Consider the following 72,089-nt stretch of genomic DNA (forward strand, 5'->3'; position numbering starts at 1 on the left):
ACACAAGGGTAGAAGAAATAAACAAAATTAGTGCGAACTAAGGGCAAAATGATAAATTGGTTAAAGTTAAAAATAAAACAAGTAACTAAATTGAATTCTAGACATTTCTTCTTCTAATTTCCAGTCCAAAAATGACATTGAAGGTTCTCTAAGCTGGTTTTTGCATCATATTAAGAGCTCGTAGATCAACAAGAAAAAGGGAAATTAGTCTAGTAGTCCTTGAACTATTATCATTTTTACAATCCAACCCAAGTAAGTTCGTAAGGTTAAACTTTCATGATTATTTATTAATTTATGAATGATATAATGTATTTATTCATACTTTTATTATTGAAATTAACATTTATTATTAAAATAAGAAATTGAAATGAATGCTTAAAACAAGTAGAACGTAGGATTGAGTACAATTGTTTTATAGCAAAGGATGAATTGACGGATAAGACCATGGTTGGACCATGGCAATGTTTTTATGTAAGATCATAGCTGGGCTATGGCATTTTAATGAAAAGACTATAACTGGGTTATGACACTTTGAATTTAGGACCATGGTGGGACCATGGCAGTATTTATAATTAAGACCATAGCTGGGCTATGGCATTCTGACAATAAGACCATAACTGAGTTATGGCACTATGAATGTAAGACCATGGCTGGGCCTTGGCAATGCATATGTACGACTATAGTTGGACTATGGCATAAAGAAAATGATGTACTCATATCCGTAAGCCGTTCCTCAATTCAATAAGAATTGGTCAAAGACCTATGTGAATGAATTGAAAGATATATTGATTATTAATTGTATTGATCTGAAGGAAGTGTATTCATTGACTTATGTTGTATTTGACAGGGAGAATGTATGATTTATTTACAATTTAGTTTAATGTATTAAGTTCAGAAAGATCAACGTTTAATCTATTGAACTTACTAAGCTTCATTAAGCTTACTTGTGTTGTTTTATGTTCTTGTAGATTAACGTGTGATTGGGAGATCGAATCAACACATCAAGCCACACTATCCAGTTTAATCCGGTAGTTTTTGAAATGTAAATTTTGGTTTATATGGCATATATAGGGTTGGTTTGGCAATGAAATAGTTTGAATTATGGTTATGAATCTTAAATGTTTGTATGTGTGTAATTAGTAGTAGAAGTTGATAAATCAATGAAATGAGTTAAATAGGTAAATATAAGTAATTGATGTATATGTAATCGTTATATTATTTTTAGAACATGTATTGGTTGGTTTTGTTTGCTTGGTTGGGATATATTAGTGTATTTAAATATTGTGTTTAGGTTGATGTTAAAAAGGGTGAGAAAAGTTGCCTTAAAATGGCCTATTTTCGTCCACACAGGCAGAGACACGGGCGTGTGTCTCAGCCGTGTGTGACACATAGCCATGCACATGGGTGTGTAGTCTGGCCATGTGTCATCTGCACCTTGAAATTTCAAAACAGAATGCCCAAGTATTTGTACACGGCCTAGCACAGGGGCGTGTGGCTTGGTCGTGTGACACCTGCACCTTGCACATGGCCTAGCACACGGACGTGTGGTTGGCCGTGTGACCCAAGTCAGAGAGTTACACAGGTAAGGACACGGGCTGGGACGTGGCCGTGTGTCTCATATTGAATGCCCACATGGCCTAAGACACATGTGTATGGCTCACACGGTCGACCATACGGGTGTGTGTCCCCTGCTCCTAAGAAAATTTTTGAGATTTTGAGAAAAATTCTTTGAGTATCCAGTTTAGTCCCGATCCATTTCTAAGTTGTATATTGGGGCCTCGAGGGCCCATCTAAGAGACAATATGAGTGTTAAATAAATGATTTTTTATATGTATAATAAAGGTTGTGAAATGTCTGAATTTATTTCGTAAAGTTTAGTAATGCTTCGTAAAACTATTTTGGCAACGGATAAGGGTTAGTGGTGTTACATTAAGAGTTAATGATATTCTCTCATTGGTATTGTGTGGATTGATAAGTATGGAACATGGCCACGGGTTGTTTGTTCTCGAGCGAGTAATTTATCGCAATCATTTGTTGACAGTGATCATATTAATCATTAAGAAGACACAATGGTGATAATGAGATAAAATATGATTATATTGAGTAAGTGGATTTAACTCACAGGAATCAAGGATATCATATAAGGGTAGCACACACATGATGAGGTCATTGTACAAAGTAGTTAGATGAATTGTTTTCGTAAAAAGTATACAATAAGGAGTTTTCAATCATGTTACTTCTTGTGAACTGACTCCATGATTAAGTAAATTGCAAATTATCAGAACAATGCTTCTGGACATAATTGCAATTATTCGAGCCTAATTATATATATCCAATTAGTCCTTCCGCTGGCTTAACAAAAGCTCGATCGGACTGCATTTGAATCAGAAGGAAGTTCTACAACTTTGGAAATAATTTAATTGAGTCAATTTATTCGATGTGAAATTAAATTAGACAGTTGTGAGAATTGTTCAACTAGAAAATTTAATTAAAAATTTTTCTTGAAAAATTAATTTGGAAAATCTTAGTGATTTTTGGGAAAATTAATTTTGATTAAGAAAAATTAAACTAATCAAATTAATTAAAATAAATATGATATTTTTGAAAATTAATTTTCAAGTTAGATAATTGGCCCAATGGATAATTGAATTTGAAAATTGAACTTGAGATCGAAAATTGGGCCTAAGAACCAAAAACTGAGACTGAGACCCAAAAATTGGTTGAACCAGATCTGGCATGTGAAATCTGGTTGACCGACTAGACCAAACCTGTTGGACTGTTATTGGCCTGGACCAAACCAGCAATAGCCGAATCAATTCAGGGTGCCGTAAGGGTGTCGTACCTACGATGGCATCATTGGACACGACGGTGCCGACGACGACGATGGTGGCATTCCGATGGTCGGCAAGTGGTCTTTCGGCGGTTGAGCAGTGGAGGAATCACACTACTTCTGGGACTCTATCGAATAATTTGATTTCAAATTAACCATTCAAAAAATGATATTATTTTAATAAACTTTAATATTAAATTAAATGTAATATTTATCTTGATAGTATTTTATTAATTTAATATTAAAGTGATTATCTTAATATTAAATTTAATTTAATATTTATCTTATAGATAAGTATTAATTAATAGAATATTTATCTTGATAAGTATTATATTAATTTAATATTAAAGTGATTAAGTTTAATCATAGTTGAACTCTCAAAACTCTCTCTATATAAAGAGAGCCATGAGGTATTATTTTTCATACTTGAATTTAAGAGAAAGTTGTAGAGGGAAAATTCTCTGAAGAAATTATTTTAGAAAATTTCTAGAGATATTTTTTTACTTACAACTTGACCCAAAAATTTAGAGAAATTGTGAAATTACCCCACTGGTAATTTTTGTGAAAATGATTATGATTCGAAGTGAGCCCACACTCAATAGACGTGAGCTTAAAGATAGCGGAGAAGACTACTCGGTCAAAGCGCTCATCCTAGACAAATCAAAGGGTACGGTTTTGATTAAGTGTTTATTACTTTAGATAACAAAACCAAGTTCTTCTTTTGGAAAATTTTTAAAACTTTTATTTCCCTGAAACATATTTTCTGCTGCGTTTTCCAAAGCCGATTTTCCAACAATCATCATTGTTAGAATAGGCATCCTTCTTTCTTAATGAACTTGCTCCTTAATGAACTACATATAGAAAATAATTAGGGGTATACCTTGTTAAAGCATTCACAAAGATTATTCACCAATATGTCAGACTGGCTCCTAAATAAGAAGTGGGACCTTGACCAGTGACCAGGGTTGGACCTTGACCAGTGACCAGGGTTCTTTCCCTTTAACCAATCATAAGCATGTTGATTAGTGTTCTTCAGTTTAGCCATGTCATCCTCAAAATCCCTTAGAGTGCTTGCTTTAGCAGCTTTCCAAAGTAAATCTTTCAATTCTTTTTTTTTGAAACCAACTTTCTTGAACATGTAAGTGTCTAATACAGTGTCTTGTTTCTACATTAGGAAACAACATGGATATTACTTCTACAAGTCCTTACAAATAGAAGAGAAACAATTTAATTCTTTAGCATTCATCCTAAACAGAAAAAGCATAAAACAAAGCAAAAAAATGGAGTTTTACCTTCTAATTGTCAGACATGAAATATATCTGATAGGAGCTCAAAATTTCCAAGTCCAATGTGAGCAACTCCAAGAATCATCACAATGATGCTATGTTTTCACTTTCAACAGCAGTATATGTAATAGGATAGATGTCATTATTTGTATCTATCCCAACAGCCGCCAGAAGGTAGCTACCAAAGTATCCCTTCAAGAAATATCCATCTAAACCTATTATCCTCCTACAACCAGCCTTATACCCATCTTTGCATGCTTGCAAACAGACATACATACTTTGATACAACCGGTTATGCATATAACAGATTGTTGTTATTCCAACATTTTAGGTCCTAACCTCCAACAGATACTTATATATCTTCTTATATTATGCCTCATAACCCCTTTTAAGTAATTCCACTGCCCTAAGTTTAGGCTTCCTACATTTGGTTAATGAGACAAGGCAAAATAAATCTCCTTTAACATCTTGTTGTAATGATGTCAAAGAATAATTGGGATCAACAATGAACTTGTCTTTATAATGTTGAGCTAGCCAAGCTGAGGTTATATTTTTATTTTTATAGGCTTTAGAGCAAGTATGGTTAGGGTTTAAACTTCTAATTTGCTAAGTCTGGTTAGTAGGGTTATTAGGGTGTAGTTTAAAGGCCATATATACCAAGAACAATTTGAACTGCAAATTGCCTTTAACCTCTTTTGATCATTTTTAAGGAACTTAATAAAATAACTATTCAATCTACCATACTCCCTGGTAGCTTCTTTTAGATTATCTTTGGTTGAAAATAACATTCCAACCTCAAGCTTTGGATTATTCATGTCACTGTCTGAGTTGAACTTAGGCCAATTTTGGTCATCTCAAATTCATGTGCACTATTTAACCACTCATAATCATCACTATCAGATAGTTCCCATACTTTTGTATCATCTATGCTTAAGCCATCTAAATTAACCCTAACCATATTAGACACATCAAATTCAGACAGTTCTTCTTCACTCTCATTAAATTCATCATCAAGTTAACCTGCCAAACAAATTTAACCTCAATAAAGACAGTGGCAGACAATAACCAATACAAAAAACAATTTAATACAAACAAATTCATTTTTGTCTTGCACATGTCATTCACTTTAGTGCAAATAAATCCATTTCTGTCATGTACAATAACCAAACAATTTAATACAAACAAATTCATTTCTATCATGCACATGCCATACACTTTAATTTAAAGAAATCCATTTTTGTCAAGTACAATAACCAAACAATTTAATACAAAAAAATTTGTTTCTGTCATGCATATGACAGACAATAACCAAAGAAATTTAAACCTGCCATACACTTTGATACAAACAATAATCATATTTGAATCGACATTTAAAAAATGTTCTTAACAACTAGGAACTGATTTGTCATATTTGATTCATATTTAAATCATATTTGAGTCATATGTGAATCCAAAGAAACTTGATACTGCTAGTCATAAAAATAGGAACTGGTTTGTCTCTTTCCTAAGTCTATTTGTATGCACATGGCAGACAATAACCAAAGAAATCTAAACCTACCATACACTTTGATACAAACAATAATCATATTTGAATCAAAATTTAGAAGAGGCATAATTGCAAAAAAGGCCCTCAACGTTTATGGGTTTTTGGGTTTGAGCCATTGACCTTTTTTTATTGACGCCCTCAACATTAAAATTTTTCTATAAATCAACCCAACTTTAATGGAAGACGTTAGTTGATCATTAGTCAAACTGCAACGAACATAAGCTCTAAAAAAACAGAGCCCTCTCCCATTTTTTTTCCAAAAGTTTCTTCTAAATTCATAAATTCCCCTCAACACTCTACTAAAAAAACCTCCAGAATTTGCTTCATTTAAAATAAAAAAAACCAACACCTTCAACACCCGTTTTGGATTTGCTCGTTGCATAATCTAAGTAAAAAAAAGCTCACTCTCTCTATTTTAAGATGGGGTCAAAGATCATGAATTTGAATTCGATTCTTTTCGATAGATTCTATATTTATTAGTTTTTGAATTCAGTTTCTAGATTCTAATTTTGGTCTTTCAATTTTTTTTTGAAACTTGACCTCATTCCAATTTGGGTTGTTTGATTTTGAAAGTTTTTTGTGTTTTTTGATAGAGAGAGCAAATGGTTTTCAGTGGTTTTTAAAATATATATTTTATCAATGGTTGCTATTGAAAATAGTGGTGAATCTAACAAGGGTTTTGGTGATGTGCAAGACTGGAAGGTTGAGAAAGGGAACAAGCTTGATTTTGAGTTTGAGAAGCGACAATGGAAGTCAATTTTTGGTGAAGCTTCCATGTCGGAATGACCTAATAAGAAGATTACTCAATGTCAAGAACTTGTTTGATTAATTGGTTCAATGGTAGACCAGTCGTCTTTGTTACCTTCTAGTTCGCCTTCTTTAACTAGTTCTTCACCTTCTTCGTCTTCTTTGAATGCTTTTTTACCTTCTTCGAGAATGGTTTTCCCTTTCACTTTCGATGCAACTCAGAATCTTATTTACTTTCCTTATTCGATGTTCTAGTTGTTGCCACAAATTCATCACCAAATGACTTAATTTAGTCCCTAACAACAGTAATAGCAGCAGTACCATAGTAACATGGTTTTGTTTACCGGCTATTTTTCGGTGGAGAATCATCATCTATGATGTCATCTATGACTTCGTGTTTATGTGGCACGCCATTGGAAAAAGCTCTGTATATGGTTGTATTTTGATTTCACCATGTTCTTCCTTGAGGAAAAATCATCTTCCTTTATAAACTCTTTGAAGCTCCATGCTTGTTGTTGCTCCTACAAATTGGGAAAAAAAAAACTCAATCAAAATCCTTTCCTTTATATTTTCAAAGATCAAGGATAATACTTTGAGTTGAATTACATGGTCTCATTTGTGTTGGTTGATGATTGAAAGGTTTGGAAAGAGAAATCAGTGTAACTTTTGTCTTCTCGTTTGACTTTTTACTAGTTATTACCAGAACTGGGTTTCCAATTCAAAGCTTGAGCTGGAAATGTTCCAGTTGTAGAAGATGGCAAAACCTGTACGTAAAAAAAGAAACACCCATCGTCGGGCAACGATAATCCACCGCCGTGTTTCCCATGGTTGACGACAGAAGAAGGGTTATGATCGTCGGTGGTGTTGGAAGCGAGAAGATAAACGTAAACCAGATGAAAATGGAAGCCCAAAGGGAAGAAGAAGGTACAATCAATGTAACAACCTATTTATTTATGGTGTCGGAATAGCGGTTTTGAGGCCATAAATCCAATGTGTGAGTTCGTAAATATTTACTATTTAATATTTATGAGTCAAATATATAGTGTAATAATGAAATTTGATTTAATGATTTTTGTTGAAGGAAAGAATAATTAGGTTCAAGGGGTATGTTTCTAAAGTTAAGTAGTTTTAGAAAATGAGATATCGAGACCTCGTTTCTATAAATCGAGCTGTAAATATTTTATTAAATATTTATGAAGTCTTATTAAGGTCTTATTAAAATTTGGTTAAGAAATTTTAATGTTTAGATAGTTTATTGAGGAAAAATGACTAAATCGTAAAGGATGCAAAAGTTAATCGCTATTAGCTTAATTGTATTAAATGGCTAAAGAACCATGAATTAAGGGTTTAAAGAGGTAAATATACCTTATTTTTTATAGTGGACAGTTTCAAGGTGTCAATTTAAGCATTTCTACTTAAATTATAAAGGTTATAATGGTAATTTAATAAATAAATTAAAACAAACAAAAGACTAAATAGAAAAAGAAGCTATCATCTTCTCAAATTGGTATTGTTCTAGCCAAAATACCCTAGAAGTAAGCTTGGAATAATCTTGCTTGCATGTAAGTGATCTTAATTTTTTTAGTAATTTTTATGTTTTTGTTATCGTATTAGCTTAATCTAGCTAGCACGGGGGTCAATTTGTAAATTTGTTAAAAGTCTAGGAACTTGCCACGGATGAAATTGAAGTGTTTTTGAAATTTTATAATAGATTATTAAACTTGATTGTTAAATATAAGTATTTGTTAAGTAATTCTTGATAATTTTCAAGTTTAGAGACTTATTTATGAAAATGGTAAAAATCAAGGAAAATATTGCAAATTGTGGATAAATATAGTGTAACATCCCGAATTAGGGTCTAGTTGGAACAATGGTATTAGACCACAAATCTGAAAATAGAAATAAATATTTTATGATTATTATGAGGTTTATGATATGATTCCATGCTTGTGAGAAAATTTCATGAAGGTGAGCGACCCTTTCAAGTTAGCTGAAGTACCCGAAGATGCATTACGATTGAAGGTGTTCCCGTATTCGCTAAGGGACAGAGCTCGAGCCTGGTTGAACTCATTGCCACCAAACTCAATTTCCACATGGAAAGAGTTAGCAGAAAGATTCCTTATGAAGTATTTCTTGCCTAGCAAGAATGCTAAGTTGAGGAACGAGATCACTGCTTTCCAACAAATGGATGATGAGTCCTTGTATGAGGCATGGGAAAGGTACAAAGAATTATTATGGAAGTTCCCTCATCATGGAACCCCACATTGCATCCAACTTGAGACATTTTATAATGGTCTTAATGCTCATACGAGGATGGTAGTGGACGCTTCTACTAACGATGCTCTCATTTCTAATTCTTATAATGAGGCTTATGAAATCATTGAGAGGATTGCTAGTAAAAATTATCAATGGCCAGCCAATCGAGTAGCGTTAGGAAGACGAGTTGCTGGAAAACATGAAGTAGATGCTCTTACTTCACTCTCATCTCAGGTATCATCAACATCCTCAATGTTAAAAAATCTTACTACTAATGGGTCTAATAGTTTTGCAGCACAACCACCAAATCAATTTGAAAGTATAGCCTGTGTTTATTGTGGGAAAGAACATTTGTTCGAAGAATGCCCATAAGACCCAGAATCCGTGTATTATATGGGTAACTGGAACCAAAATCGAGGAAGGCAAGGACTGCAATCTAATTTCTATAACCCATCGTGATAAAATCACCCTAATTTTTCCTGGAGTAACTAAGGAGCTGGAACCAGTAACACTTACGCCCAACCTAAACTAACCCAGCCTTCTAGTTTTCCCCAACAAGTTCAAAAATCAGCTCAAGCTGAATCATCCAATAGCTTAGAGAATTTATTGAAGGCATACATGATGAAAAACTAGACCACTCTAACGAATTTGAAGAATCAAGTGGGCCAGCTTGCTAATGAACTCAGGAACAGACCACAAGGTGCTTTACCTAGTGATATGAAGAATCCGAGGAATCGGGGGAAGAAGCATTGCAAAGCGTTGATATTGAGGAGTAGAAAGATAGTAGAGCCCAACACCATTGAAGCTGAAAAGGAGCAAACTGACGTTCTAGATTCAAAGGAAGTTCAACCGAGTGTTGAAATTCCAGTTTCACAAGAACTAGCATCTGCAAAACCCAACAAGGTAATTTCAAAACCAGCTAATTCTGGTCAACTAATAACTCCGTTAGATGCAAAATTGCCACAGAAGACGAATCAACTAGTTCTAATAAAGAAACCACCACCACCTTACCCTCAAAGACTTCAAAAGAAAAAGTAGGAGATTCAATTCAAGAAGTTCCTAGACGTACTCAAACAACTTCATATCAACATCCCGTTGGTTGAAGCACTTGAGCAAATGCCGAACTACGTCAAATTCATTAAGGATATCCTGTCCAAAAAACAAAGGCTTAGAGAATTTGAGACGGTAGCTCTGACGAAGGAATTCAGTGCATATCTTTAAAACAAATTACCCCCAAAGTTAAAGGATCCTAGATATTTTACCATACCTTGCAACATTGGAGCAACATATTGTGGTAAGGCATTATGTGACTTAGGTGTGAGTATTAACTTGATGCCTATGTTAATATTTAGAAAGTTGGGGATAGGTGAAGTTAGACTAACTACAGTTACACTTCAATTAGCGGATCGATCCTTAGCACATCCAGAAGGAAAAATCGAGGATGTATTGGTACGTATAGATAAATTTATCTTCCTTGTTGATTTTGTTATTCTAGACTTTGAAGCAGGCAAAGAAGTGCCAATTATCTTAGGAAGACCGTTCTTAGCAACTGGAAGGACCCTTATCGATGTACAGAAGGGCGAGCTTACTATGCGTGTTCAGGATGATCACGTAGCATTTAACATTTTTAAGCCTATGCAATCTCCTGACACAATTGATGATTGTTCTACAGTATCCAATTTAGAGGATTTAATAGTAGAGAAGGAGCTCAACTATGTTGAGGATCCGTTGGAACAAATTTTGAAATCAGATCCTCTGAATGATGAAGAGGAGTATGGATACTTAGTGTTGTTAGAAGCTAATCAAAAGGGATTTAATCTGCAATCCCGTTTTGAATCTTTGGAATTAGAGAAAAGGGATTATGCCCAACCAAAAGTGTCAATCGAGGAGTCACCTAAATTAGAACTCAAGGTACTTCCTTCACATTTAAAATATGTTTATTTAGGTAACGCTTCTACTTTTCCTGTGCTTGTTTCAGCCAAATTAACTAGTGAGCAAGAAGAGAAACTCTTCATTGTATTGAAACAATTCAAGAAGGCTATCGGATAGACCAAAGCTGATATTCATGGTATTAGTCCATCTGTATGCATGCACAAGATCATACTAGAAGATGGCGAGAAAGGGATGATTGATGGACAACGAAGATTGAACCCCATTATGAATGACATAGTAAAGAAAGAAATCATTAAGTGGTTAGATGCGGGTATAATTTACCCCATCTCAGATAATTCATGGGTAAGTCCGGTCCAGTGTGTGCCAAAGAAAGGAGGTATCACGGTCATTAAAAATGAGAATAACGAGTTGATACCGACTAGAACGGGTACGAGATGAAGAATTTGCATCGATTACCGGAAGCTGAACAAGGCGAGTAGGAAAGATCACTTTCCTTTGCTGTTTTTGGACCAGATGCTAGATAGACTCGTAGGGCGAGACTATTACTATTTTCTCGATAGATACTTGGGGTATAATCAGATTACAATAGCACCGGAAGATCAACACAAGATTCACCTGCCTATACGGTACAATTGCATTTATACGCATGCCATTTGGTTTATATAATGCACCTGCTACATTTCAAAGATGTATAATGTCTATTTTTACTGACATGGTTGGGAAGTATTTGGAAGTTTTTATGGATGATTTTTCAGTTTTTATGATGATTGTCTAGCCAATCTAGCCAAGGTACTAAGGCGATACGAAGAAACAAACCTAGTACTCAACTGGGAAAAGTGTCATTTCATGGTACGAGAAGGGATTGCTCTTGGGCATCGAATAACAAGACATGGAATAGAGGTTGATAAAGCAAAGGTAGATGTTATTAAAAAACTCCCACCTCTAACATCTGTAAAAGGTGTTAGGAGCTTTTTAGGCCATGCTGATTTCTTTTGAAGATTCATCAAGGACTTCTCGAAAGTTGCTAAACCCTTATGCAAATTATTAGAGAAGGACACAACGTTTAAATTTGATGAAGAGTGCTTAAGAGCTTTCAACGATTTGAAGATTCGACTAGTTTCGGCCCCCATAATCGTCACACCAAACTAGGATTTGCCATTTGAATTGATGTGTGACGCAAGTGACTTCGCGATAGGAGCTGTCATGAGTCAGCGAAGGAACAAAGTTTTTCATCCCATCTACTACTCAAGTCAAACTCTGACAAAAGCTCAACTGAATTAACGGTAACAGAAAAAGAGTTACTTGCTATTGTGTTTAAATTTGACAAGTACTTACTTGCCAAGAAAGACGCTAAGCCGAGGTTGATCCGATGGGTACTTCTACTTCAAGAGTTTGATCTAGAAATTTAAGATCAAAAGGGAGTAAAAAATCAAGTAGCAGACCATTTGTCTAGATTGGAGCCGCAAGAAGAGAACTCTCCTCTTATACCAATTCGAGAGACGTTTCTAGATGAACACATATTGAAGGTAAATCATGTCCATAATACTCATTGGTTTTGCTGATATTGCTAACTTTTTAGCTTGTGGTTTTATGCCAATTGATAAGACGTATCATCAAAAGAAAAAGTTTATTCACGATGTGAAGTACTATTTCTAGAAAGAGCCGTACTTGTTTAATAAGTGTGCAGATCAAATGATCAAGAGATACGTGGCAGAAGATGAAGTACATAAGATTCTATATCATTGTCATTCAGCTCCGAGTGGGGGACACTTCGGAGGAACACGTACTGCAGCCATGGTATTGCAAGTCGGATTATTTTGGGCAAGACTATTCAAAGACACATATGCCTACGTAAAGAGTTGTGGTAGATGTCAAAGGGTCAGAAATGTCACCAGCAGAAATGAGATGCCTCGAACAAACATCATTGAGGTAGAATTATTCGATGTTTGGGATATTGATTTTCTCGGTCCTTTCCCTTTGTCTTTTGGTCACAAGTACATCTTGGTAGCTATAGACTACGTCTCTAAGTGGATTAAGGCTCAAGCACATCTGACAAACGATGCTAAGGTTGTGATGTTTAGAACCCCAAGAGCCGTCATCAGTGATGAAGGGTCCTATTTTGTGAGCAAGTGGTTGAAATGGTTAATAGATAAACATGGAGTGAAACACAAGGTCGCTACAGCTTACCATCCGCAGACGAATGGGTAAGCTGAACTGGCAAACAATGAGATCAAAGGCATACTTGAGAAGGTAGTTTGCCCGAACCGACGAGATTGGTCCAAAAGACTGGATGATGCTTTATGGGATTACAGAACAGCATACAAGACACCTTTAGGGATGTTACCCTACAAGCTGGTCTTTAGGAAAGCCTGTCATCTACCCTTGGAGTTAGATCACAAAGCTTACTGGGCCCTTCGACAACTCAACGTGGATCTTAAACTTGCTAAACAGAAATGGATGCTCCAACTCAATGAGCTAAAGGAATTCCGAATGTTCTCGTACGAAAATTCCAAATTACTCAAGGAGAGACTTAAGAAATGGCATGACGAGTACATTCGAGTTCGATAATTTGAAGCAGGTCAGCAAGTCTTGTTATTTAATTCCAAATTAAGATTCTTTCCAGGTAAACTAAAATCATGTTGGTCCGGTCTATTTAAGATTCATTGCATCTATCCATACGGAGTTGTTGAACTCCAAGGTAAGGAAGGCAATTTTCAAGTTAATGCTCAGCGTCTGAAACATTACTAGGGAGAAAGATTGAACGGAATCAAATTTCGTTCATCTTATCGGATGTTTAAATTTTCTTATTTTCCTTTTTAATAAATGATTTAGGGTATATTTCCAGGATTAGTATGTTTAAATAAATTATGTCTAGGAGATTGGAACTTAAGCGGGACCGCTTGTGACCCCTCCAATCTTTCACGGGAATTGATTTTAACATAATTTTCCGAGAAATTATTCCCTAAATAGAAAACTAAATTTTTGGTTTTTCAAATAAAAAGGTCAATTTTGATCCAAGTTTTAAATTGCAACTCAATTTCAAATTTTCTTTAAGTCTAGGGACTTAATTGAATTATTTTTAAAATTTGGTTGCTTTTTTCGTAAATAATAAAAATTAGCTGTCTCTTTTTGTAAATATTTTCAAAAGGCATCTAGAATAAATGTTTTTAATTAAAAATTTTACAAAAAAATAGTAAGATGATAATCTTTAATATATAATTATATCTATTATAATTTATATATTAATTTTTATCAACTTACATGGAATTAGGATTAGTTTAATTTTAATCTTGTTTTAATAAATTAATAGCATTAATAATTTAATATGCATATATTTGATTATTAATTGTTGTTAACTTTGAGTAGAATTAGAATTAAATTTTTTTTAATTGTTAAATTATACTAAGAATTCTATTCTAATTTCTACTATTCTCACTATAAATTCCACCATTACTTCCCTCTATGAATTCATCACTCAAAACCCCAAAGCACCAAATCCTTAAGTGTCGCAAGCCTCTAGCCACAACATCACCCAGCAGTCAGCCAACAAATGCCCAGTAAACCTCACGCACGCCTGCCCATCGCCCGCTGCATTGCGTACCTGGCCCTGCTCAGCGCCTGCTGCTCCAGCCTCAGCTGCCCAGGTCGTGTTCTGCACATGCACCTAGCGCCTACACGCTCACACCAGCCCAGCTCCAGCACACTGTTGCCTGCTCCCGCGCCCTTCCACCTGCGCGGGCGGCACACACCTTCACCCATTCTTAGCTAAATCCTCCATTCTACCTTAAATCGACCTCTTTTTCTTTCTAACTATTTTTTTAGGAGTTCTTAAAAAAAAGGTGGTTAATCATGCCTCGCAAGAGAACTCGTGCCTGCGTCTAAATTGATGAAACACAAAACCAGTTCCATTGTGAAGAAGCCAAAGCAAGATACGAGAGTATCTTCAAAAATTAATAGATGCATCCAGAGAAAGGCTTTACATTGAAAGAGAGCAACTACAAAGACTTTTTGGCACGTATTCGTCAAGTTACTGAAGCCCTCAATTGGGAATTGTTTTGCAAGAAGAGACCTAGTGTGGATGAGGAGTTAGTGCACGAATTTTATTCAAATTTAACCTCAAGCGAGTTGACAGAAGTTCCAGTTCGTGGAATCAAGGTACCAATAACTTCAAACGCTATTAATGAGTTCTTTGAATTGCCTGATTTCAAAAAAGATGATTATTCTTCCTTCATGAGCAATATAGAGCCTGAAAATTTATAAGAAATTCTTGAGGAACTTACAGTTCTAGGTTCTAAGTGAACTGTGTCAAAGCAAGAAATCCACACTTGTCGAAGAGAATATCTGACACCACTGGCAAAGGTATGGTTCTATTTCATCCGTTTCAGTCTTATGCCTAGCTCACATGGCACTACAATTTCCTTAGAGCGAATGGTCTTATTATACTCGATTTTAACTGGAAAGACCATTGATGTGGGAAAAATAATGGTCTTATTATACTCGATTTTAACTGGAAAGACCATTGATGTGGTAAAAATCATCCTGAGAGAGATGCGGAATTATGCCGTTAGACGTTCTGGCCCAGCCTACTTTCATTTTACAATAACAATCCTATGCTTGAAAGCTAAAATTCTTGCAAACGTAAAGAAGACAGGTTATAGCCAGGGCACAATCACAGATTGGGACCTCTATCGAATAGCTAGAGAATCTGTTCTACAGCAACGAGTTCAAGAAAGTGAGGATCTCGAAGAAGAAGAAGAAGATCCCACAATGCAATCAGCTGAAGTCCCAGATAAGGCGGAACCAATGGAATCAGAAGCGGAACCTAATGTCGAAACTTCAATGTTCAGAGCTCAATCACCTCACCCAGATCTTCGAGATGAGCTGTCAAAATTGATGGACATAATGCAGCATATGCAATGGCAGCAACAAGCTTACTAAAGATACTAAAAAATAAAGGATGACTCAATGAGAAGTGCTCTTAAGAAAATTTACAATGACCCATTTATTTTTGTGCCTGAATTTCTAGATTTTATATTCGAACCATGGATTCCATTATCGAAGAAGGAGTGAAGCGATTCATGCAAAGGCAATAATGATGGAGCAAAAGATAAGTCGAATTCGGAAGGATCTGCAAATAAATAAAAGGGGGATCTTGACTTTATTTTATTTATGTTCTTAGGTCATTTTAGGGTTAAGTTTAATTAGGAATTTTTATTTTCGCATAATCAAGCAAGAGATGGAAATCATGAATAATGAACAAGTCGTAAAGTTTAAAGTGTGGCAATAGGTATATACATGTCTAGGATTGGATCTAGAGAGAGTTTGGTACTTAAGCAGTCAATTTCAGTCACCTCCTCTTTTCTAGAGTCCTACCTGGTGTATAATATCTATTCACTTTAAACAATGAGGGCATTGTTCATCTTAAGTAGGGGGACCGAAAAATTGAATTATTTCCACTCAGAATAAATTTTTCTTTTAATTATGATTAGGATATATTTTGTTCAATAATTGGAAATTTTGTTAAGTATGTTAAACTTCAGTATAAATAAAGTTCTATTATTTCAATAAATTATTATCTTAGCTTAATAATGATATGAATGTATTTCTAATAAATCATGCAAATCGTACCATAAATTTTTAGTTCCTTACGAAAGTTAGGCATGCATGAAAGTTTAAGTCTTTAGAATTGACTTAGTAGTTTCTTGAGGCGAAATCCTAGAAAGCATGGAACATTGAAAATGATTTAGTTAACTTTTGTTTGGACCATTTGAGCCTTTCAAGCTAACCATGATGAAATTTTTATCCTTTGAAACCCAACTTTGAGACTATATGGCCTAATTTTATTTGAACCCTTACAAATTTAGCCATCACTTCTCTCTTAACTATCTTAAAATTGTCCCAAACACTACACTCAGTACTATTCAAAGTATTCTTTAAAAATAAGTTTGGGGGAGTTGAAAAGAAATATCAAATGCTCTAAAATTATAGTACATTCAGTAAAATGCTCGTGTTAAAAAAAAGAGAGAGCATGATTTCTTAAAATAAGATGTACAAAAGATCATATAAAAGCAAAGTAAGTTGGTGTATTAAGGGAAATCATTCCAAAGGTCCAATTGAAGCTAAGTCTAGGGTTTAAAAGCCTAAATTTATCTAACTTTTACCTACCCCTAAGCCGAGACATGTCACAACCTTGTTAAAGACCTATTGATTCAAAGTTCCAATGCTACCTACATTAGTGGAGAGAAATTGCTACGTTCAACATATGAAGGAATAAGTTAAACTTAATACTTGCAGCTTAATCTTAAGTAAGGGAATAAAATTAAATTGGTAAGGTTTAACATGACTTTATTAGGAAGCATTTAGTCTATTTTTTGCTATCATAAGAATGATTGAGATTAATTTGAACGATATGTATACTTAAGTAAGCATAACTATCAAATTTCCCTTTTTTTTAGCATAAGTATATTAAATTCATAATTCTGGGAAGAATGTTGTTCTGAAGGAAATTTTCAAAGGTGCTTATGAGAAATTCTTTTCAATTTATGCATTGCTCGGGATGAGTAATGAATTAAGTTTGGGGGTTTGGAAACACAAAAAATTACACTTTTTCATACTGTTTTTAACTTAAATTCATGCGAATTCGGTTAAATTCTTGTCGAAAAATAATTAATTTTTATAAAATAATTTAAGTGCACTTAAAATATGAACATGTTAAATTTATTTAATTTCATAATTATTTTTTATGAATTTTGGTTATTTTCGACAGATCTACACAAAGGGCGAAAATTGGCTCGGCAGACACTACTAGAAGCACGAAACCGAGAAGCAATTTGAAGTATCGAGGCAAATTAAATTTTAGCCTAAGACTGTCCAAAATTATATGTATTTATTCATAATATAATTAATTTTAATTTATATCCAATTTAATTTGGGTTAATAAATTATGATTAATTAATTATGAAGAAGTGGTCCGATTAAACCGAACCAAGTAAACCGAATAGGCCAAGAAAAGGACAGCTCAAAATTGTCCAAGTGCTGACCAATTCAGCTCATTAACTGATTATTTAAGCTGCAAAGAAGCCTTTGAAGACTTATTCAAATTGCAATTAAACCCCTTCACAATTGGTGGCTTTGTAGATTTGCCCTAAGCCATTTTTAGCAAAGTTGAAGCCATCAACTTTGCCACATAGGAGGCCGGCCAAGGGGTGGCTTTTTGGTTGCTATTTTTAGCAAATATCAGCTGCCACATTCAGCTATAAAAACCCCCCTTGGTTGATCATTCAACACATCCCTCATTCACATCTCTTCTCTCACAATTCTTCTCTCCTCTTTCACTTTTTCTCTCATTTTTCCATTCAAAGTTCCTTAATCTTTTGCCGATTTCTCCCCTTGAGAAAGGGTTCTTCTTCAGCCATATTCAAGTAGCAATTGAGTGTTCATAGTAGCCTTGATCAGCGAGGACAACAAAGAAGGAAGAACGGAGCAGCCTAGTCAAGCCACAAAAAAACACCGGATTTTATTCTTGTTCCCTATCTCTTTTATTTTTGTTGTTTTTGTGATGAACATATATATATGAATATTTATGTTGTTGGAATGGTTAATTTAATCAGCTTAGCTTGAATTTAATTCATGTTGGGTTGATTGCATTTCATCCTCTTAAATTATTAAAGTTGTGTTTATGCTGTAGTAAGCCTTGGTAAGATGCTTGATTAAGTAAAATTATGACTAAGTTATTCTTGCATTACAATTGTTAGGTAACTAATGAATTAATTATTTAAATGGATTGAAATTGTAATTAATGGATACAGTACTTAATTAGTGCATGTTTATTGTTAGCATTGTATCTGCCGATACATTTTCCTTGCATAACTTGCAAGATTATTGTGATTAAACTGTTTCAAGGTAAGGATACCTTGTTACCTCACATAGTCTTTTATGTGCTTATTAGATTTAATTAATCGTTTGAATTGAAATAGGAATATGCAAGAGATTAGTTCAATTTAATGAGTATGTATGTGCAATAACATGTTTGCTTATTAGAATTTGTTTAATCGATTGAATTAACATAGGGATATGTTAAGAGATGAGTGGATTTGTGTAGGTAAGTATGTTCATAAGTTAGCAAATTACCGAGTCGCCGTGAATTTATTCATAACAACATAAACATGAGTTTAATAATTCTAAGTTAAAGAAATATAATTAATCCAACACAATTATGTCATCTTGATTAAATCATATTTTGAAATCGTCCATTAGAAATTTTTTTTATTTTGTTTAAAATCTTATTTTTTTAATCACCCTTTTCAAAACAAAATATTTTTTTACCAAAGTGTTTTAAATTGCATTCATAAATAATTCTTTTCACAGTCCCCGTGATAACGATAACTCGACATTTACTTTTCACTTTATTACTTGTTGCGATTGTGTACACTTGCACATTTCCATCGTTCCAGTGACTCTTTAAAGTAAGAAATTCTTCTAAGTGTAGCATAAGTTCTAAAAGTTTTTGATTTAGTCCCAAACTACCCCCAACGTATGTTTTGGGCCTCATAGGTCTTTATAAGGGTCAATTTGCATGTGATTGAAAGTTTTAAATTTAGATGAAATTTTATGGCTTGGCATTGTATGTTAGTTTAAATTTAAGTCCGGTAATGCCTTGAATCCTGTCCCGGCGTAGGAAACGGATAAAGGGTGTTACATTTAGTGGTATCAGAGCTATGGTTTAGTCAATTCTTGGACTAACATAGCAGGTGTACGAGTCTAGCTATACATGCCATACATACGTTATGATAGTGTTACGACTCTTGATAATTTAGAAATATGTTTTCATATAGTAAATGGATCTCGACAGAGCAGTGGCGGATGATGTTCAAAGTAATGCGCCTGCACCCGCTGAAGGGGTAGCGCCATATGATAGTAGACCCCCTACAGTTAGTCAAGGAGAAGAAGGCAGGGAAGCATTTCTCCACATGATGGATGCCTAGTACACGGAGTTCGTTCGGATGAACCTAAACGCTCAACCCCCTCCGCCCTCACTTATTCCTTAACCTATCCGCGTAGCACCCCAAGGTATGAACTTCGTGAGACTGAGTATACCTCCAGTTGATAAGATTCGGAAACAAGGAGCCGAAAAGTTTCGAGCTAGTAAAGATGATGACCCTGAGAGGGTAGAGTTCTGGCTCGGGAACACCATTAGGGTGTTTGATGAGTTATCATGCACACCTAAGGAATGCATGAAGTGTGTTGTGTCCCTCTTGAGAGACTCAACTTATCAGTGGTGGAACACTCCTGTGTTGGTTGAACCAAGGGAGGGAGTTAACTGGGAATTCTTCCAAGAAGAATTTCGTAAGAAGTACATTAGCCAGAGATTTATTGATCAGAAAAGGAAGGAATTCCTCAAGTTAAAACAGGGTCGAATGATGGTAACGGAATATGGGCGTGAATTCGTTAGACTAAGCAAATATGCCCGAGAATGTGTATCAACTGAGGCCATCATGTGCAAAAGATTTGAAGATGGATTAAACGAAGACATCCGATTGTTGGTGGGTGTCCTTGAACTGAGAAATTTCATTGTGCTCGTAGAGAGAGCTTGTAAAGCCGAGGAATTAGCTAAAGAGAAGAGAAAAGCTGAGTTAGAGTCTTAAGATTTGAAGAAGAGATAGATGGGTAAATCATTTCAGTCCTCAACTAAGAAACCGAGAGAGTTTAATACTTGATCAAGTATTTCAGCTGGGTTTTCAAATAGGGACCATGGGAAACAGTATTCGGGTCATAAGGCTCAAACTACTTCGATAGCGAGTGTGGGTGACGCTCGGCCTAATAGACTTGAATGTCAACATTGTGGCAGACGTGTAACACCCCTAACCCGTATCCGTTGCCGGACTAGGGTTGAGGCATTACCGAACATAATAGCACATTTTAATCATCATGCAAAACATAGATCATATTCATATATATATATAACATATTACTAATTAAATAATAAACAAAAATCATACTGCATAAATTATTCATATCTTATAGTTCGACCGAATTCATATCAAACATATATCATGTTCTCAAGTTAATAAACATGTCTTAATGTCTTATAATATACACTTTATAAATACATAACTCAACCTATATATTCGTCACTATAATGGTATTCGAATACCCAAATGAAATAAATCAAACATTTTCCCATTTCATAAACATAAATTACATAAAGATATCTTTTAATGCAATTTAAAAGTTTAATTATCACTAAGTAAACTATTATGCATTTGCTATAATATTAAATATTTCATTTTAATACTCTTGCACATACACTTATTGAAACTAATCAAACCAATATATATATACTCAACCAATCACATATGCGACATTAGGAATCCAATAATATAACCGAATGTACATTTTATGTCAATGTTCAATATGCATTTTACTAAAGCACTAACCACCAACTTAAACATACTTGCCGAAATACATTCATACCTAAAACACCTATTTACCAAATACCAAGTTTATTATAAATCATAATAATTATTTTCTTTTATCCACCGCACCTATATAGCCAACCAATTAAGCCTAAAACATGTACCTACTTTGCCATTCATCACATCATCTATTCGGCTAGTATATTAACTTATATTATAATATCCACACGGCATACTAGACATACATTTATATTAATAACAAATAACAAGCACTATATCTAGATCAAATATTCCTTTTAACTCATCACAAATCTATGCACATATGATCATATCAATTTGAGTCATTTTTGAACAATCACATTAACTCATATCATGTCTTTTTCATATACTATGAAACATGTCTAAACATCACTCGTTCAACATCCAAAATCATTTATAATCCAAACCTAAGTAATCAAATCAATTTCCTGTCATTTTTGAACAATCACATTAACTCATATCATGTCTTTTTCATATACTATGAAACATGTCTAAACATCACTCGTTCAACATCCAAAATCATTTATAATCCAAACCTAAGTAATCAAATCAATTTCATACACATATAATATAAACTTTTCATCTACTTAATCATACCAACCCACTAGACTATATCATGCATATACCAAGTACATCATATATATATAATATGCATGTTGCTTTCAAAATAGGCTTAAACCATAATCAAATTACATAACAATTAACAACTATGCCAAACACCTCACATATATATATCATGACCGAAATTTGCATAAACTTAAACATCATAACTAGTCATTTTCGCATGGCTTTATATTTACAATTTCAACACTAACCAAAACACAAGCTAGCCTAAACATGCCATAGATTCAAAGTTCAACTTTAAAAAAAAATACCAAAATAGCAATCGATAGTGTGACGGATTTCTTTGACGATCCCTGAACTCGTAACTAGCTTTCAAAAATCTATAAAACAATGAATAAACACTCACACAATAAGCTTAAATAGCTTAGTAAGTCATAAGCAAATAATTTATTTTAATGACATACATATATTAATTAAACTAGACCAAACCAAACAAATTTTAACCAAATGTACATGTATTATGCTTACAAACTCAATTATTATCTCATAAACATTAACATTATAATATCAATGGCCGAATGTACATATACTCATAAACATAAATAATTCTCAATTTTATAATGCATATTTCATATATAAATCACAAGTACACACTTACCTTATTTTCCCAATCATTTAACTTAGCACGTACCTGACCTCTTATCACGATTTCACATTCGATCATTACTCAATATTGCCCGTGGAGCCATTCGGAATTATAAGGATACTCGGATAGTTAAAAAGCTCGTACAATGTCAACGTCCCAGACGTGGTCTTACATGAAATCAAATACAATGCCGATGTCCCAGACATGGTTTTACACGTAAATCACAGATTGATGCCAACGTCCCAGACGTGGTCTTACATGAAAACACATATCGAAATCCTATGTCATGACATATGTATCCTAACTATTCCTGAGGTTCGTACAGGGCTTTCGGACGTCGTAACTCGATTAATTCAGACTCGTAAATACTTCTCCCACACTTATAAAAATTCGGCTTGGACATATATATTCAAGTAATAATTTAATTCGGCACAAATAAAATATATGCAATCGAATTTAATGGCATTTATTTACTTATGAACTTACCTCGGACAAAGACAAACGAATCGGAACGACTATTCGACAACTTTAGATTTCCCCAGATCCAAATCCGATTTCCTCTTTTCTTGATCTAATTCAATATAAATTTGACTTATTTAATCATATATTCATTCAAATTCATCCAAAAACACATAAATGGGCAAATTACACTTTTGCCCCTAAAATTTCACTATTTTTACAATTTATTCCCTATTTCACAAAACACAAAATATTCAAAATTTCACCACACCTATGCTTGGCTGAATTTCACTAAGGTCCTTAGCAGCCTATTTCTTTCATTTATTTCACATTTTGACCCCTCAATTTACAAAATTCACAGTTTAATCCTAAATAGACATTTTTACTAAAAATCACTTAATCAAACATGAAAATATATTAACACCTATTTATTTTTCATCATCAAACACAAAAATAATCAAGCTTTCAGCAATGAAAAATTTCAAATTCATTATCAATTCTAAAAATTAAAGCATGGGCTAGCTAAAACATGAAGCAACGATCTCAAAAACGTAAAAATTATCAAAAACCAAGTTTAACACATACCTAATTTGAAGAATACAAGGGTCAAAAATTTAAAACTCTTTTCTTTCTCTTTCTTTTGAAGTTTTGGCAACCAAGATGAACACATGCATGTTTTGTTATGTTTTATTTTTATTTAATATCATTTTAACACACAATTTACTAAATTAACCTTTATAAATTAATTTGAAAACATTACAATCAATGCCCATAACCGTCCATGCATGTTTCCAAAGGTAAAATTACATCTTAAGGACTCCACATTATAAAAACAATAACAATGTAGCACTTTAACAATTAGCTAGTCACTTTTACATTTTACGCGATTAAGTCCTTTTATTAAATAGAACACTCAAACGATAAAATTAAATCAAGAAAATTTCACACATATAAATTAACATTCTGTAGACACCAAAAAGAATATTACAATATTTTTCTGACTTGGATTTCTGGTCCCAAAACCACTGTTTCCAATAGGGTCTAAACCGGGCTATTACAAGACGTCATCGTGGTGAATGCTGGATGAATAGCCAGGCATGTTTCAAGTGTGTTTCACATGATTATTTTATCAAGGATTGTCCTGAAATAGTTGAAAAGGAAAAATTTTAGAGGGCAAGATCGAACAATACTGCTTCTAGAGGGAAACCATAAAAGAATTCGGGAAATGGGGCAAGTAGTAAGAGTACACCTAGGGATCTAGCTTTTTGGCCCGAGGGTAGAGCACCTGTGAGGACTTATGCCATTCGCACTCGCGAAGAGGCTTTATCCCCTGATGTGATTACGGGTACTTTTTCTCTCTATGATACTTCTGTTGTTGCTTTAATTGATCTGGGATCTACCCATTCGTATATATATGTGAAATTGGTGTCTAGTATGAATATGCCCGTTGAGTCTACATAATTTGTGATAAAAGTGTCAAACCCCCTAGGCAACCATGTGATAGTTGACAAATTATGTAAGAATTTCCCTTTAATGATTAGATGTCATTGTTTTCCAGCTAATCTCATGCTTTTTTCGTTTGATAAATTTGATATAATACTTGGTATGGATTGGTTGACCATGCATGATATAGTAGTGAACTGTGGAAGGAAAATCATTGAATTGAAATGTGAAAGCGGTAACATTCTTTGAGTTGAGTTAGATGAATCGGATAGCTCACCTGTAGTGATTTCTTCTATGACTGCTCAGAGATGTCGGAGAAAAGGTTATGGAACTTATCTTGCCTTTGTGTTGAACACAAAGAAGTCTGAGTTGAAAATTGAGTCAGTGCCAGTAGTATGCGAATATCCAAATGTTTTCCCGGAAGAGTTGCTCAAATTGCCTCCAATTAGGGAAGTTGAGTTTGGAATTGAATTAGTTACGGGTACTCACCTATTTTAATTACTCCATATAGGATGGCTCCGACAAAGTTAAAGCAGTTAAAAGTCCAATTACAAGAGTTAATGGATAAAGGTTTTACGAGATGCAGTTATTCTCCGTGGGGCACGCCGATGCTATTTGTGAAAAAGAAATATGGTTCAATGAGATTGTGCATTGACTACCGACAACTTAATTACGCAACCATAAAGAACAAGTACCCCTTACCAAGAATCGATGACTTATTTGACCAATTGAAGGGAGCCACAATATTTTCCAAGATTGACTTAAGGTCCGGCTACTACCAATTGATAGTTAAAGAATCAGATGTACCGAAGACTGTATTTCGGATGAGGTATGGTCATTATGAATTTTTGGTTATGCCTTTTGGTTTAACGAATGCTCCTGTGGTATTTATGGATATGATGAACCATATTTTCTAACCATACTTAGATAAATTTGTGATTGTTTTTATTGACGATATACTGATTTATTCGCATGATGAGGCCGAGCACGTCGAGCACTTGAGAATGGTTTTGCAAACCTTTGAAAGACAAGCAGTTGTATGCTAAGTTTAGTAAAAGCGATTTTTTGCTTCAAGAAGTTGGATTCTTGGGGCACATTGTTTCGGGTGATGGCATTCGAGTAGATCCGAGTAAGATTTCGACTATTGTTGAATGGAAACCGCCGAGGAATGTGTCAGAGGTTAGAAGCTTCCTAGGCTTAGCCGGTTATTATAGACGGTTTGTTAAAAGATTTTATATGATTGCTACTTCGATGATGATATTGTTACAAAAAAATGTTAAGTTCGAATGGACGGAAAAATGCCAACAGAGTTTTGAGAAACTAAAGGCATTATTGGCTGAGGTTCCAATTTTAGTACAACCTAAACCGGGAAAAGAATTTATGGTTTATAGTGATGCATTCTTGAATGGATTGGGTTGTGTACTTATACAAGAAGGCAATGTCATAGCTTATGCCTCAAAGTAGTTAAAACCGCATGAGAAGAATTATCTAACACACGATTTGGAATTGGCTGCCATCGTGTTTGCGTTGAAGATTTAGAGACATCATTTGTATGGCGAGAAATTTCCTGTGTATACTGACCATAAAAGTCTAAAGTACTTGATGACTCAAACAAACTTGAACCTACGACAAAGGAGATGGCTAGAGTTGATAAAAGATTATGACTTAGTGGTTGATTATCACCCGGGAAAGGCGAACGTGGTCGTCAATGCATTAAGTAGAAAATCCTTGTTTGCATTGAGGGTTATGAACACTCAGTTCGCCTTAACAGATGACGGTTCGATTCTAGTCGAGTTAAGAGCTAGATCAATGTTTCTCCAAGAGATTTATGAAGCCTAGCAAAGTGACGATGATTTGCAAGCCAAAAGAGTCCAATGTGAATCAGGTATGGAATCAGATTTTTGGATTAGTTCTAATGGTAAGAATACCGAGTTGATTTAGAATATTTTGCTTGAGGCCCATAGTGGTCATTTATCTATGCATACGGATAGTACGAAAATGTACCATGACTTGAAGAAATTATATTAGTGGCCGAGTATAAAAAGAGATATTTCTGAGTTCGTTTTGAGATGTCTGATTTGTCAATAAGTGAAAGCTGAACACCGAGTATCTTCAGGCTTACATCAGCCTGTTATGGTTCCCAAATGGAAATGGAACCGTATTACTATGGACTTTGTGATGGGTTTGCCTTTGATACCGAGAAAGAAAGATATTGTATGGGTTATTATTGATCGATTAACAAAGTCGACTCATTTCATCCCGGTACACACTGACTATTCACTTGATAAGTTAGCCGAGTTGTATATTTCTGAAATAGTGAGGTTGCACGGAGTACCTTTATCAATTATATTAGATAGAGATCCACAATTTTGGAAGAAGTTGTAGGAGGCTTTAGGTACAAAATTGAATTTTAGTACCGCTTTTCACCCGCAGACCGATGATCAGTCTGAGTGAGTAATTCAAATTCTCAAGGATATGTTTTGGTGTTGTGTTCTTGAGTTCCAAGGTAATTGAAAAAAAGTATTTATCAATGGTAGAATTTACAACAGTTTTTAGTCGAGCTTGAAAATGGCGCCTTATAAGACATTGTATGGGCGTAAGTGTCGCATACCCTTGAATTGGACTGCACTCAGAGAGAATCAGATTCATGGAGTTGATTTAGTCAGAGAAGTCGAAGAAAAAGTAAAGATAATACATGATTGCTTGAAAGTCATTTCGGATAGACAAAAATCCTACGCGGTTTGAAACGAAAAGAGATTGAGTTTGAGGTCGGTGATTTTGAAAGTGTCATCATGGAAAAAGGTTTTGAGATTTGGTAGGAAAGGCAAATTAAGTCCACGCTTTATTGGACCGTATGAAATCACCGAGAGAGTAGCGTCAATTGCCTATCGATTAGCCTTACCAGCTGAATTGGGAAAGATTCATGATGTGTTCCATTTGTCTATGTTGCGCCGATACCGATTTGATCTTTCACATGTGATTTCACTGACGGAGGTCGAGATCTGACCAGATATGACTTATGGCGAAGAGCCGATTAAGATTTTTGCCTAGGAAGTCAAACAATTGAGAAACAAAAGTATTGCCCTTGTGAAAGCTTTATGGAAAAGACATGGAGTTGAAGAGGTTACATGGGAGACCGAAGAAAATATGAGAAACCAATACCCAATTTACAGATAAGATTTTCGAGGATAAAAATCCTTAAGGAAAGAGAATTGTAACATCCCAAATTACGGCCTAGTCTGAACAGTGGTTTCGAGACCACAAATTTGAAACTAGAAATAAATATTTTATGATTATTATGAGGTTTATGATATGATTCCATGCTTGTGTGAAAATTTCATGATGAATTTTTATGAGTAAAGTGTCCAATTTGACTTTAGAGGCTAAATTGAATAAGTTGTAAAAATTGTGTTCTAGAAGCTTCAAGCATGAAATTGCATTGGATCATTAATTAGAGGTCCTTAAATAGCAATTTGACCAAGTTCTAAAATTTTGGACAAAGATAGGCATGAATGGATAAAATTTGAAAGTTTAGTGAAAAGGGTATTTTGGTCATTTGGTTAATAAAATAATAAAAAGGGAAAAATCAAGCAAAATTTGTTCATATTCTCCATGCCATAGCCGAAATTCTCAAGCTCTCCATAGCTAGGTTTTTTCAACTTTTCAAGCTTGATTGTAAGTGCTTCCTAGCCCCTTTTTTTATGTTCTTTGCATTTTTGAAGTCTTTGAAGTATGATCTATCCATTTATAGCCATATTTTGAGCTAGGGTTCATGTTCAAAAACTTACCCATGTATGACATGTTTGTATTTTGATGTTTAATGGAAGAATATGAAAGTTTGATGTGTGTTTAACATCTTTTACTAATTGATTTTTGATAGAAATGCATGGAAAGGACTTGTTTGTAAAAAGGTGTAAAAATGAGTAGTAAAATGTGAAATAAAGGAAAATGTGAGCTGATATAAGCATGGAATAGGTTCGGCTAGGCTTGGGTAACAAAGAAAATGAACACATTTCATTTTACGAGCCTAAGGACTAATTTGTAAATATATGAAAGCTAAGGGGTGAAAATATAATTTTGCCTAAATATAGTTTTTGGACTGGTTTGAATAATGCGATGATTAAATGAGCTGAATTTGCTATTATAGATCAAGAAAAATAGAGTCCGGACCTAGACCGGGGAAAGAACAAGATTTTGGACTAAACCGAATTAATTGTCCATATTTTATGCTGAGGTGAGTTCATTTGCAAATAATGGAACATGTACCATACTTTAAATACTTTAATATTTCATGTATGGTAAGTACAAACATATTTAATGTGATGTTGTATCATGTGTTTATTTCCTAAATTGTATCATGAATTATACTTTGATTACTCCATGAATATGGGATTGGTGCTATGAGTATTGAAATTGACGTTATGAGCAAGTTCGATAGAAATGTGGTATCGAAGAATCCCGTTTGAACCTTAGGAATAGTTTAGGATACAAGTGACATGTCACTAGGAACTATGTGATTATAAGCTTATGAGATTATGTGTATATGTGACTATGTGAATCCGGGTGCTGGTCTTGTACGTTCTACCGATGGTTGGGTAGCCCGGCATGTGTTGTGAGTACCTGTCAGCTTGTGTGAGTAGCCCGTGTATTTACGTCCTAACTGTCAGCTTGTGTGAGTAGGCCCGTGATTAGTTCAAGAGCGAGCAATGTGTGATATGTGATATGAGGTAGCAAGTGGCTACGTATGAGGCACTATGTGCAAGCTTTCCGTGTATCCGATAGTGTTCCAAGTGTTCAACGGGTAAATCAGTGAATTATGACAAGTAAGTCAATGATAAAGAAATGTGACAATGTGTTACGAGTTGGTACAGATATGTACGAAAAACTTATATAAATGAGCTTATTATGTGATGAACTTTTGGTAAGATTGAAATTGTGTAAGTTAAGCCTATGAGTTTATGATAACACATAAGTAAACTATGTTATGTCATCAGTATTTAGATATATGTGATTATGTTGCTATTTATTTGCATGTGAACTTACTAAGATTTGTGTTTACTCCCTTCTCTTTTCCATTTTCTTATAGTATCACCAAGCTAGCTTGGGGAGCGAAGGATATCGAAGGCTCGATCACACTATCAACTTGATATTTGGGTATAGTAAGTCTCAACATTTTGAGTATGGCATGTATAGGGACCTGGACTTTTTGTTATGTGTCATATTGATTAGCCAAAAGTATTGGCTTATGAAAGTATTATGATTATTTTGTATATGACCATGAGAGGTGGCTCATATTGATTATTTTGGGTTGTAACCCTATTTATTGGTGCATGCATACAAATGTGCTTAGGCTTTAATGTGGTTATTGTTGCTTATGGCTAATAAGTGTGTGATGAATGGCATGTATGTTTGGTGCATGAAATATGAATTAATGTGAATGACAATAAAGGTGATGTAAGTGTGTAACTTAAAAATAGGTTAGTAAAGATGATAGATAAATATGAAATTGGTGTAGAATGCCATATGGGAGCATGAGAGATTGAATAGGTGATATATGAACATTACCAAGTCATAATCTAACCATGAATATAGATGATTGAGTATTCAAATATGCCATGTTTCATGCCATGAAGTGAGTGTAAGTATGTGAGTGTTTAATGGTGGCAAATGGCTTGGAAAATAGCCTAAAAATTGTCTACACAGTTAGACACATGGGCATGTATCTAGGCCGTGTGTGACACATAGTTCGCCCCACAGGCGTGTGATCCGGCAGTGTGTCCCATGCTCCCTAATTAATGCAAACAGAATGCCTAGTAGTAACACACGGGCAGAAACACGACCATGTGTCTTAGCCGTGTGAAGGACACGGCCTCAGGACATGGGCGTCTGCCTAGGCCGTGTGAAGTTTGCACTTAGTTTCGAGAATTTAATTCACCACACGGCCTACGGCGTGTGACTTGGTTGTGTGACCTTATTTTGTTGATGACGTCATAGTCAGAGAGTTACACGGGCTGAGGACACGAACGTGTCCCAAGCCACATGGCCGTGTGTGACCACATGGCCTACCCACATGGGCGTGTGACTCTCTAAAGTAAGAAAATTTTCAAAATGTAGCAGAAGTTCTGAAAGTTTTTGGGTTAGTCCCGAACTATCCCTCAATGTATGTTTTGGGCCTCGTAGGCCTTTATAAGGGCCAATTTGCATATGATTGAAAAGTTTTAAATTTAGATGAAATTTTATGACTTGGCATTGTATGTTAGTTTAAGTTTAAGTCTGGTAATGCCTTGAACCTTGTCCCGACGTAGGATATGGATAAGGCATGTTACATATAGGCTGTTATAAGATTGGATAAAAATCGGCTTGCATGATTTATGGTTAAAAATGGTGAAATTGCAAGTTTCGGGTTTAGGGACTAAATTGCACAAAAGTTTAAATATTAGGGTTAACTTTTTAATTTTGCAATGGTATGGATTATAAGCTTGAATTAAATATTTTAAGTAATTGAATGGTTTAATTGATTGGAAAATTATTATTTAAATCAAGGCACACTACAATTGAAGTTAAATCGAGGAAAAGCTTAAGTTTCGGATTAGTTGTCGACTCCATTTTAACAACAGTTCTAGTCGAGGTAAGTTCGTATAAGTATTAAGTTATTATAAGTTATTTTGTATGTCATGTTTATATTAGTATGTTATAAATAATTATATTTCTAGTTATACAATATTCTGGTAATATAGACCAAAATATGATGTTAATTGAATTGAATGGCATAGTGCTTTGGTTTGGATCAAATAATAGAAAGGGGAATTAAGGTAAAGGAATTGTATATTGGAAAAAATAATCATAGAAAGCAAGAATTATGGTAAATGGATTTTGGATGGATTATTATGTATAACATGGATGATGGTATTGTATTTAATAATTAAAGTGAGTTATGATGAATTTATGAACATGTAAATTTCACGAATGGTTATATAAGAATGAAGGTTAGAGATAAGGATATGGAAAGAGAATCGTTGAGCCTAGAGAATACTTAGGATACAAATGATATGTCATTAGGAAGTATATGTATTGGGTGCTGGTTCTGGAGGTCCTACCAATGGCTGAGATCCAGCATGTGTTGCGGATTCTTCACAGCTCGTGTGAGCAGCATCAAGTAGCTACTGTCCTGACTAACAGCTCATATGAGTAAGCCCACTTCATAGCTTGTGTGAGCATTATTGAAAAGGAAAAGAAAAAGGGAAAGGCTACATTTACATGAAAAGGTGTTTCGTGTATATGATGTTATTCGAAAAGTTTCAACGGATGAGAAAAGGTCAATGGAAATGTATTTATAAAGACTTAATGTTCATATGATATAGATAGATGAATATGCATATACAAAATGAAAATGGATGATAATTTAGCAAGTGATGGATGAAATATGCATGAAATCCATTTCTTAATATATGTCATGTTATATAGATGTATTGTTTATTTATTATCTATTAACCATATGATTTCAATGGAAAGTATGTGTAAAGGATATATGTGTATGGGTGATGGATCATGAATAAAGCTTAAATGTTTATCATGTATATGCCATAGGTTATTTAGGATTTATATGTAATGATATATATTTACTAACCTTATGAGGTGATGTGAATAGGAAAGGAAGTTTGGCATAAGACATGATGAGAGTAGGTTTGGATATTTAATTTAATATGTTTGGTAAGTTTAAGTTTATGCTTATATGAATTTACTAAGCATTAAATGCTTACGTAATCGTTTCCTCCATTTTTGTAGATTATCGGAAAGCTCAGTCAGTTGGAATCTCGTCGGAGTATCATCACACTATCTATTCGTCATTTTGGTATTTATGGTTATTTTGGTTAATGGTTATAAATGGCATGTAATAGGGTTATAAGTGTAGTTTTGGTAATTGGTTCATTTTTAAATGGTCCAAGTTCATTCATTTTCATATCTTTCAATGAAAGCTTAAATGATGTGTATTCATATGAGATATTAGTAACTATTCATGCCCTCATGTGAGTAGAAGGAAGATGATTGTGTGATATGTTTGATATGGTTATTTGGCATGTATAGGACTTTGTGTATTGGTAGTTTTTGGATATGTTAATGGTCAATTTGGTATATATTTGCTTTTGATGTTCATGTTTGGTTTAATGGACTTTTAATGCCTTGTCAAGTTAGGTTATTTTTTGCCTCTTTTAGGTACTTGAAATATAAGGTCCTTTTTGGTATGTTCGGAATGGCTTGTAATTGGTCATATGTGATATCCTTTGGTAGGTAATTGAACTAAGTTTTTATGCTTGAAATATGACGATATTGGCATATTTTGGTTGATGATGTTTTCGTACAATTGTGGTGCCTTTTAATGGCATATTGGTTAGATGAATTAGGATGTTTGAAATTGTATGTTAGGTGTGTGTGAATGATGTTTTAAATTCCTTGAATGTATGCTCAAATGGTATAGATGGTTAAGTATGATTTGGTCTTGAAATGGCTTGAATTTAGGGTCAAATTATGGATCACAGGGCCTAGGAAACGATCTGTCTCACGGCCGTGTGACACACACGGCCTGAGGACACGTCTATGTGTCATTTGAAAGTTCTTAGTGTTCCAAGTCAGTGAGTTACACAGCCTGGCACACGGACGTGTGGCATGGCCGTGTGACCCTACTTAGTGAGTTACACTGGTGAGGACATGGGCTGGGACATGACTGTGTGTCCCCTGTTTGAAAGTTACACGGCCTAGGGTGATGTCACACGGTCATGTGGCTCCTGTTTTCCAATTTTTACAACTTTTTCTTAAAACTTCTGTTTTATTTCAAATTAGTCCTGAATTGCTTCTAAGCTATTTTTAGGGCATCGAAGGCTCGATTTAGGGACAAAATGCATGTGAATGAATGATTTTATGATATGTTTAAGATATTTAATGTTATGAAGGTAAATGTTTTTCGTTGTACGATAATGTTTCATAACCCTAATCCGATAACAGAGACGGGTTTGGGGTGTTGTAGTCAACATTGATTCTTCCAACTTAGGATAATTCATTGACTGGTTGATTGAAGGTTAACTAACGTTTCTTGTTAAAATTGGACTGATTTGTGGAAAAATCGTTACGTTGAAAGCCTCAATAAAAAAAAAAGATCAATGGCACAAAACCAAAAACACCTAAATGTTAAGGGTATTTTTTACAATTTATGCCTTTAAAAAATATTCTTGACAACTAGGAACTAATTTGTCATATTTGAATTATATGTAACCTAAATAAAAACTTTCAAATAATTTAATGACATACATAGTTTTGAATTGTATGTAACCTAAACTTTTGAAGTGATTTGTCAAATAGGAACTGATTTGTCTCTTTCCTAAGGCTATCTATATGCACATGGTAGAACATAACTTTAAAAGTATCCAAACCTACCATACACTTTAATAACCAGAGAAATCAAAATCTGGCATACACTTTAATACAAACAATAAACATACACAGTGCATAAACCCTATGCAAATGCAACATTTTTCAACAAAGAAATTTAGAAAACCTTAAACCCAAATCCCTCTAAATCTAAAAAATCATAAACTAAATATAGAAACTTACCCGTTATAGTGGATGCTAAAACATTGTCTGCTTCTCTTCTATTAACAGTTGTGGCCCTAAACCCTACCCATTGATATCTTTTGTGGTCTTCTTTCTCCCTAAACTTGAAACCCAAAATATTAATCCTTTAACCTTAAATCATTCAATCTTACCCTTATCCTAAAAGTTTCAATCATCCAACACTAAACCCTAAAATGTTAATCCCAATCGATTTTCTTTTCTTCTTCTTAATCCCAATTGATATTTTCTTTCTTTTCCTTAATCCCTAATTCATCTTTTCTTTTTTTTTCCCTCTAAACCCATCCAAACCTTAAATTGTTTGACTCCTCATCCAATGTAGCAAGTTAGTTGGCCATATCAGCTAGTTAACTGGCCATGTCACTTGTCCCATTAGGCTTATAACGGAAAATGTTAATGGGTGACTGATTTGTCACTTTTCAATAACATTAGTTACTGATTTGTTATTTCTTGAAAGTTGAGTTGACTGTTTTATTATTGAGATCAAAATTGAGTGACTCTTGATGTACTTTACTTTTTTTTATTTTATTTAAAAAATCCCAAACTTGCTTAATTTTCGGTTTGAATTTAACTAAGATTAAGGAGCATTGGTGGTTTGGGTTGAACTCATTACCAAAATGCCAAAATCTGTATTCTCAAATACCCTATGACCAAGGGCGTAGCCAGGGGGCTGGCATGGGCCCCGGCCCCCTAAAAGGGAAAATTACATTTTATGCCCTTGAAATTTTTTAATAAATTTAAATTAATAAAGGTAAAATTACACTTTACCCCCCTAAAATTATAAAAATTTAATTTAATTATTTATAAATTATAAAAATATAAACTATAAAAAATTAAAATTTCATCCGACCTCCCTAAAAAAATTTTCTGACTTCACCCTACCTATGACCATGGTAAATTATTATTACAACAAAATACGGTGGTAGCTCGGTTGACACTTGCTGCCAACTTAGAAACAGAGTAGATAACTCAATTTCATATGCAAACGTGGCAAAACCCCATTGGTTCCCAATCATCAATCTGCCTTTTAACAAACACCTCACGTCCGTATCAGAATCCGACTCCAATCTTACCACTCACTTTTAATTAATTTCCTAAAATGTCCCTGCCAGTATCTTTCCCTAACCCAAAAATTAGAAAATAAAGTTTCATATTTCAAAGCAAACTCCTTGCTCCATTCAATTTTATTATGCAAAAATCCCCATATTTTACAACAACAATAATAATATATAACTATCTAGGGTTTTTCTTCTTCCTAAATACCGCTAGCCCTATCCCATGAAAATAAATAACCCTAATATTTTTCCCTTCAATTTCAAGGCTCCAGGGTTTTGATTCTCTTCTATTTTTTAGACGATTGGCTTTGAATTGTTTTTTTTTTTGCTTCGTTGCAAAGATTGCTTCTTCTTTATTTTTGAATATTTTTGGAAGTTTTAGCGACTTGGTATTTGTTTTCCGATAAAGTGATGGCTACTACGGGAGTAGAGGAGGTGGAATACGAGAGTGATCCAGAGGAGGTGAAGCGTTCTCTGGCAATGCGGAGGAGGGAGGCGGCCAGTGACGATGACGAAGGAGAAAGGGACGAAGAGAATAATGCTGAGGCGAGGATGGATCGAAGGTCTGTGATTCGTTCCGATGAATCCGACGGTCAGGGCGGTGCTGCAGATTACGATGATGGCGTAGAAGAATTGGACTTAGAAGAAGTCGAAGAAGTTTATGATGAATACGAGGAGGAGGAAGAAGAAATTGATGAAGAGGAGATAGATGAAGTTGGTAAAGTAGAAGTGCGAGGCAATGTGAAGATAACTGGAGACGATGTGAAGGAAGCGGTTGTGGAGAATGGAAATGTGGATGAAGGACTGGGCATTGATAATAATCACATTGGAGAGGAACATGGAGAGGAAAAGAAGGAGAATGAGCCCTTTGCTGTGCCCACTGCTGGGTTGTTTTATATGCACGATGATAGATTTCGAGACAACGTTGGCGGTCGTCATAGGTATTAAGCTTCATTTTTTCTCTTTATAGGTTCCAATTTTCTTTTTTTTTTCTTTTTTTATAGCTGTTTAACTAATTAAGTAGTAAATATCAATTTACGGAAAGGTATATGGTGAATTTTCTATGTGGATTGTCTGTTATGCCTATTGTAGCTTCTTCTGTTTAATGATTGAAATTGGAATGCTCACTTGCCCTACCTTCTCTATGCGGATAATGGAAATTAAAATTTTTATACTCTTGACTAGTGTTACATTTTGATAACAAATGTGTTAATATTAGGTTTTTGACACCTATGATGTTTATGCTCCTATGCTGCTTTTCTTATATTCTGTTATCTTGAATTTTGATTTGGTCTATGATTAGTCAGGTTTAAGAAATTCGAAGGTTTTAACCTGTATGGGAGCTGCTGCTTACCTGCACTTCTAAGCATGCATGAATGTTGATAAAACTTTAGTTCGTAGTTTTAACATTTGGGTTGAGGAGTGAGGACTTGAAATGTCACAATCTAGATGCCCTTGAATCTTTTTTTTTTTTTTTTGCTTTAATTGTTCATTCACCTTAAGATCTTAAAAGGTACCTGTTTTGATCTGGGAATGGGGTAGTTGATCTGGACCTCTGTTATAAAAAACTGAGCAGCCCAATATTATAGCAAATATAACATTATGTGGTCAAAACTTAGGCTCAGATTGTTACCTTGTTTTATTTGATGACATTATAACTTATGACTGCTTATGACTACTATATGAAGTTGCTAGTAATTCTGAACTTATATTTTTTCTTTTTCTATATTGTCAGTACTTTGACAACTATGAGGTTTTAAGAACATAAGCTTTTTCTGGTCTAAATCTGTATTTATATCGATTTTTCTAATTTGTTTACCATTGATATATGTGGGTGTGAGCGTAAAGGCTGACTGCATGCATAGTCTATGTGCATATTTTGTAAAGACTTGGTGTATAATTTAACTGTTGGCCTTGTTAATGGGACTGTTAGTATTCGTACATATAAATGCTGCTTTATTTCAGGTTTTCCAATGTTATTTAATATTTTTAATAAAATATATAAACATACAAATACTCTTCCATTACATGCATCTATATGTTTATATGCAGATATAGATTTTAAAAATGATAAACATTTAACATCAGAAAATTTTGGAACCTCAAATAAATATAAAAAATTAGTAATTATTGTGATCTAATGAACATGTATTATTTTAGGATGAAATTATGAAAATAATAGAACTGAACATGAAAGGGAAAGCATTAGGAGTTGATAAAAAGAATACAATAAGAGAAAAGATTAAAAGAAAATTTGAAAGAAAAATCTTGTACCAATCAGTATGAGCAGTACAGGTTGGTACTAATGGTGGAAAGGTACATAGATTTAGGACTCTGCTTTCATTGGTAATACGTATTATGGTATATCTTTAAGCGTCAAGGTTTGTATTACCATGTCCTTGTCCTGCCCATTTCCTTCAAGTTGCTATAAATGTTAATAAAGTTGTGTATCAACTTGATTTGTCCAATTTAGGCGAACACGTTGTGGAAGGAATTTGTGGGAATCCAAGGATGATAGGAAATGGGGACATGACAAGTTTGAGGAGATGACTTTGCAAGAAAAGCATTATGAAGAGGTAACGATTTAGTAGATTTGTAGATAATCTACTTGCCTTCATTGGTGCTTCTTTTCCTTCTCAATCTCGTTTAATCTTATTTTTTTCCCTTACTGACATGTTTTTTCTTCTGCACTCAGGGAAGATCTTCTAGAGGTAGGTATCGAGCTCAGAGTAAAAATCGTGGACCAGATCGTGGTTATCGTAGAGGAAGTGGGTCCAAAGCATTTGGGAAAAACAACCGCCAGAATATGGCTCCAAAGGTGGTGAGAGGGAGAGGACCTAGGAGTTATGAACCTAATATGAAAATCAGCAGTCAAGCACCTCCAATACAGGGCAGACTGTGAGTATTCATAATCATGTGCTCTTTCCCCCCTACAATTTTCCATCTCTTCCTTCCATGACAGGTTTGATTGACATTGAATGAGTTAAATGTTTCAGGTCTGGAAAGCCTCTTGAGAAAACATCACAAGCCAATTCAGGTAGAGCTTCCACCCTCGCAACAAATGCCGGTACTGTATCAGATCCTAATCCGAAACATATATTTGCGTCAAGCTTGAGTTCTGCTTCCCCACCTTTTTATCCAGCGGCGTCTTCCAACAAAGACACTGCTTTAACTCAGAAGAAAGATGTACATGCTGAAAGTGTGAGCGGGAATCTTTGCCCTTCTGTTACAGATGAGAATTTTTCTGCTTCACAATCTAATTCATTACGAGGGAAGAATGTGGTTGATTCTCTCAGCATGGCAAAGCTTTATATTGATGATCCCAGCTTGTCTGCTTCTGCTAAGCCTTTGACCAATATGCAGATGGTACCTTCTGGATCTTCATTGGGTAATACTAGCAAACCCACTCAGTCCAGGGTACAGGGTAGAGTTGTAGCTATCCCAGGATTGAAGGCTTGTCAGCCAGCTCCTCCTCAGAACCAAATCATTGCTGTTCAGAGAAATCCTGTTCAAGGGTACTCTGTGCAAGGGGCTGCTCAGCAGCTGGGCCAGCATACTGGTATGCCTCAAGCTTCGTCTCCACCCAAGACAGCTACGTCAGTCAATTCCTATGAATCTGGAGAGGTTGAATCTTCAGAAACAAGTAAACCCTTGGTGAGCAAGGGAAAAAGCTGTGTTCAAGGGGCTGGAAGAGGCTCTTTTCTGTACAGTGGAGCTCAGGTTATGGGACCAACAGGGACTATGGCTGTCGGCCATGGCGATAAAAACTTTCCTGCCTTTTTGCCAGGTAAAGCTTTTCATATTTTTAGTTTTTTAATTTATCTGGATAAACTAATCTACTCTAATAGGTAAATTGTAATATGGGGAAATTGTCGTACTTGGAAAAGTGCATACTAAATCCTGGGCACCCTTTTTCTTGAATTTTTGTAAGGATTAAATAAAATGCTTTAGTAAATATCAGAGTAGTTTTCATCCCATTATTTTCAATGGCCTTTTGGCTAAATAACAAATGAACTTTTACCTCCTGATCATAGTTTGTTTTGATTAGGGATTTCTGGATTTGCGAGAGGTTGGAGTTTGTTTGACTTCATTTGTCTTCACTGTTAATTTATGGGGTGGGTGCTAGAGAATAGCTTTTATCTACTGAGTTGATTAGATTTAATTCTATTATTTTATATTTTCTCTTGGCTATGCTTTCGTAGTTCCTTGTATTAAATTTTTTATAAGCTGAACTTCTCAATGTTTATTGTTTCTTCTTCTAAATCATTGTTATGCAGTTATGCAATTTGGGGGTCAGCACCCTGGTGGCCTCAGTGTTCCTGCTGTTGGCATGGCATTTCCTGGATATGTTGCCCAGCCACAACTTGGTTTGGGAAATTCAGAAATGACGTGGTACAATAACACTCTAGCCCTGTATATATATATTCTGTGTGTGTGTGTGTGTGTGGATTACATCTGGTTTTCTTTGAGAAATGAGTTGTTGGTTAATTCAGTATCTGGCCAATTGGTTTTCTCATGGAGGAAGTTACCTCTCCATAATGAAACATTACTTTGCACATTGTAAGGCTGCTTTTACACTCACCACATTTCATGTAAAGCCTTTTGCGGTTATAATGATTTTGACTAGTGAAAGGTTAAGGTTGGAATTGGTTTGACCATGGACATAATACCAAAGCAGCGCTATCTCTCTCTCTCTCAATTGGTTGCTTTCATTCTTGTAATTCTTATATATTTATCTGTTTATCTAAAAGCATTAACTATGCTTGTGTTCTTGTTTAGGTTACCAGTACTTACAAGTGCCGCTGGGGCTTTAGGGGCAACATATTGTTCACCTTATATCACTGTTGATGGGGCTTATCATGCTCGTACCTCTGGACAGACATCTTCAACAGGATCCTCAAGGTTAGTAATATGATTTTGGTTTTCCTCAGGTTGATTTTAATAGCCTTGACTATTTTGTTTTCCTCGGGTTGCCATAATGGGAGGAAAATATTAAGCATCCTAATTAGTATTGGGATCTAGGAGCATTGAACATTTTCCTTTTTGTTGTCAGTGTTGAATGGGAGGGAAATATTGGGTATCCTATTTAGTATTGGGATCTAGTGGGAATGTCTTTGCAGGAAACCCCTTTATTAGGATTAAGACATGATTAAGTTGAGTTGAATTTGTATGGTTCTGTATATTAAATCTTGATTGTATCATTGCACTATCGGCTTTTTTTACATAGATTAACTGCAAATCAGAAAATAATTTTTGAAAGATGTCTAAAAGAGTCTGTTGGCTTGATGTTCATATTATTTTATCTCTTTAATTGCCTACTGATGTATTTACCTTTATTTTGTTATGTTTTATGGTATATTTGATGATAAATGTATCACATTTTCTACATGATTGGGGGGAGGGTTTGAGGGAGTTGAGGTGACAGACAGTATTGCTTTATTGTGTTTTATTCTATTAACAAGTCACATGTGGTTATTCTTGTTGCTTACGGACTGTTTTGATAATATTTAATCTCCTTTTGCAGCAAAGAAAAAAATTCTAACAAACCAAATAGTGAATGGAAGCCATCACAAAGACCTGGTAAGCAGCCCTTTTTTGTTTATCTTAGGTTTGCTGGATCTTTTAACATTTTCTTTTGCCGTTCCTTATTTTAGTGGTTAATCAAGAATGTCTCTTATGCAGAGGCTGTGAGTGATGAATTTGGGCAACGACAAAATAACCCAAATAAGCAGCCTCGCAGGCAAGTTGAAACTCTTAAGCTTTTACCATGGATTGGTGAAAAACAATTTCACTCTGTTTCTATCTTCTAATATATAAACGTTTTAATGTCTTACCCTTCGTTTACATGCAGATACTCCGAGATGAGCTTTAGCAAGTGATTTACTCATTTAAGATGGAGCCTGTCGCAATAAACTGATAAAGGTTAAAAATTTTGTGATTAAAGTCTTTTATTATCTTTGTGGATGTTTGGAATTTCTTATTTGTGAATTACTTGGTGGGCAGGCCTTTCTTTCGGGCCCTTTGTGGTCTCCAGCTTTTGACCTGGACCACTTTGGGCCACAATTTGTTCCAGGATATTGTAGGTAATCAGACTTCATCCCTAGGTAGTGCTGCTTATTCTGTTTTGGATTTAAAAGTTCATTCTCTTTAGAAGAAAGTCATTAGTTCTTGAGTAATTGTTTCACGTCATAAATAGGCATGGGGCAATTGAACTAGCAGAAATTTTTAAAATCAATGAAAAAGTCCAGTTGAAGTAGCCAAAAGAGGGAAGGCTAACATTATTGTTTGACACTGTTGCTAGCATGTGGCAAGTCGTAATAATTCTTCCATTATTCCAACTAGACCTTTTATAAAACAACTTAAGTTATAGAACAACTTAATGGTTGTTCCTTTTGGACTTTTTTAATTAATTTAAAATTTTACAGTTGTAATTACAGAAAAATAGAAGATTTATAATCTTATGTACACATTAAAAAGATTGGAGGCTTAATTGCATTTGTTATTTAAGTTGAGGGTGTATTTGGTTATTAAGCCTTAAAAAGAGACCATATCTTTGGTAATTGGCAAAGGTCAAGGTCTTAAGCAATAAAGACAATCTATGGATATGTTGGTGGCATTTTAGAGAACTTGGCCTTGGTGGCCCATTGTTTTCAGGCACTTTGGACGTTTTTTCTAGGCATTTGATCTTAAAGGAGTTCCGATTCAGTATGTTATTATTCACAATATTTATTTTTCACCCATTGATTGTAGATGTCCTTGTTCAGTGATTCTCATAAGCTAAAATCACACAGTCTTGCAATTTCTTTCTGGCAGTTATATATGACAAACGCCTGGTCATGCTACATTCAGTTTAAGAATCTTATTGTGGCTTGACGGGTAGCATTCCCTCGTTTAAATGTGCGGTATGAATATATATGATATATTAGTAAAAAAAATGTATTTTTCTGCTCTTAGTTACAGTGCAAATATTACTAAAATTGCCGTTAATGTTTCTCAAACAGGTTTTTCTTGTGGCTTGATTTTTCTAGTGAAGCTTGTGAGAAATTTACGCTGGCTTCCCCATAAAAGTATGAACAAGAATTGTTGTGCAGCAGCTGTTTGGTTGGCGAATTTTAGATTATTATTATTATATGCATAGATGGTGTTGATATTTGTGTTTGGTGAAGCTTACTTGGCTGCTTGTTGATGAGTTAAGTCTGGTGTTGGTGGAGCATAGATGGTTTTGGTATTTGTGTTTCTTACTTTGTATTATTTGAGCAGTGGATCATTTAATTTAATCAGTTAAATGGGGGTGCTAAGTTGGTTTTGAAGCATTATTTTCAAAGCTTCTCCTTGTTTTTCTGTATTGAGTTTGGTTGTACATACGTAACAGGGCAAGCTTAGCTGATGATATCTCTTGGATGTTGTGAAATGTGATTAGCATTGTAGCATATATATATGTATAGCTTTAGATTGAGTCATAAAGTGGTTGATGAGTGAGTCATCTGATCTCTTGTGCTCTCCCTCCTGTATTGGATGTGCTTTAAGTAATCTGCCTTTTTCAAACTTGTTTAACATAATTTTAAAATATAGAAATGGTTTATGTTGACGTTTTGTTCTATTAAATTATGCCCTTCACTTAGCTGGAATGTTGATTCCATTGTATCTACATTTGATTAGAGGGATTGGTAGTTATTTTCATTTTATTGATAATATTAGATGACATATAAATCGATTCGGCTAAAATTATTTTATTTCTCATTATAAAACTTGTTACATTTTAAATTATACAAATCTAATTTTCACTTTTTTCATTTTTATACAACATTATAAAACATCTAAGTAATCTAAATTAAAATTAAATGAATTGTAAAAAGTAAAAAATGATCATGGAACCATAAGTGGGAGGAAATAAAAAAAAAAAAGCGTAATTGTTGCCACCCAAGTCGAACATCCTTTTTTATCAAACGCTCTCCTAAAATTGCCAGAACACGAAGGAGCATGCAGCTGTTTACGCTAGAACAATCCCCATCCTACCCGCCAACAGCCAATCTTCAAAAGTTTTTGTTTACAAAGCCCGTTTAGCAGGTCCGTTTAAAAAAAATAAAAATAAAATTCCAACTATTTTCACTCTTCCACTCTCTAATATTTTCTTTAATGCAAGCTGAGATCAATCAAGAACAGAGATCAAAATCGAGAAAAAAGAAAGGATAATCTCTGCATTGTCTTTGAATCTTGTATCGTAAGCATGCTTTATTTGTTTTACGTTTATGCTTAAGAGATGTGATCGTTAGCTATAGTGCTCTGTTTTTGCTGTTCTTAATCTCCTATCACAGTTAAAAGTTTGATTAGTTGGTTTCTTGATTTTGCTTTACTAGGTTTTATTTTTACTTTTATTTTTTTTTACACTAAGTTCGCTACATGTGTTTGGTTGTCAAGAAGATGTGAACGTAATGCAATTTGAAGATCTTTCTTTTTTCTTCGGTTTTTGCACTTCTTTTGTTTCCCAAGAACTGTTTGGTTGCTGAGTGAACATATGAAATATTCTGATCATCCAAAGAATGTAGTCTTGTGATCTTCTTTGGTTGTATCTAAACTTGAGGTTTCCTTCGAATCTGAGGGTATTTTTGAAAGTTTAACGTGGCTTTTTTTTAGTTTAATGGTTTAGTTGTTGATAAATGCTAGGAAAAGGAAAAAAAAAAAATCAAACGAACCCAAATTTTGCTTTCCAATCTTCTGGTAGTATTTATTAACTGTCGTCTCAGACGGCTTTAATTTGCTAAACTAATCCCAGGCTGTTGGTTTATGTATCTTTTTCCTTTCTGTTTTCTTACCTACCTATACATTGCTTAGATTCTTCATTATTTTTGAAAGGGTACCTGTGTGTAGCGCATATGCGGACATCGGATATAAGCCTTTATAGATCTTCCGTAAACTTCAGAAAAAAATTGAACATACTGGTTTCGGATATATACCCTATTCGATGCTCTTAGAGTAAAATTGATGCAACCATATTTTTTACTTTTCACACGTTATTAGATGTTGATGCTGTTGTCTGAAGAATATCAAACCTGGAGTTTATTCATTAATGCAGGTTTGAGTTTAGAAAGTTGTAGAAGAAGGTGCTTTGAGCATTTGGAGCTAGGACAGTATTGGCCTTTAGGTTCTGTGTGTTTTTGGTATTAGCTAATAGTTGAAGAATGTTGATTTACCTTCTCAGCAATTTACTATTGTCGTAAGCTCATGGAGGAAAGTGTCAGCAAGGGAGCATCGTCACTAAGGCAAGGTGGTTTTAAGTCCAGTTTATCAGGAAGATCAACCCCAAGGAATTTTCCTACATTTCGGAGATTGATTTCAAGCTGGACTCCAAGAAAAGAAGCTAGAAATGGTACTGGTGGCATTCAGTGGTTTAGGAGCAACCGCTCAGTGTATTTGCTGCTTTTGATTGCCTTTTGGGCTTATCTTGGGTTTTTTGTCCAATCCTGGTGGGCTCACGGTGATAACAAAGAGGAATTTTTGGGTTTCAGTGGTGATCCAAGAAATAAGCTTGTGGATCCTGAACTGAACACACGACGAGATTTGCTTGCTGATGACAGTTTAGTGGCAGTGAGAAATGGAACTAATAAACCTCAGGTCTATAGTGACAGAAAGTTTGATGTGATTTTGGCAAAGGGAAATAACATTTCATCTAGGAAGAAAAGGAGTCAAAGAGCTAGATTTAGTTTGCACAAGATGCATGTTAAACCGAAGGCAACAATGAACATGGAAAATGGTGACGCCGAGGGGCAAGAACAGGCATTTCTGCTGAAAAATTCTACTTATGGATCAATTGTTGGTCCATTTGGGCCATTGGAGGACAGGGTTTTGGAGTGGAGCCCTGAAAAGCGGTTTGGAACATGTGATAGCAAGGGGGACTTTGCTCACTTTGTTAGGTCTAGAAGATTAGTGTTGGTATTTCACGAACTATCCATGACCGGGGCTCCCATTTCAATGATGGAGTTGGCAACAGAGCTTTTGAGCTGTGGAGCCACTATAACTGCTGTGGTTCTAAGTAAGAAGGGAGGACTGATGTCTGAACTTGCAAGGAGAAGGATCAAAGTCATTGAAGATAGAGCAGATTTTAGCTTCAAAACTGCTATGAAGGCAGACCTTGTGATTGCAGGATCAGCAGTCTGTGCTTCATGGACTGGTGAGAGTTATTTATTGGAAAATTGTTTATGTTTTTCCTTCAAAACCGAGTAATTGCTTCTGCAGATATGAAGATCTGCATAGTGCCTTCTCATTTAGCAAGAAAGTTGACATTATTATGCCATATCTTGTGTGTAATAATGCTTCCATTATGATTAATGATTCATCTTTACACTAAATTTGCATATCATAACATGATCCAAAAGGAAAATCGATTTCTGTTTCAATAATTTTGCAATATTGCTGTTTATTATCGATAGCCATATGCCTTGTTCAGGCCTTCCTAGAAAAGGTGATCATCTTTTATTTCTTTAGAAAATATAGTAAACAATACGCATGCCTTTAGTTAGATGATACGGTATGCCATGTTTCTAAGGCTTGAGATGATACTCTTCCATGGACTTTTTTATTGGTTTTTGTCGGTCTCTTGAACTTATGTCTCATTGTCATTTCCCTTATACCTAAGAGTGGTGTAATGTAGATGCAATGTGTTGGTTTCAGATCAATATATAGCTCATTTCCCAGCTGGAGGAAGTCAAATCGCTTGGTGGATTATGGAAAACAGAAGGGAATACTTTGACCGGTCAAAGCATGTTCTACACCGGGTGAAAATGCTTATGTTCTTATCTGAATTGCAGAGTAAACAGTGGCTTAACTGGTGTCAAGAAGAAAATATCAAGTTGAGATCTCAGCCTTCTATTGTTCCACTTGCTGTTAATGATGAGCTGGCTTTTGTTGCTGGAATCCCTTGTTCTCTAAACACTCCATTGGCTAGCCCAGAAAAGATGATCGAGAAAAGGCGGTTATTACGAGATGCAGTAAGAAAAGAGATGGGTTTGAAAGATAGTGATATGCTTGTGATGTCTCTAAGTAGCATAAATGCTGGAAAGGGCCAACTCTTGCTACTTGAGTCAGTAAACCTTATGATTGATCAGGATCCTCTGGGAACTGGTTCTCAAGTTAAAAAAACATTGGATATAAGGCTAGATGAGTCAGCCTTGGCTAGAAAACATCATTTAAGAGGTTTGGTTAAAAAATCATGCAATGCTGATGCATCTTGTACAAATTTGGTGTTTGACAGCAGAAGAAAACAGGAACAAGCTGTAAAAATCCTCATCGGTTCTGTTGGATCTAAAAGCAACAAGGTACCTTATGTTGAAGCAATTCTACGGTTCTTGTCTCAGCATCCAAAGTTGTCAGAGTCCGTACTCTGGACTCCGGCAACTACACGTGTCTCATCACTATATGCAGCAGCAGATGTTTACGTGATGAACTCCCAGGTGGATAGCTTGTTGATGGATGTTTTAGTGTTGGAAGTAAATTAGTATAGATGTGCGCTCAATTTTTGTTATGTTAATAATGTGCAGGGAGTAGGAGAAACATTTGGCAGAGTGACTGTTGAAGCAATGGCATTTGGTGTTCCGGTAAGACAATTATGTCTGATTTCGTTGTTTATTTTAGGGGACAAATTGAAACACATAGTATTAATGTATGGGAACAGGTGTTAGGCACGGATGGTGGGGGCACAAAAGAGATAGTGGAGCAGAACGTGAGTGGGCTATTTCACCCAATGGGCCGTGCAGGCAACTGGCTCCTTGCTGAAAATCTGAGGTATATGCTGAAAAACCCGACAGCAAGGAAGCAAATGGGGAAGGACGGACGTAAACAGGTAGGAAAACGGTATCTGAAGCGGCATATGTACGGGAGATTGGTAGAGGTTTTAACCAGGTGTATGAGACGCCAAGTTGCTTCCTCTCGTTCTTTAATTGGTTTTTGAATCAATGCAAAATACTGAAGATTCCCCAATCTAATTCATTTGATTGATTTCTCTAATTTCTCCCTTTTTGTATTAGAACTGAAAATGGTTTCATTCAACCAGGATTCATTTTAATATAGTTTTAAAGTGGAAGCATAAAAAATAACATTATTTTTAATGTGATTTTGTAAAAACTTTCGGTTTTTTAAGTGTTTCCAATAGAGGTTTTAATAGATGTTGCAACATAAGAAATAGAGCAAGACTCGATATTTGTTAACGCATTTAAGATACAACAATCGTACTTTGTGAAACCTTATGTGAATGATTTTATTCAACACTTGATCCAGATAACTTATTAGGTAAAACTCAACTTACCCTTACAACCATGAATAATTGTAGCCAATAATGAGCTTAATTGTTACATCATTCACTCAAAAATCCTCACTTACAAATAATATAAATTAAGAAACGTCTAACACAAGTGCAAAAATACAAAGCAAAGATAGGTAAATACTCAACTTGAAGCACTCAACAAGCACACAACATAGTGCGATAGAGTAGCGAAATTGACTTTCTCTACAAAAACATCTCCTTTTTAATTTTCGAAATCTAGCTTCAACACCAAGAAATTTTAAACTAATTCAAAACTTTATGGGTAAGGTTAATATTTTAAACCATTTAAAATTACTCATTCACTCTCCAAAATTCGACTGAAGGATAAGAATAAATCATCAAATGTAAGGGTTGCTTTGTTGCATGAACCATCAATCATTTGTTGTTTAGATACCATTCAAAAAAAATCGTGCAAGTCACAAATGCCAACAAACAAAGACATACTTTGTTTGTCCTAAATTGCTATTCTATTTGATGTTTGAACAAATAATGAAACATGGGATAACCGGCTAAAGTTCCTAACAATATCTCCTTTTGACATTTTGACAAATCCTTTTAGCAAATGGTTATCATAAAACCATTGCAAAGTTATCATTGTACAAAACTAGTAAATGTCTCCCCCTAGTCATACCACCATGCTTCAAATAGAAACCACCCCATTCAACATGCATACTTTGAGTATCACATTATCACGAAAGTGTTCATATTATCATAAGCATGGAGTATAAAGCTTTGAAGAGCAAACTGAATTCATAAATAAATGATCAATCTCATCCACCAAAGCAAGAAAAAGAGTGTTTGAAATATCAACATGAGAAAATAAATTAAAACCTACCAAAGAAATAAGAAAGCAACAACCATCATCATCATGTAGCAACAACCATTAAATAAGCAACAAATAGATACTATATTCCCTTTTTAGGCAAATTGTCAAGTGGGCTACCCTTACAAAGGCGTCTTATATTAATATGCTTAGTTTGTGAATGTAACACTAGATTTTAAGAAATGTTGATTGTGTTGGTATTATCACAATATGTTGTCAGAACATTAGTTGGAACACCATAATTAGACAACATTCGTTTCATCCAAAGTAGCTGTGCGTAACAACTTCCAGGTGTGATTGTTGAAAAAATATACTATTGCAAATGATGGTCGCTAAACTAACTAAAAATTCGACTAAGGCAAGCGCACCTATCGAGCAGTAGTATAGTTAAGGTGAGACCGGAAATATCGTATCCACAAGGACTTAAAGTACTAGTAATTACTATCTTTTTATTATCTAACCTAAGAATTAAAGGGATGTTTTCTAAACTAAACTTAATTATCTAATTAACTAAGAACGAGACAGAAATAAAAGTTGGAAAATATTCCTTGGAAAACCGATGGAGAAAACAATACCCAAGGAAGAATCCACCTAGACTTCACTTATTACTTCTGAATTAGACAATTTATTCACTTGACTCAATCCGTAGAAATCCCTGATTTATGTTATTATCTCTCTCGAGACTAAAAACAACTGACTCTAGGTTGATTAATTGAAATCTCTTTCTAATTAAAACCCCTATTGTCGCATTAACTCGACCTATGAATTCCCTTATTAGATTTGACTCTAATCCGGCAGATTTATGTCGTCCTGTCTTTAGGATTGCATGCAACTCCGTTTAATTATGGAGGATCTACTCTTAAATAGGGACTTTTGCTCCACTAAATAAGCACATCAAAACCTGAATTAATATCCTTAAATATTAAAATAAGGATTAAATCTCACAATTAAGAATAAGAACAAGTATTTATCATATAATTCAAATAGTAATAAGATCCGTCTTAGGTTTCAACTTCCCTAGGTATTTAGGGAATTTAGCTCATAACAATAGAGGAAAACATCTCAAAATTGGGAAAATAACAAAACATAAAGAAACCCAAAGAACTTCTAAGGAAATTGAATGGAGATCTTCAGTCTTGAAGTAGATCTTACTTTCGAGCTGATTCCGATGGTTGTCATTGAGTATTTTCTGCCTTCTACTCTACGTGTCCCCTTTGATCCACCTTTAGGGTCTTTTTATAGACTTTGGAATGCCCAAAATAGCTCAAAATTAGCCTTTTCCGAATAGAATTAGACTTGTGCTTGACAGGGACACGGCCGTGTGCCACGCCTGTGTGAAGGTGCTCAGGCCGTATGCAATTCTGGCTTGGTTTAATGTCGACATGGCCATGACACACGGGCATGTTAACTACTCGTGTGTCACACACGGGTGTGTGGTTACCCGTATGGAAATGCCTAGGCCGTGTGAAACACTGAATTAAGCTCAATTTGTCCCTTTTTGGCCCGTTTCTTGCTCTTTTTGCTATCCTAAGCTTTCCTGAGTATAAAACATGAAATTAAAGGATTAAGAGCATCAAATTCATTAAATCTTATGATAATCCTTCCAAAAATATGCCAAGCATGGGGTAAAAATATGTATATATTATGGTTTATCAAATATCCCCATATTTAAGCATTTGCTTGTCCTCAAGAAAAATTCTCAACTCATTATTAAAATGAATTCTTTTTAACTTATAATTCTCATCAATAATGTTTCGAAGTAATCTACAGATAATCACACATTGAGAATTCAACTAAAAGAACATAAAAGTTTCAAACAATCCAAGTTGAGCATTTTAATCATAAAATCATAGGTATCCCCCTTTATCTAAGTAATCACCTTTAATTCCAAATTGACAAGAGTTGACATCCTCACTAAAGATTCACTCAAATCACTCGAAGTGTTTAAGGTTTAATAATTAAGCACTCAATAGTCAGACATGAAAAGTTATTACCATAGGCTTGCATGAAAATCAAATCTCCACCACTATAAATGAGATGATATAAGAATCAAAAGGTCTTTAACAGGGTTGTAATGGGGCTTGGGTTAAATGTGTGGATAAAGGCTGAAAAAGAGGGTTAGAATCTAGATTAATTTAATAAGTTACCCAACTTAGAAGAATAAAGCTAATTGCTGAATTACAAACAAGTACCAGAAATAAAACTTTCTAAGATGAAATAAGCTTTCCCTCAATATAATAACTTTAACTTATCCAAGCTTTTTTTTTAAAATAAGAATAAGAACAAGTGAAATAATGGAAAGTACATAATAAGAAATAATTCAACAACTGGAATGAATGAACATAGTTAGTTAACTAATCAAATCAAATCTTGATAAAAAGGAGTCAATAAAAAGGGAGAAATTCTTAATGAATCAAAAAGGGTTAAGTTGTGGGTTAACATTAAGGGGAAAATCAAGAAATAATGGTTAAGGCTCAAAGAGGTTCACTAAGGGTCAGTTATATGGGTAGGCTTTTTACAAGGTAAATGGTTTAAAACCTAAGTGCCTTTATCATTTTAGTATATCAAATCAAAGGTGTGGTCTCGACATGTATGATCGATGCAAGTTCTAGAATAGAAAATCAATGTTGACACACTCATAATCAATAAAATAAGTGAGCAATGGAGATATATGCTCTAAAAGGCTCAAAATCTAGCGAAAATTATGGGTATTTGATGTCAATCCTGTAAACTTAGAATTTCAAGATAATACCTTAATTTAGGGAAACAACTTAGCAATTTTAATACTCAAAAGTCAACTTATCATGGTTGATTCTCTACTTCCTTAAAGCTAGATGATCAATGCACAATTACCTATGTTTTGATCCAAAAATATCAATAAAAATCATGAATTAATCAAAATTCATTCTAATAGTTACATGAAAAAAAATACTTGGGGATTAGACAAAATTCAGGGGTTTTCTGATAATGATATGACTAACCTCCCCACACTTAAGATGTACATTACCCTTAATGTACAAAGATAGATGATGACAACATAAGCATAATATCATAGAAGAGGGGAAAAGTGAAACTGCCCTGAATTTGGATGTAGTCCTTGAAAGAGCGGAAGCGGGTTTAGAGACATTGGAAGTAATGTGTATGTGACATGTAGACAGAGGTGAAGGTGGTGGTAGAGGTTGGACTCCACAATCATAGCGCCCAGCGAAGAGGTTATCGTGGTGGGAGGTGTCGTGGTGGCTATGGTCGTGGTCGAGCAGGACATGGCAGTCGTGAATTAGCTATCCCCATAGGATTGTTTGTGTATTCCCGAGTAGCACCAATTGAATGAACCTATTGAAACTGCGATATCATCAGTAATGGTTTAGGGTGTTATATTAATGGGGTCATTATGGTTACTCATAGAGAAACAACCATAAAATTGAGATATTCAAAATATCCCAATTAAAGTCTTTCTAAAACATGAAAATTGGAAATAGAAATAAAAATAAAAGAAAAATAAAAACAAAAGGAAAAGAAAAATAAAGTAGAAATAAATGGACTCAAAAGTCCTTGTCGGTAGCTGGATCTTGAGGTGGTGGTGCTAGAGGCGAAATGTGGAAATGTTGACAAATCTGCTGCTGAGTCGCCTCTATGTCGTCGAATCTCTGAGTGCAATATTGCTCAAACCGATACAGGTGGGTAGAAATTTCTGTTAATGAAGCAGCCGCATGAACTGGTCGGTGACTCGGCGGTGGCTGAGTAGGTGGGTCCTCATGAAATGAAGAGATATCTTCAGGAATATCCTCGAGGTCATCCTCATCGATAGCTTGTGCTAGTCGGTATTGAGGAGGACCGAACCCACGACGACGCTCTATCATCCTCATATAGAGCATACTTTGGATACCTTATCGGGACATCTGGCCGACAAGTGTAAGCGATGAGGACTGTGCTGATATGTTTAGGAGCCCAAAGTATCAAGCTAGTTGAGTCATGTAAGGGCCAATGCTGATGACTCCCTTTCAGTGTCATTCGGTCTAATGGTGAAAGGAAAGGGCGATAAAGTATGTGAGATCAAAAATATGCCCTTGCCTCATGCTCCATAGAAAGTATATGTTGTGAGTGTTAACAATGCCAGTGCTCTATCGTCGCCCTGTTAAGGTGTGGGCTAAAAGGGCGTAGAGGTGACGCAATGCTGGAAAGAGAGCCGACGCTTTGGAGTGGCTGGGATCATAGATGCCAGTGGTAGGTCTGAGGGCGGCCCAACAAGAGAAGGGGGCGTAGTGGATGTGATGGTGGAGATGGTGAAAATTTTCGGCCTCCATGAATTCGTCCGTATAAAGTCCCAAGGCAACTCCAAATTCTGGGACACTCAATTACCGTACAAGACCACCAAGATGGAATTAGACTGTGCCTGGGTCATTGCACTTTGTCATAACCGTCTGTAACTGAAAGGTTGAGCAAAGTTCTAAAGTGAGTTCTAGGTACGTCGGCTCAATAATGTCAAAGAAGCAGTCCCACGGAGCAGTAGTGAGGAGGGCTCAAACCGAATCAGCTAGGTGGACCTAATCTAATGAGGCCCAATTGATGCATCGGCCTACACCAAGGGGTCAGACACGTAGAATCTGAAACAATTCCTCCTGGGGCCTTGGTGGGAATTGGAGGAATGGATGGAGTATCTCAGTCGTGGGACCCGAGGAGGTCGCACCTGATCCTTTTCGCTTTTTAGAAGCGGGGATGAAAGTTTTCTTGTCTCTTGTGTTCGTCATGATATCTGCCAAAACCGATGAAATAAATCAACCGGACAAACTAATCATAAAGTAGATATGCTAAAAAATAAAACTCTGAGTGGGGCTCAACACTTTTGACTACACTACTAATGATATTACTTAAATGAAATACTACCTTTAGAAATGAATAATTAATATGAATAATGATCAGAATGAAACAAAAAATCAACTAAAACAACTATAGGCATGATACTGTTGAAAGAAGATAAAAACAACCAGCAACACAAATCAACTAAAATAGTCCAATACTAAATCAAAGTCAAAATGAAAAAAAGGAAAATTTAGAAAGAAACATTGGATGATAATAAGCAATAAACCAATAGTAAAGCTAATGAGAAGTAACAAAGTAACAAGAAAAAAAATAATAATGGAAATAAGAGTATTAATAACAAATAAAAATAAAAGAAGAGGGGAAAGAACTGAAAACCGATAGGGGTGACCGGAGTGGACATAGGTGGTGTTGGATCGGCTTGGGGCGACTATGGTCAGTGGAGGGGAAGGAGAAAGGGGAAAAAGACCAGAGAAGGGGAAGTAGGAAAGAAAAGAAAGGGAAAAGAAATGAGAAAGAAAAAAAATATGGAGAAAGAGAAAGGGCTAGTTGAGAAAGATGGGGGAATAGTGGAAGGAAGAAGATGGGTGAATAGTGAATTTTTATAGGAATGGGGGGAAATTAGGGTTAGGGGAGGGGAATAAAAGGGGGGCCACGGTCGTGCAAGCCCCGTTTTAGGCCACACGGCTGTGGCCCATTACCGTGTGGTGTGCTCCTAGCCCGTGTTTTTCGTGAAATTTTAAGTCAATGTCACACACGGTCCCTTAGACACGCCCGTGTGGTGCGCACGACTGCGTCGCACGACTGTGTGCATGTTCGTTCACTTCTCCTACGCCCGTGGTAGGTCCAACATGCCCGTGTTCATGGCTTGTGCTTATGATCTGATGATTTAAGTCAGTATTGCACATGGCCTGTGGACACGCCCGTGTGTCCCACATAGCCGTATTGTACAGCCATGTGGTGATTCACTCGCTTCTCCCACGCCCATAGTAGGTCCAACACGCCCGTGGGTAGTAATCAGGATTGAACAAGGCTTTCGGTCACGACCGTGGCATCAGCCCGTGTTGTATTTTGACTTGTTGAAAGTTTCAGTTGTTTGTGCAAGTTCCCACACGGCCTCAAGCACGCCCGTGTTCATAATTGTATGACTTCCACGGCTGCCTCGCACTGCCGTGGTGATTTAACGCAAGCCGTGCCTCTGCTAATTTTTTGGGGAATTAAAGTGTAGTTTCACCACGGTCTGGGACACTCCCGTGTCCTTTAGCCACGTGGTATACAAAGCTGTATCGTACGGCCGCGACTATTTATCGTAGCCCGTGTGTCATCCTGTCTTGGGGAAAATGTTTGTCCTGTTTTAGCACAGCCCTGGACATGCCCGTGTCTCCTACCCGTGGTGATCCCACGGCCTAGGACACGCCCATGTGCTAGGCCGTGTGTGCCAAGAATACCTGCAGTTAGATTATATAAAACAAAAATGGAAAAACAAACTAAAGTTACTTAGTGGGGTTAGTGTTCGGGTTGCCTCCCAAGGAGCGCTTATTTAGAGTCTTAGCTCGACTTTACCTTGTGGGTATGTTTAGGCAGGTTCACAGAGCCGTAGCTCCTCTCCATTATCTTTAAAATCTCACCGTTATAACGTTTAAGACGATGTCCATTCACCTAGAAAGTGCCTTGGGTTGGGTGGCTTACCTCTACTGTGCCATATGAAAAGATAGTTTGGACTACGAAAGGAGCTGACCGTCGTAATTTAAGCTTCCCAGGAAACAATTTGATCCTCGAGTTATATAGTAGGACAAGGTCTCCAACTTCAAATTGCTTGTATTGCTTTAAACGAGCATCATGGTGGCACTTCGTTGTTTCCTTGTATAATTGTGAATTCTCATATGCATTAGTTCACCATTCATCTAACTCGTTCAGCTGCATCAATCTCTTTTCACCTGCGAGTTTGGGATCAAAGTTAAGAAATTTAATACCCCAAAATGCTTTATGTTCTAGTTCAAATGGTAAATGACAACTCTTTCCATAAACAAGTCCGTAAAGGGATGTTCCTATGGGGGTCTTAAAAGTAGTTCTATAGGCCCATAAAACATCATCTATTTTCTTTGCCCAATCCTTCCTATTTAACTCTACAGTCTTTTCTAGGATACGTTTAAGCTCTCGATTTGTGACTTCGACTTGTCCATTAGTTTGAGGATGGTAAGGGGTAGCTGTTCTATGGTAAACTCCATATTTCTTAAGGGTTTTATCAAATTGAGCATTACAGAAATGAGTACCCCTATCACTGATAATTGCTCTAGGTGTTCTAAATCGAGAGAATAGTTTCTTAAGGAACCTCACCACCACTCTAGCATCATTAGTAGGTAAGGTTTGGGCTTCCACCCTTTTAGACATATAATCAACGGCTACTAAGATGTATTTATTCCCAAATGAGCTAGGGAATGGACCCATGAAGTAAATATTTCACATGAAAGCAAGTACGTTTGAGGCATTTCGTCATATTTAGAGATATTACCTGTTCGTTTGCATTTATCACAAGAAGTAACATATATTACCTGTTCGTTGGCATTTATCACAAGAAGTAACATACCTGTTGGCGTCTTTGAATAGTGTGGGCCAATAAAAACTTGATTCGAGTGTTTTATGTGCGGTTCTAGTTCAACTGTAATGTCCTCCAATCGGTCTTGAGTGGCAATGTTCCAAGATTCTAATTGATTCTGAATTTATAACGCATCTTCTAATGACTTGATCTGCACATATACGAAAAAAAAGGATCTTCCCAAAAGTAGTTTTTCACATCAGTAAAGAAACGTTTCTTTTGCTGATGTGTCAGCCCTTTCGGTGTAAAGTTAGCAGCTAAATAATTTGCAATGTCTGCGAACCAAGGTTCCTCAGAGTCAGATATAGCAAAAAGTTGTTCTTCAGGGAACGAGTCATTTATCTCATGTTCATCAAGCTCATTGAGATGTGGGTTTTCTAATCTAGATAGATGATCTGCTGCAAGATTTTCTGCTCCCTTCTTATCTTGAATTTCTAATTTGAATTCCTGCAACAATAAAATCCATTTTATTAGTCGAGGTTTTGCATCTGTTTTTGTAAGGAGGTATCGAAGAGCTGAATGGTCAGTGTAAACAACAACTTTAGATAACATTAAATATGGTCTAAATTTATCGAATGCAAAAACCACAGCCAACAATTCTTTCTCAATCGTCGTATAATTCTTGTGCGGCTGTCAATGTTTTGCTAGCATAACAGATCAGTTGAAAGTGCTTGTCTTTCCACTGTCCAAGAACCGCACCCACTGCAAAATCACTTACATTCAAAGGGTAAATTCCAGTCAGGTGCAGCTACAATTGGAGCATTAATTAATATATCTTTAAGCATATTAAATGCTTCTAAACATTCCTGACTGAAATTGAAAGGCACATCTTTTTCTAGTAAATTCGTTAAAGGCTTAGCTATTTTAGAGAAATCTTTAATAAATCTTTTATAAAATCCAGCATGACCCAAAAAGCTTCGAATAGCCTTAAGTGAACTAGGGGTAGGTAATTTCTCAATAGTTTCTACTTTCACTCTGTCAACCTCGATTCCCTTGCTAGAAATTGTGGCCTAACACAATCCCTTCACGAACCATGAAGTGACATTTTTCTCAATTCAGTACAAGGTTCATTTCCTTACATCTCATTAGAACTCGTTTTAAACTTTCAAGGCAAAGATGGAAAGAGTTACCGAATATCAAGAAGTCATCCATAAATACCTCCATAATGTCTTCCACGAGTTCATCAAAAATGGCCAACATGCATCGCTGAAAAGTAGCAGGAGTATTACATAATCCAAAAGGCATTTATCGATAAGCAAACGTATCGTATAGACATGTAAATGTCATTTTCTCTTGGTCCTCAAGAGCTATTGGGATTTTGAAATAACCAGAGAGTCTATCTAGGAAGCAATAATACATATGCCCAGATAATCTTTCTAACATATGATCAATGAACGGTAAGGGAAAGTGATCTTTTCTTGTGGCATCGTTCAATTTCCTATAGGCAATACAAACTCTCCATCCCGTGACTGCTTACATTGGAATTAATTCGTTCTTCTCATTGGCCATAAAAGTCATGCCTCCTTTCTTAGGAACAACCTGCACAGGGCTCACCCAAGAACTGTCAAAAATAGGATAAATAATTCCAGCATCTAGAAGTTTAATTACCTCGGATTTTACAACTTTTTTCATGTTAGGATTCAGTCTCCTTTGTGCTTGCACACAAGGTTTATATTCATCTTCCATTAAAATTTTATGTGTGCAAAAAGAAGGGCGGATCCCTCTTATGTCAGAAATCTTCCAAGCTATGGCTTTTTTGTGCTCTTTCAATACTTGGAGTAACTCATCCTTTTCGGTTGGCTGCAAATCTGAAGCAATAATCACTGGTAATGTGGAATTATTTCCAAAAAACGCATATTCTAAGTGATTTGGTAGTTGCTTTAATTCCAATTTTAATTTTAATTCATTGTTTACCTCAATACCCTCATAGCTCTTCTGTCTCAGTGAAGGCTTATTGGAATTTAATTCAGCTTTTATCTTACCTATCACAGAATCATCATCATTAACCTCCTCTCCTTGGGCAAGATACAGTTCCAACGTGTCCTTATGTACGATTTCCTATAAAGAATCTTGAATAGCATAATCAATAGAATCAATAAAATAACAGGAATCATCTTGTTCCCTTGAAAATCTCATGGCATCATAAATTTTAAAAATAATTTCTTCATCACCTACCCTAAGCATAAGTTTACCGTCACCCACATCAATAACAGCCTTAACAATAGCTAAAAATGGGCAACCTAAAATTAAAGACACCTCAACATCTTTATCCATGTCATGCATAACAAAATCAACAAGAAATATGAATTTATCTACTTTTTTGAGTACATCCTCGATAATACCCCTAGGATATTTAACAGATCTGTCAGCTAGTTGAAGACTCATCCTAGTAGGTTTTGGTTCCCCAAGGCCAAGTTGCTCGAACATTTTGTAGGGCATCAAATTAATGCTAGCGCCTAAATCAACTAGTGCATTCTCAAAATTTAAACTACCAATTAAGTAGAGAATAGTAAAACTTCCTGGATCTTTCAATTTGGTTGGCAGTTTATTTTAGAGTATAGCCGAGCACTCCTTGTTAAGCTCTTTCAAAAATTTTGCATATGTAGGCATCTCCGAGATAGCTTCAAAAAAAGGTAAGTTAATATGTAGCTATTTAAAAAGTTCAAGAAATTTACCAAATTGTGCATCCATACGGTCTTTCTTCAGCTTTCCTGGATACGGGATTGGTGGTTTATATTCCTTTAATACTGGTTTTTTACTTATTTCAGGTTTTACCCACTCTTCCTCTTTTTTATCAGCTTCTTGAGGCAACTTCTTTTAGGATTCAGCTAACACCTTCCCACTCCTTAGGGTAACTACTTTCACGTGCTCTTTTAGATTGGGTTTGGTGTTGCTAGGTAGAGTCCCTGGTGGTCTCTCTAAAATCATCTTAGCTAGCTGTCCTATTTGATTCTCGAGCCCTTGAATTGATGCTTGCTGATTTTTAAGTGCAGTTTCAGTATTCTAAAAACTAGTTTTTGCTACTGAAATAAACTTTTTCATCAGCTCCTCAAGGTTCAGCTTTTTCTCTTGCTGGTAAGGTTGTTGTTGGAAGCTTGGAGAGGGTGGTGGTCTTTGATTTCCTTGGCCTCCCTATGAGAAATTTGGGTGGTTCCTCCAACCTGTATTGTAAGTGTTACTGTAAGGATTATTTTGAAGTCGAGGATTATTACCCATATAATTCATTTACTCGTTCTCCATGTTAGGCCCGTAGGGTGAATATTCTGAATTGCTCGTTCCACCTCCACTTGCATCGCACTGCATTACTGGATGAACCTGCGTAGAACCAAGTAAACCATCAATTTTTTGATTCAAAAGTTCTACCTGATTTGAAAGCATAGCAACCGAATCAACTTTAAAAATGCCGGATTCTTTTTTCGACTTTGTCCTCATGACTTGCCATTTATAATTATTCAGTGACATCTCTTCTATGAACTCATAAGCCTCTTCAGGTGTCTTATTATTAATAGTTCCACTAGCAGCTGCGTCGATCATTTGTCTAGTTGAGGGATTCAAACCGTTGTGGAAAGTTTGAACCTGTAGCCAAAGAGGTAACCCATGGTGAGGGCACCTTCTCAATAGATCCTTGTATCTCTCCCATGCATCATACAATATTTCTAAGTCCATCTACACAAAAGAAGAGATATCATTCCTTAACTTTTCCGCTTTGGCCGACAGAAAGTATTTGAGTAAAACTTTTTCGGTTATTTGTTCCCAAGTAGTGATTGACCCTTGTGGTAACGAGTTCAACCACTATTTAGCCTTATTCCTTAATGAAAAGGGAAATAACCGAAGGCGAATGGCATCATCAGAAAAGCCATTTATTTTGAAAGTATCGCAGAACTCTAAGAAGTTGGCCAAATGAGTATTTGGGTCTTCATCCTGCAAACCATCAAACTGAACAAACTGTTGAATCATTTGTATAGTGTTAGGTTTCAGTTAAAAATTATTTGCAGCAATTGTAGGTCTAACAATACTCGATTCAGCCCCCTTTAAATTAGGCTTAGCATAGTCGTACATAATACGAGGAGCAGGATTCTGATTCACTGGATTTGCTGCAACCACAGAAGGGAGCAGATTATTTTGATTTTTAGCCATCTCCACGGTTGTAGTATGGATATCGTCCTCTCACTCTTCCTCTATGTATTATAGACTTCACCTTATTTCTCTTCGGTTCCTACGAGCTATGCTCTTGATCTCACTGTCAAAAAGCAAAGGTCCTGACAGGTTCCTCCTAATCATAAACTAGAGACACCTACCAGAAGCAATTAAAAAGAAAAATATAGAAAAGAAAAATTAAACTAAAAACAAAAAGTAAATTGCAATAAAAGTAAAAATGGCTAAAGTAATAAAAATCAAGCATTCCTAATATCTTAGTCACCGTCAACGGTGCCAAAAACTTGATGGTTGCTAAACTAACTAAAAATTCGACTAAGGCAAGCGCACCTATCGAACATTAGTATAGTTAAGGTGAGACCGGAAAGATCGTATCCACAAAGACTAAAAGTACTAGTAATTACTATCTTTTTATTATCTAGCCTATGAATTGAAGGGATGTTTTCTAAACTAAACTTAATTATCTAATTAACTAAGAACGCGACAAAAATAAAAGTTTGAAAATATTCTTTGGAAAACCGATGGAGAAAATAATTCCCAATGAAGAATCCACCTAGTCGTCACTTATTACTTCTGAATTAGACGATTTATTCACTTGACTCAATCCGTAAAAATCCCTGATTTATGTTATTATCTCTCTCGAGACTAAAAACAACTGACTCTAGGTTGATTAATTGAAATCTCTTTCTAATTAAAACCCCTATTGTTGCATTAACTCGACCTATGGATTCCCTTATTAGATTTGCCTCTAATTCGGCAGATTTATGTCGTCTTATCTCTAGGATTGCATGCAACTCCGCTTAATTATAGAGGATCTACTTTTAAACAAGGACTTTTGCTCCACTGAATAAGCACATCAAAACCTGAATTAATATCCTGAAATATTAAAATAAGGATTAAATCTCACAATTAAGAATAGGAACAAATATTTATCATATAATTCAAATAGTTATAAGATCCGGCTTAGGTTTCAACTTCCCTAGGTATTTAGGGAATTTAAATCATAACAATAGAGGAAAACATCTCAAAATTGGGAAAATAACAAAACATAAAGAAACCCAAAGAACTTCTAAGGAAATTGAATGGAGGTCTTCAGTCTTAAAGTAGATCCTACTTCCGAGCTGATTCTGATGGCTGTCCTTGAGTATTTTCTACCTTCTACTCTACGTGTCCCCTTTGATCCTCCTTTAGGGTGTTTTTATAGACTTTGGAATGCCCAAAATAGCCCAAAATTATCCTTTTCCGAATAGAATTAGACTTTTGCTCGACAAGGAAACGACTGTGTGCCATGCCCGTGTGAAGGTGCTCAGGCCGTGTGCAATTCTGACTTGGTTTAATGTCGACACGGCCATGACACACGGTCTTGTCGACTACCTATGTGTCGCACACAGGTGTGTGGATTACCATGTGGAAATGCCTAGGCCATGTGAAACACTGAATTAAGCCCAATTTGTCCGTTTTTGGCCCGTTTCTTGCTCTTTTTGCTATCCTAAGCTTTCCTGAGTATAAAACATGAAATTAAAGGATTAGGAGTATCAAATTCATTAAATCTTATGATAATCCTTCCAAAAATATGCCAAGCATGGGTAAAAATATGTATATATTATGGTTTATCAGCAAAACAAACTCATTAGCATTGACTAAAAAAATAAACCAAGATTAAATCAATAAAGTATTACTGTGCCGTGGAAGAATCACGGCCTTAGAAACGAATTCGCCTTGTTTGGTGTAATCGTGTAGTGGACGTCGTCCCCCAAGGTTAATACAGTTCTTCAATATTCGTACAACCGAATAAGGAAGGTAGAACTCAATTGATATTGCTCTTATGAAATAATTTGAAAATAAAATTAATCAAAGAAACCACACTAGGATAAATTCCCAGGAAAGTTTGGAGGGGTCAAGGGGTCCCGCTTAAAACTTAAACTGCTAGACATAATTCCCTCTAATGAAATTTGAGAAAAATTTTAAAGTTTTAGAAAGAATGAGATAGAGTCGAGAGAGAGTTGAAAAAACTTTGTTTTTTAGTTGTATATCAACTAAAAGAAAAATGCCTCATATTTATAGGATTTTGGAAAGGGAAAAAACGTAATTTAGAAAGGGTAAAATGATAAGATTTCCATGTAACAGTTAGAAAAATATTTAATATTTTTGTAACAGTAAAAAACGATTTGTAACTGTTGGAAATAATGGTTTGAACTGTTGAAAATAAATTTACAATACTAACATTCCCCCACTAATGCAAAATAATTGGAAATTTTGTAAACACAAAAAAATATATGAGAAGAGCAACAACGAAATTAGCCACTTAAGCAGTAGTATTTTGTGGATTTGAACTAGTACATAGTGAAATGAGTGACTCTTCTCTTTAATAAGTGAATGAATCTTGAACTTGTTAACATATGGGTTAACTCATAACACACAATTAATCTCAAATCCAATTAATGTTCTGCAATAGATCAACAAGTTTTAGCTAATACACTTTCGGGTGCTGGTAAGTGCTTTAGAAAGACTGCCCAATGTCTTTCATAGAAGGTGGCTAGTTCTTCACGCTTACGTAGGTAATTTCAACAAGTCTATCTAAATATAGACCATTTCACTCAGGACTATGAAATCATTAAGAATATTTTTAAGCTCATCCTCTCAAATTTAAATTTGGTGAATTCATAAAGCCTGTCTCACTAGTACCACCCAAACTCTGGGATATGAACTCATTAAGAGTAATAAACTCAACCTCACATGTTGGTGAATTCATCAAGTCCGTCTCAATAGGACCACCTAAACCCTGCATTATGAATCTATTAAGAGTAAGAACTCAACTTTATGCATGTACATCGTTCACCATAGGGATAGATAAAATGTACACTATGAGTCTTCCCATCGTTTCGTTTAACCTCATTGAACTTAGAGAAAGAAGTTAGGTATCCACTATGAATTCCTCAACCATTGGGCTTAAGACCTATTCCCCTTGACGAATCAAAATCTATTTTTCTACTTAATGCTTTGGTTAGTGGATCAACTAGGTTCTTTTTTGACCTCATGTATTCTATAGAAAGTACTCCATTCTTTATTAAATGTCTCAAAATTCATGTCTTATACGAATATGCCTATTCTTACCATCGTAAGCTTGGCTTTTAACAACGTAAATTGTGACTTGTAAGTCACATAATAGAAATACATGAGGCATAGATTTTTCCCATAAAAGAATCTATAAGTAGATTCTTAAGCTGCTCGGCCTCTTGCACGACTAAGTCAAGAGCTATAAACTCTGACTCCATCGTGGAGCGAGTAATACAAGTTTGTTTAGCAGACTTCCAAGAAAGAACTGCTCCCCCAAAACAAAAACATTCTCACTTGTAGAGCTCACTTCATCATTATTAGTTTCTGGGTTTGCATCAAAATATCCCTTTAGGACTGTAGGGCATTCGATAAAATCCAACTTCCAAGTTATTGTAACTTTAAGATACTTAAGCAATCACTTTAGAGCATTCCAATGCTCATTGTTAGGATTATGGGTATAACTATTTTAATCTACTAATTGCATGAGCAATATCAGATCGGGTGTAGTTTATCAAGATCATAAGACTTTTAATAATTTTAGCATACTGTAATTGAGAAACACTATTTCCTTTATTTTTTAACATTGTATACCAGAATCATAAAGAGTTTTCACAGGGATTAAATCAAAGCTATCAAAAATTTTAAGCACTTTCACCATATAGTGAGATTGGTTTAAAGTAAATCCCTTTTCTAATTTAGTAACCTTAACACCTAAGATTACATCTCCCTCTCCCAAATCAGTCATTTCAAATTTGGTGGATAAGAAGTTTTTGGTTTTATTAGTGACTTCTATATTGGAACTGAAAATTAACATGTCATCCACATACGGACTTATGATGACACAATTAGAACCAAACATCTTAGAATACACACATGCATCTACACCATTAAAAAAAACCAAAACTAAGAATAGTCTTATGAAATTTCTCATACCATTATTTTGGAGGTTGTTTGAGACCCATACAAAGATTTTCTAAGTTTGCAAACTTTATATTCCATACCAGGTGCCAGAAACCTTGGAGGTTGCTCCATGTAGATCTCCTCATCCAAATCCCCATTTAAGAAATTTGTCTTTACATCCATCTGATGTACCAGTAAATTGTGAACGGAAGCTAAGGAAAACAAAACATGAATGGTTGAGATCTTAGTAACAGGAGAGTATGTATCAAAATAATCTATTCCAATTTTTCGAGTGAATCCTTTAACAACTAGTCTTGCCTTATACTTTTGAATTGACTCATCTGGTCTAAGTTTCTTTATAAAGACCCCTTTGTTACTAATAGGTTTAAAACCTTTAGGCAAGTCAACTAGTTCCCAAGTATGATTAGACATAATAGATTCTAGCTCATTATTAATAGCATCTCTTCAAAAAATCGTATCTATTGATTTTATGGCTTCATCATAGGTTTTTAGATCCTCATTTATAAAAAAATGCATGAGCAATATAATCACTTATTAATTCTAAATCACTAATCTCAATTACAAAGGAAGTAAGGAAATCAGGTCCGAAACTGGTGACAACCCTTTGTCTTTTACTTCTCATAGGTTCAATGTCATCACTAAAAGTATTTCTATTATGTGTATTATAGGAAGAAACATATTCATCTAAATATATATTAATATTTTTGCTAGATTTCTTAAAGGAAAAACTATTCTCAAAGAAAACAACATTTCTAGATTCACTTATAGAATGATCATGCAAAGACATGAATATATATGCGACATTATTTAGAGCATATCCAACAAATACAGTATCAATAGTTTTAGATCCAATAGTTTTCTTTTTTTTTTAAAAAAAAGGCAAACCTACTTTTGCTAAACACCCCCACACTCTCAAATATTATAGATTAGGGGCATAACCTTTCCACAATTCATATGAGGTACAATCAAACTTTTTATGAGACACTCTATTAAGAATATGGTTTGCAAAAAGTATAGCCTCCCTCTACATACTGTTAGGTAAACCATAACTTAAAAGTAAAACATTCATCATTTCTTTTAGAGTTATGTTTTTCCTTTCAGCTATGCCACTTTGTTGTGGGAAATAAAAAGCAAAAAAATTCATGTATAATATCGTCTTTCTCACAAACTTCTTTAATAAAATTAGTGTCGTATTCACCACCTCTATCAGATCTAAGATGTTTTATTCTTTTATTAAGCTAATTTTCTACTTCTGATTTATAAAGAAGAAAAGTTTTATTAGCTTCATCTTTTGATCTTAGGAGATAAACCTTTGTGTATCTAGAGTAATCATCTACAAAGGTGATATAGTAACGTTTTCTATTTTTACTTTTGGTGTTTCAAAAATTTGCTAGATAAGTATGAATTAATTCTAATAGTTCAGTCTTCCTATCATTAAAATTTTTTAAGAAAGGTCTAGCATGATAGACATGTCGTGTGAAAAATTTGATATGAAAATTTTGTCAATTAAGTGTTTAATTACGAGAAGGACTAAATCGCATAAAATGTGAAAGTTGATTCTAGTAGCTATAAGGATTAAATATCTATGGAATTCAAATTTAGAGGCCCTTATATGGTAATTAGACCATTAAAGAAAAGTATGTAGATTCTTGGTGACTCATCCATGGAAATATAGAAAAAAGGGTAAGGACTAAATTGGAAATTGCAAAATACTTAATTAGTTAAAAGATGAAAAGAAAATATCATCTTATTTCTCATCATCTTTAACCTAAAAACACATGGAAACCCTAGAAGAGAGAGAGAAAAAACTTTCAAGGCCTAATTGGGTAAGTTTTCTTGTCCCGTTTTTAGTAATTTTGATATTTTTAAAATTAGGATAGCTTAATCTCTCTATTTGAGGGATTAATTTGAAAAGTTATCATATGAAAAATGGGTCAAGGATATATATGCTGAAAATTAGAAATTTATGGTAGAAAATGAAAGGTTGTTGATAGATAAACAACTTTTACAAAGTGATTTTTGATGGAAACATGATTTAGGGACTAAAATGTAAACTTGTGAAATGAAAGAAAAATTTTGAATTTTTATGTAACACCCTTTACCCATATTCGACGCCAGAATAGGGTACAAGACCTTATCAGACTTTAACATAAGAAAACGTACACTTTTGAGCCATAAATTTTCGTCCAAATTAAAACCATTTGCAAATAATCATAAAGTCCCTAATGCGAGCCTATGAGGCCCAAAACATGCATTGAAAGTGGTTCAGGACTAAACCAAGAACTTTAGAAATTTTTTTTTACAACACTTAAATTTTTTTTGCTATAACAGGGTCCCACGCCCGTGTGGATATGGGACACGCCCATGTGGGCAGGCTATGTGGTCACAAACGCCTGTGTCCCGACCCCGTATAACTCTCTGACTTGTAACTCATGACCAAATTTAACTTGCCCAGGACATACACCCGTGCCTGAGGTCATGTCATCCACATGACTGAGACGCACGCCCGTGTGCTCAATTCTGAGCATTTTTTTCTCTAAATTAAGGTGCAGGGGACACACGGCTGGAACACATGCCCAAGGGGCAGACCGTGTGTCTACCCGTGTGGACAAAGCCTTTTTGCCACCCTTTTATGCGCACACCTACACAACATAACATAGCACCGCACACCTACACAACATAACATAGCACCAATCCAAGCATATACATACAACCAAATCAACCAAAACTAAGACATCAACACATCATTCACATGCTATCATCTATCTTACACAAACATCACATACTCATCAACTCAAATCATGTAAATTGCCACATCCATGAAAGGCATCATCATATATATTACTTATACCAATAGTAGCCAATTTCAAATGGCCTTATACAAAATGAACTTTCAACTAATATAACCCAACACATTTCGTCAAATCAATTAAGACACATAAAAAAATGACCAAGTCCCCTATACATGCCATAACTCAAAATGTTGAAACCATTGGTACCAAAATAATTGTTGATAGTGTGAGTGGATCTCCTATGATCTCCGATTCTCAAGCTAGCTTGGTGACATTATAAGACAAAGGAAAGGAAGGGGAGTAAGCTATATACTTAGTAAGTTCTATGTAAATAATAAGCATCATAACCACACATTTAACATGCAATTAACATGATGAAAATTGGCATAAATGTTATTAAAATCTTATAGTCATAAATCACTTAATCACAACCTTACCAAGGGATTCATCATATATCGAGCTCATTACGTATGAGTTTTACGTACATACCTGTACCAACTTGCAACATAACCATAGTCTTTCTCAACTTTGATATTCCCGTTGAATACTTAGAATATTAATGGATACTTAGAAATCTTGCACATAAGTGCCATATATGTAGCCAAAGCTACCTCATATCTCATAATACATATAGGCTCATTCTCAAGCTATTTACGGGCTTGCTCACACAAGCTGTCAGTTAGGACGTAGCTACACAGTGCTGCTCACACAAGCTGTCAAGTATCCGCAACTCATTTAATATTTACATTGTTCAATTCAGTCCAAAAATCATACTATGAAAAAATTACATTTTTACCCCTAATGTTTCACATTTTTACAATTTAGTCCCTAGGCTCGTAAAAAAATGTATTCCATTTCTTCAAAATCCAAGCCTAGCCGAAACATTTTCATACTCATACCATCCCACATTTTTCATTTAATCACACTTTTACTACTCATTTTTGTAACTTTTACAAATAAGTCCTTTTTGACATTTCCATAAAAAATCACCTAGCAAAAGCTGTTTATCTTACATCTAACATATATTTTCTGCCATTAGGTATCAAAATATGCAAATATCTATCATGGGTAAAAATTTAGATAGGCATCAAAATACACAAATATCTATCATGGGTAAAAATTTAGACTTTGATTATTTCTTATATTTCTGGTAGAAATAGATAGATCGAGTTACAACAATTTTAAAAATTTAAAGAGCATTAAAAACGGGGCAAGAACAGACTTACAATCAAGCTATTAGTGATGTTCAACCATGGGAGAAGAAGATGGACAAGATTTTGGCTTTATTTTGCTTTTTAATTCATTAATACCAAATGACCAAAATGCCTTTTTCTTAAAACACTAAAATATCTCTTACTCCATGTCCATTTTTGTCTACCAGCTTAATTAATGGTCTAATTACCATCTAAGGACCTCTAATTTAAAATATTATAGTAAATAAACACCTTTAGCATATAGAACTCAAGTTTTGCACTTTTTTGCAATTTAGTCCTTTTTGCTAAATTGAGTCCTCAAACATCAAAATTTTTGAACGAAATTTTCACATAATCATTCCATAAAATTGTAGACCATAAAAATATAAGAAAATAAATTTTTCTACATCAGATTCGTGGTCCCGAAACCACTGTTCCGACTAGACCTAAAATTGAGTTATTACATTTTATGAATATATGTGATGTAAAATTTGTAATGGGATTTTGGTTAGGCTTAGAATAGGGATTAAATTGCAAAATTTTCATTTTCCAGGCCTACGGACGAAATTGGAATTTATGAAAAAGTTAGGGGCAAAATGGTAATTTTTCCTAGGACATAAATTGAGCCTAAATAAACTTGAAATATGTGAAATTGATGATTAGAGCTATTTATATAGATCCAGACAACACAAATTCAAGGCTAAACTGAGGAAAAAAAAGGTTTTGGATTAGTAGATTTTATACGCGAACAAGTGTCGAGGTAAGTTCGTGTAACTTAATCGAGCATGTAAATATGTTTAATTGAATGTTGTGTTTGTATGGAATATGATTTATATTAGTATACATTACTTGAATGTTAAAATGAGAAACTTAATACATGCTTGAAATGGTGATAAAGGGTTAAGTCCCGATTGAATGTTGAATTCCAATGATTATATGCGCTTTCCCAAAACCAATAAGGTCCTACATTTGTTGCGGACAGGATTTAGCTTGGACGAGTAATCCTATTAACCTTGTTATAGAAAGGATTTATCCCAGATAGGTAATCTCGATATAATACCTCTCGAGCATACGTTATGATTAGGGTTTAGCCTGGCCTGGCATTCCTAATCGAGCTCCTCTGAGCATACGTTATATAAGGATTTAGCCTGGACTGGTAATCCTGTTATACAATATGTGGCTCGAGAGAGTGTTTCTTTGTCAAGTGCCCTAATGGGTACCCTTGAATAAGAAATTGACGGATTATTGAATCGTACACTTCGAGGGTACTATTTGAGCATCCATCGAAATTCAATGATTAAATGGAAATATAACTTTTGACATGGCATGAGAGATGAAATGGTAATGTCTTGAAAGAGTATTGCATGGTGAGGTTATCTATGTTACTTGATTGATATGAAGATTTTGGTGACTAACATGTTTGATTGAATGTATGTGTTTAGGCAATTTAGCCAAATGGATGGAAAACATGTTATTGTATGCTTAGATTTCATAAACAGGATTGGTAAGTTTAGTTTCTGTTATACGAACTTACTAAGCATGTAATGCTTACTCCGTTTATTTTTCCCTATTTTATAGTGCTCAAAAGCTCGTGAAGGTTGGAAGATCATTGGAGCATCGTCATACTATCAACTAGCTATTTTGGGTATATATAGTAGAATCATTTTGATATAATGGCATGTATAGGACAACTTGGCCAATAGTGGCTTGAAAATGATGTTTTGTAACCTAGCCATTAGAATGGCTAGTAATGGTTCCTTTTGGTATTACTAAGTAGGTTATTATGATACATATGTGATCAAATGTTGTTATTGCCTAAGTTAAACCAAGGTAAGTTTAATGACACTTGTGCTTGCAATGATATGCCATGTTGAATGATGGAATTTCTTATTTTGAATGCTTGAAATGGTTGGTATTGGATCTCTGTTTCAAGTGCAGGCTATGGGTGTGATTTTGAGTGAGAAATGAAGCTACAAATGACTTTATTTTGTCCACACGGGCAGACACATGGGCGTGTGTTTAGACCGTGTGTGACACACGGCCTATTAACATGGGCATGTGGTTAGGTTGTGTGTCTTCTGCACCTTAATTTTGAGAAACAGAATGCTTAGAATTGAGCACATGGGCAGAGACACAGGTGTGTGACTCAGTTGTGTGTTCTACATGGCCTAGAACACGGGTGTGTGTCTTAGCCGTGTGAAACCTAGACTTAATTTCAAATTGAATTAATTAACCACACGACTTAGCACACGGGCGTGTGGCACGGCTGTGTGCACAAGTTAGAGAGTTACACGGGGTCGAACACGGCCTCTAGCACGGGCGTGTCCCAGGGTCACAAGGGTGTGTCCCTTGGAAAATTTTTGTAATTTCGCAAAAAATTCTTAGAGCTCCCGATTAAGTCCCGACTCAATTCTACTGCTCGTATTGGGCCTCGAGGGTCCAATTAAGGGACTTTTGAATGATCTCGATAAATGAATAGTGATTTACATAAATTGTTTGTAAAATGTTCTGGAAGTTCTGGTAATGCTCTAAAACCCTATTCTAATGACGGATACAGGTTAGGGGTGTTAAATGCTTGGCTTCAACAAAGATTTTGAATTTATTAAAGCTACTATCATTTAGATTAAGGAGTAAATTCATCGTTATAAGTATTTTTTTAGAGAATTAATATTCACATGACCTAATCTAGCATGCCACATGCCAAAAGATTAAAAACTATAAGCAAAAGTGGTGGTTGTATTATTATTATAAAACATAGTCTCAATCACAAATAACCCTCCATTCATATAACCCTTCCTAACATAATCTCCATTATGGGAAAGTACTAGTTTATCATATTCAAAGACTAGTTTAATGCCTATCTTATTCACTAATCCACCAGTAATTAAATTCCTATGTAGGGCAGGTACATAAAGGACATTATTTAATGCTAATGTTTTGCCAAAAGTAAGTTTGAGAAAAACTTTCCTTTACTGAGTGCTTCTGAACTGCTAGAGTTACCCATATAGGCTTGTTCACCTTTAGGTACACTTTCAAACTCAGTGAACATTTCTCTATTAGCGTAAAAATTTTTAGAGGCACTTGTGTCTACAATCCACTCAACATTATTCTCGACCAAGTTTACTTCAGAAACGACAATAGCTACCACCTCATCTGGATTTTCAACTAGATTTGCTTGTGGTTGTTTTCATTTTGGTGGTCAGAGTGTTGATAGCATTGATATGCTTTGTTTTTAGCTTTGCCACACACGTAGCATTTCACAGGATAATTGGGTTTTTTTTTACTCTTTCCTAGTTTCTTAAAGTTGACAGCCTTCTTGCTCTAGTGTTTTACTATCTTCTTTGAACTCCTAGGAGTCTTAAACCTTTTCAATTTGGAACCATAACCAAAACTACATTCCATAACGTTAGCTTTTAAAGGAAATTGATTTGAGGTTATTAAGGCATTATCTTTCAGACAACTGGCTTCTTTAATCTTCGTTGGCTAATAAGTTCTTCTAGAGGAATGTTCTATTTCTTATTCTTAAGAAGATTACGATAGTCGAACTAGGATTTTGATAGTTTTTCAATCAGGACATTTGCTTGGAGAATTTCACACCTCTCCACCCCTTCAATAACGATGTCAGAGACTAACTTCTCATAGATGTGTACTTGATCCATAATTGGCTTAACATCGGTCATTTAAAATTTAAGCCACTCTCCAATGACATATTTCTTGACCCTAGCACCACTGACTTAATATTTCTTTTCCAATGTATCCTAGATGGACATAGCTAACTTGTTTTTGACAAATAGGTCAAAGAGATTGTTAGCCATATGGCTTAACATGTGACCAGTGACCATTTTGTTTTTCTTTTCAAACTTGACCCTTGTGGTACCAACATCTGAGTCTCTAGAAACGACAGAATTTACAGGTTCTTCGGTGACAGGTGGATTGAAGAGGACTTAGTCAACTTCAAGCTGTTCGAAGAATATGACCATCCCTTAAGGCCAGCGATGGGTGTTAGTTCCATCAAGAGGCTTGAGCTTGAGAGATCAGGAATATATTTGTTGGTTATTGCAGACATATTTAACAACAATAGGAATTCGTTTATAAATTGTTGGAGAAATATACTATTACAAAACAGACTCGTTAGCACTGTCTGGAAAATAAAACAAGATTAAATGAATAAAGTATTACAATGACGAGAAAGAACCACTACCTTAGAAACAAATCCACCTTGATTGGTGTAATCAAATAGTGGACATCATCCCCCAAGGTAAACTAGTTCTTCAATATTCATACACCCGAATAAGGAAGGTAGAAATCAATTGGTATTTCTCTTTTAAAATAATCTGAAAATAGAATTAATTGAAGAAACCACATTAGGACCAATTCTAGGAAAGTTTGGAGGGGTCACAGACGGTCCCACTTAAAACCCAAACTCTTAGACAAAATTTCCTCTAATACAATTTAAGAAAAATTTTGAAGTTTTAGAAAAAATGAGAGAGAGTCGATAGAGAGTAGAAGAAGCTTTAATTTTTAGTTGTGTATTAAATGAAGAAAAAATGCCTCATATTTATACAATTTTGGAAGGGGAAAAAAAGTAATTTAGTAAGGGCAAAATGGTAATATT

At 35.1% G+C, this 72,089-nt stretch overlaps 2 protein-coding genes and 2 non-coding genes across 16 annotated transcripts; 3 read left to right on the forward strand and 1 right to left on the reverse strand.

Moving 5' to 3' along the window:
* Positions 1-8,560: 8,560 nt before the first annotated feature.
* On the reverse strand, positions 8,561-8,667 carry LOC121216909 (small nucleolar RNA R71). The gene has a single exon (XR_005913118.1). It is a non-coding gene; the product is annotated as a small nucleolar RNA R71 (small nucleolar RNA).
* Positions 8,668-34,903: 26,236 nt separating this feature from the next.
* Positions 34,904-42,119, forward strand: LOC107951897 (protein MLN51 homolog). Of its 11 annotated transcripts, none has more exons than XR_001698656.2 (12): positions 34,904-35,744; positions 37,277-37,379; positions 37,499-37,701; positions 37,800-38,590; positions 39,081-39,195; positions 39,583-39,705; positions 40,328-40,383; positions 40,486-40,543; positions 40,655-40,725; positions 40,807-40,907; positions 41,554-41,705; positions 41,805-42,119. XR_001698656.2 is itself a non-coding variant. In XM_016887068.2 (10 exons), exons 1-9 carry the CDS (start codon positions 35,215-35,217, stop codon positions 40,680-40,682), a joined length of 2,007 nt encoding a protein of 668 aa, XP_016742557.1. In that variant the 5' UTR covers positions 34,904-35,214; the 3' UTR covers positions 40,683-40,725; positions 41,805-42,119. The 11 variants fall into 11 exon arrangements, 1 of the variants encoding a protein (XP_016742557.1); XR_005908971.1 differs by having other exon boundaries at positions 41,617-41,705; XR_005908972.1 differs by having other exon boundaries at positions 41,617-41,705; positions 41,832-42,119.
* A 599-nt stretch (positions 42,120-42,718) lies between these two features.
* Positions 42,719-46,803, forward strand: LOC107951896 (uncharacterized). Of its 3 annotated transcripts, none has more exons than XM_016887067.2 (5): positions 42,719-42,870; positions 43,877-44,971; positions 45,472-46,250; positions 46,338-46,394; positions 46,472-46,803. In XM_016887067.2, the coding sequence occupies exons 2-5, from the start codon at positions 44,026-44,028 to the stop codon at positions 46,745-46,747; spliced, it is 2,058 nt and encodes a 685-aa protein (XP_016742556.1). In that variant the 5' UTR covers positions 42,719-42,870; positions 43,877-44,025; the 3' UTR covers positions 46,748-46,803. The 3 variants fall into 3 exon arrangements, with proteins under 3 accessions (XP_016742556.1, XP_016742555.1, XP_040942322.1); XM_016887066.2 differs by lacking the exon at positions 42,719-42,870 and adding an exon at positions 42,885-43,024; XM_041086388.1 differs by lacking the exon at positions 42,719-42,870 and adding an exon at positions 42,897-43,019.
* A 12,145-nt stretch (positions 46,804-58,948) lies between these two features.
* LOC121217224 (small nucleolar RNA R71) lies at positions 58,949-59,055 on the forward strand. Its single transcript, XR_005913357.1, has one exon. It is a non-coding gene; the product is annotated as a small nucleolar RNA R71 (small nucleolar RNA).
* Positions 59,056-72,089: the final 13,034 nt, after the last annotated feature.

The sequence above is a fragment of the Gossypium hirsutum genome, chromosome A02 (genome assembly GCF_007990345.1).
Source record: "Gossypium hirsutum isolate 1008001.06 chromosome A02, Gossypium_hirsutum_v2.1, whole genome shotgun sequence".
Lineage (NCBI taxonomy): Eukaryota > Viridiplantae > Streptophyta > Magnoliopsida > Malvales > Malvaceae > Gossypium > Gossypium hirsutum.

What these genes read in the sequence shown, in the direction of transcription:
- LOC107951897 (XM_016887068.2), top strand. Translation starts at nt 35,215, where the DNA reads ATGGCTACTACGGGAGTAGAGGAGGTGGAATACGAGAGTGATCCAGAG. An exon ending in AAGAAAAGCATTATGAAGAG is followed by an intron (nt 37,380 to 37,498) that starts GTAACGATTTAG and finishes TTCTGCACTCAG; the next exon opens with GGAAGATCTTCTAGAGGTAG. An exon ending in GAAGCCATCACAAAGACCTG is followed by an intron (nt 40,384 to 40,485) that starts GTAAGCAGCCCT and finishes TCTCTTATGCAG; the next exon opens with AGGCTGTGAGTGATGAATTT.
- LOC107951896 (XM_016887067.2), top strand. Translation starts at nt 44,026, where the DNA reads ATGGAGGAAAGTGTCAGCAAGGGAGCATCGTCACTAAGGCAAGGTGGT. An exon ending in TTTACGTGATGAACTCCCAG is followed by an intron (nt 46,251 to 46,337) that starts GTGGATAGCTTG and finishes AATAATGTGCAG; the next exon opens with GGAGTAGGAGAAACATTTGG. An exon ending in CAATGGCATTTGGTGTTCCG is followed by an intron (nt 46,395 to 46,471) that starts GTAAGACAATTA and finishes GTATGGGAACAG; the next exon opens with GTGTTAGGCACGGATGGTGG.